This window comes from Netta rufina, assembly GCF_964035555.1.
Source record: "Netta rufina genome assembly, chromosome: 8".
Classification (NCBI taxonomy): Eukaryota; Metazoa; Chordata; class Aves; order Anseriformes; family Anatidae; genus Netta; species Netta rufina.
This window is the reverse complement of record NC_140131.1, coordinates 9,734,482-9,797,997: the sequence shown is the minus strand read 5'-3', so window position 1 is coordinate 9,797,997 and position 63,516 is coordinate 9,734,482. Positions and strand designations below refer to the sequence as shown.

Here is a 63,516-nt window from a genome sequence, read left to right as displayed (position 1 = left end):
TATTGCATATAGACGATTTAAGATGCTTTATATTTTTAACAGATCATTATCTGGGTAGAGGCTGGAAATTGTTCAACTGTACCATGTACCAGCCTGAAATTCAAACTTTTGGAAACATAATTGTTTAAAGAATATACTGCAGCAAAACTTGAATGACTAGCAAGCCAGGACAGGACTGATGGTGTTGTACACATGATCTCTCTTTTTTTTTTGTTTTGTTTTGTTTTTCCAGACCAGCAGTAGCTAACTATCAATGTGTTCACTGCTGATTTGCCCCCCTTCCTCCCCCAGATTCCTGGGGTAGATTGGAAGCAGCTATGTGCAACATTGCTTCTGGCAGCTGCTGTTTTGACATGTTGCTAACAAGAATGCTTACCTGAAGAACTGTTTTTTGTAGGGAAAATATGCAAGGGAAAGAAATGGTGGTTGTGGTGAGAAATGTGAATTGTGGGAACTTGCAGTTGTTGGCTTTCAGGAAACTATGAGGAAATGTGAAGATACTGTGATAGTTTTGTCCACTGTTTTAAGGATTGCCTTCAGATAACAGCTTAATTTCGGTTTTTATTTTAATCTGAGCACCAAATTCTAAACCTTAACATCTCAGTTTTCTGCTCTATGGTGCCCCCAAGTGACTGTTTTCACTCTACCCTAGTTCTCGTTGTAAACTAGGGGTTCCAGTTGTTGCTTTTAAATGCATGATTTATTCTGAAAGCTAATAGAATTGCTAGTGGATACTTGGTTTCAAAGTACCTGTGATTCCCTTTGCCCCCATAACAGTTTGAGTGATATCTAATATCACAGTGATACAAAAATCCTAAATGCATACAAATCAATGATTCGCTTAACGTTTGCTTATATTAAGCGCTTAACGACTGAGTAAAAGTTTTAGCTGAATAATGCTAGTTTGCCATCAGGGGAGGTTTCTCTTCTTGCTGATGCTGCATCTAAATTTCCTCAAACATTACAGGTTGCAGAGCAAGGTTTTACCCCAGCTCCTAGTAAATGGGGGCGTTGCAGTGGACTTGATGCATCTAGGAATGCACTTTATGCATGGGAATGCCTGGAGGTGGGCCGTAGGAACTGAGGCTTCTGCTTGGCTACATCTGCTTTTGGGCCATCAGCAGCCTTTGTTTCATTGTCAATGAACATTAGTTTCAGTACTCCCATTGTACAGCTGGAGAAACTGGTTGGCCATGAAAGTGTTCTTAAACAAGAAGTGTGTCTTAACTCCTTCATAGCACTTCTTGTTTCAGTGCTGCTGTAAATGCTTCAGTGTATGGCCCTGAACAAATTACTACACTTGATTCATGATATCCATCTGTAAAATTGGCAGCCCAACAACTCTGTCATGAAAAGCTGGGCAGAAGCGCTTACTTCTGCAAAGTGTTTTGAAGTGTGCATGTTGCAACATTTATTCAGTAATGGCTACAAGGCAAAAGGCTTAACTATTCTTAATTCAATTCTTAAAAGCCTAAGTAGCTGGAAGAAAGACTCTTGCTTCAGGCTACAAAAAAAAAATCTTTCAAGAAGTACCAAGAGGACTTAGGGGTGGAGGGAACAGCTCTTGATTAAACTCAGGAAGATGCTCCCAGATGTTTGGGATATGAAGATTTACAAGTTGAAACCATGCAGAACTTGAAAAAGAGTACGAATGGGTCTGTATCTTTCTGACATGCATCTGTCTGTTTACTTCACAGGTGAATGGGAAGCCAGTACCAAGAGATGCTGGACACCCCCATTACCCCTTCAATGACCCCTATTAACTACAAAATAAGGTGTTAGAATAACGTGCTCCTCTGCATACTTTTCCACAAAGTAATGAGTGCCATAATTTGTCAAAACTGTAAAACAAACAACAACAACAAAAAAAGTCCAAATTAATCCTGCCCAGGAAGGAAGGTTTTCTTGCAACGTACTGCTTTTAATTGACCTTCCTTCTGAAGGTCCTGTAGCTTCCCTATCAGAGTTTGCAGTCATTGTAATGAATCCACCAGCTTGCCTTGGGAAACATAACGTCTTTTGGCATTAGATAAAGTGTGGGAGATTCTAAATGAAATTCCACACATCGTTATCAGGCTAGGGCAATACTTTGTGTTTTCTGTCTGTTGAACGGTTTTGAAATCTTTATTACCATGATGGGGGGGGGGGAAGAGGAAGGCATGAAAGCATTTTCAGACTAAACAACTACCCAACTATCACCTTCAATATTTTCATTAATCTTTTATACAGGGAATTAAGTGAAATGTGCAACAGTTGCACTGTGTCTATAAAGCGTTCATTAAAACCCAAGTTATCATCCATGCTGAGTGCTTTTTATCCCCTTTGGAATACTCATGGGACTTAAACTCTCTCCTCTTTATTTTCTTTTTCTTTTAATTTCTGTTGATTTGAGGAGAATAAATGCATAACCTGAAGCAGGCCTTCAGGGCAATCATTCCTGTTGCTTGTCACATGGATAGGTTCTAGCTCTGGAATATCTCTGATTATACTCTCATAAAAACCTGAATAACTTTTTAGCAAGTCCTTTAGAAATCCGTCCTGCCTTTCCCATAAACTTCTCCAATGTGTCTTTGCCAAAGATGTCCAGTTCAAGTTCTGGAACATCACAGATTTTGTTCTTGATTATACAATAAAAGAAAAAAAAACAAATAACAAAGTGTCAGAGGGCCCCTTCCCTTTTAATGTCTCTTCTTGTTGACTGCTGTGTGGGCTGGCATATGGGAGAGCTGGTCCTGCTTCCTCTCACACTGCTGACCTGCTGGTAATGCTGGACAAGGAATTTTGCCTTTTCCATGCCTCAACTTTTTCTCTGTGTTACTCTGTGGCAGGACTAATTTACAGAGTGCTGATACACTATTGTGCAGGGCTGGAGCTCTGCCACCAGCAATGTTTTATTTTGTTTCAGTCCTGTAATGAATTGTCACACCATTGGAGTACCAAGAGCACGAAGTCTTAGTATATACCAGTGCTCCAGTAGTGATACCATCTGTGGCCTTAGCAGTGTTATTTAATACTTTGTTTTGGGTTTCTCTACCTGTAAAATAGGGTGGGTGCTCGCCTGCCTTGGTGCAGGCATGGCAGCAAGGAAGGGTTTGTAAAGGGCTCTCAGAATTAAAACAAAGGGACTCTTTCAGATCTGCAGCCACTTGGAGATGGTCGCAGGCATGACTTCTGTTTTGCTGCTGGACAAAGAAAGCTTAACTGACCGTAAGTGAAATAAAGAGCAATTATTTGTTACGTTTCCCATAGCACTAACAAGCAGAAGAATAATTCTCTGTATTCAGATAGCTCAAAAATGAAAGAATGAGATCGTTTTAGTTTGGACAACCTCTTTTAATCTAGGTCTGTGTTACAACCGTGTATCCATCTCAAGTGTAATGTCTCTGCAAGTGTTTTCTCTCCTGGGCCTTATGCTGTGCAGCCAGATGGAACAAGTTTGTTTATTGCTTGCTGTGCTCTTTATGTGAAATGTGAAAAGTTTCCGTGCCTGTTGTTTCCTAATCCTGCTGGGTTCTGCTCAGCCCAGAACGCCATTACAGCAGGGTCAGGACTCTGCCAGACGGGACATTTTCGCCCTGAGGGGAGCGCAGTCCCTGCTGTGCTTTCCCTGAGGTACTTTTATTCCTGAGGTAATTTCACTCGCAAGATGTCCGCCCCGCGGCCCGGCGGGGAGTCCTGGCGCAGCGCCCGGGACTACAATTCCCAGCACGCCCCGCGGCAGCCGGAACCCCGTTACCTTCGCTCCTCCCCGCCTCGCTCCGCACTACACTTCCCAGCGGGCAGCGCGGCGCAGCGGCGGCAGCCGCCTCTCGGAACTACATTTCCCAGCGAGCCCCGCGCGCTGGCGCCCTGAGTGCCGGGCGGAGGGTGGACGCGCGGCATGCTGGGAGCTGTAGTCCGGCGGCTGCGTGCGCGCGCCGCGAGGCGGGCCGGGGCGTGTCCTGGGGGGTATATAGGCGGCCGGAGGGGTAGGGGTCTGCACTCTGCCGCCGCCGCCCCTGTCTCCAGCAGCTTCTATGCAATCCTCGGCCGTCGCTGCCGCCCCCCGCGTCGAGCCAGCGTCGGCCTCCCCGACTAGGTAGGGCCGGCCCCGGGCCCGCTGCGCGCGTGCGGTGCGCCGGGGGGAGGGGGGGGCCGGCGGGGGCGAGGGGGGCCGCTTCCCGTGCGCCTCACCGGGCAACGGGGAGGCTGGGGGCGGCGGGCGGGCTTCCTTGAGGCGAGGGGGGGGTGAGCGTGTGGCTTGGGGGGTGCTGGCTGGGCTCGGTACCCCTTCACCTCCCCCTGTGTGTCCCCCCCCCCCCTCCCCGCGGGCGGTGGTACGTGCCGCCCCGCTCCGCCGCGGCCAGCTGGGCCCGCTCGGCTCGCGCCGAGGCACCACGTGACCCGCGCGCGGCCGCGGCCATCTTTGTTGGGGGCAGCCGACGCCGTCGAGCCTGCCCGGAGAGGGTCGGGGAAGGGGGGGGTGTGGGGGGAGCGGTCACGTGGCGCGGGGCCGGCAGCCCGTGAGGAGCCGCCGGCGGGGTTTGGCGCCAAGGGCGGGGGCGGGGCGGCGGCGAGGCGGGAAGGGGCCATTGTCTGTGAGGGGCCGGGCACGGGCCCTGCTCTGGCGTCAATAAACAAATAAACAGCGCTCAGAGCCTGGTTTAGCGCAAATAAATGAGTGAACAGCCCCCAGACTTCGGTTTAACGCAAATAAACAACTCTCGGTCTTTGATTTAGCACAAATAAACGAGTAAACAGCCCTCAGCCTTTGACTTAACACACGTAAATATGTAAACAACCCTCAGTCTTGGACTTCATGCATATAAATGAGTAAATAACACTCAGTCTTTGACTTAATGCATATAAATACATCAGTAAATAACCCTCAATCTTCGACTTAACGCATGCAAATAACCCTCAGTCTCTGACCTAACACACATAAATAAATAACCCTCACTCTCTTACCTAAATAAATAGCACACACAAACAAATAACCCTCACTTTCTGACTTAACACGTAAATAAATCAATAACTAACCCCCACACCTTGTCACTCTCCCCAAAACGCTGAGGGCCGGCGGTGGTGGCTGGCCACCGCTATGGCCCCCAGCCTCACACCTCAGCCCCGCTGTGGCGACGCTGACGCCCCACTCCTCCTGTCCCTTGCAGGATGGAAGAGGAACTGGCCGCCCCCTCCACCTCCGCCGACAAAGCAGACGGGTGAGTGGGGCCAAGGATGCTGCTGGCACCTTGAGGAGGGAGGTGGCGGGTGTGTGGCTGTCCTTGTCCTGCTGCCCTGTGGGCATCTCCTCATGTCCCACCCTGAGGTACAGGTGGGTACGTGCCCTCTGCAGCACCCTGCTTGAGGGGTGCTGAGCCAAAACCAAGGTTTGCATCCATCTGTCTCCTCAGGTGCATCGTCAGAAGCTGTAACTTGCACTTATTCTTCTCTTCTTGCAGCTGGCAAAGCCCTGTGCAGCACTGTTACACTGTTGTGCAGCCCCCTGGTATTGAGCCTCCTTTGCCATGCCTCAGTCTGACAGCCACTTCTTCCAGCATTTGTTAGAATTAACCTATTTGTCCTTAACCATCAAAACCAGAAGGTGGTCCAGACTTTAAAATAAACTTACGGTGCTGCCAGTCACGTTAATGTCTGCAGCTCACTTAAATTGAGCTGCCTAGGTCTTGAGAGCTGGGTATGAATCCGACGTGTACTTTTCTCATTACTATGGAAACTAACAATCCTGCATCTGATTTTCTCCTAGTATGGATGTGGATGGAGAATCCAAGAAACTATTGGGTTTAGGACAGAAACACTTGGTAATGGGAAATATTCCAGCTGCTGTTAATGCGTTCCAGGAAGCTGCAAGCTTGCTGTAAGTAGTAAAATGTTTTGTGTGTTTTTGTCAGGCCTGGCTTTCAGGTTGACTACAGTGATGTGGTTCATACAAGATTTAGGTTTTTACATTATGTATGTTGCTATATTTATAACACAACTGAAGAGAGTGCTTAGGTGTAGGACAATACTGTAGTTGCTGTGTAACTGGGACAGCTTTTATAATGATAATAATTGATAATGTGGTTCTCTAGGAAGGAAAAAGGATTTGATATTTTATTTTGCCTTACATAGTTCTGACGTAGTCTGTTAATGTGAAAATAAAGGAGTCGTGTAACTTGCCCATTCTTTGCTAGTCTTGATCAGTCCCCAAGGGTGATACATCTTGGGGGTTTTTAGATTAACTTGCTTTGCTGGATGCTTCTGAGATACAGCTCTAAATAAGTGAGAGGGGCATCCATCTGTTGTTCAAAAATGGAAGATGAGCTTAGGAAACTGATTCTTTGTGTCCAGGAATTTTTAGCTTTAAAGTTCAGTATCAAAACCTTCAAAAACCAGCAGAGGCAAATAATGCTTCATTACTTTTGTAGGGGTAAAAAATATGGTGAGACAGCGGATGAGTGTGCAGAAGCTTTTTTTTATTATGGAAAATCTCTCCTGGAGTTGGCAAGGTATGCTACCAGTTGCTCACGTACGGTGCCTGTCCTTAAATGTACGGTATGCTTCCTTCAGGTGGTTTATAGCTGAACAGTAATGGGTGTGCTTCTTTTCCGAAGAAATAGGAGTGACTGTCTTAAGAGGCTGTAAAACTCAATTTTGAGAGTGAAAAATGGTATCAGAAATAGAGCTTCTGGCAGAAAAACATTTCAAAGTAATATAGGTACTATGTGCTGTGGCTTGTTTGTTATTTAAGCAATGCTTTGTAGTAGCTGCGTTTTTTTAGGAACCATTTGACAAATATCCATACTTCTCTGGAGGGAAATGTTATTTATGATGTTAGTAGGCTTATCTTCTAAGCACCTGTTACTGTCAAGGAAGCATGCAGCGTGTCAGGCATCCAGAGCAGGAGTCTGGCTGGGGTAAAAGCTTTGTCCTCGTATAGGCAGGGTTGTGCTAGAGCCTCATATGCAGAGTTACACTGGGTGGAACGGGCCATGGTGGTGTAGCTTCCACAGTTAAAGAGGCGTACTTACAGGAGCCAAGGGATAACAACCTCTTATTCCCTTTAGAATGGAAAATGGTGTATTGGGAAATGCCTTAGAAGGGGTGCAGGTTGAAGAGGAAGGAGAGAAAGCTGAAGATGATTCCGCCTTACCGGCTGCTGATGGTATGTAAAGCTGTCGGTCGTGCCATGGAGGTACCGAGCTGCATTTTCTTGTCTAAATGGTCCACGTGCTGAGTATTGGCATCCCAGGTAGTCAGAAGCATTCTGTTCAAACTCCTAGCAGACAGAACGGACTTTTGTTCTTCTAATCTTGCTTAAAGATTGAACAAAACCTCCCAAACCTCTACGAGGAACTGATTGCATAAGCGTGTGTGAAGGGTCACCAGATGTCTGTGTCCTGAAGCACTGTGCTCAGGCTTTCTTGAGCTTCACAGTCAACTTGAACTGCTTTGTAACCTTGTGGCAGTACAGTGTCTGTAGCAGGACAGCTCAGTCTGTAAATGAACTCTGAGGATGGTAACTATGTTTTCCTACCCGCAGCTGGAGGTAATGCAGGGATTCTGTGGATCCAGACTCTTAAAGCACTGGCATCTCTTGCTTAGCTGTGACTAAAAATGCTAGCGCGCAAAACTGCACACTGCTTGAGCGGCCGCTTGCAATAATTCAGTCTGGGGAAGGGGAAGGGGTTTGCTTAGTCCGACTTTGTTGGTTGCATCCTAATAGCTTGTGTTGTGAAAAGGAAGTTTTTAGGAGCGTCATTTAACTCGATGACAAACCAACACGCTGGCCGAGGGTCTGAGGGTGGTGGTGTCAGTGCCCGTTAATGTCTGTGTCACTAAACTCGGAGAAATGTTTATGCTTCCTCAATCATGTAGAAGAAGCAAGGGAGGAGTTGAGAGAACAGGTATATAACGCCATGGGGGAAAAAGAAGAGGCCAAGAAGTCTACGGAAGGAGCTCCAGTACTAGCTGAGAAGGAAGTCAAAACGGAGGATGTGGAAATGGAAGATGGAACGGAAGAAAAGCCAAGGGAAGAAGCGACTGACATGGACGTAAAGGTAGAAGAGGCTAAAGAGAAGACAGAGGCTTCTGTGGAAAAAGAATTAACTTCAGAAGAACAAAAGCAGCAGATGGCTGTGGAAAAGACAACTACAAAAGAGGAGGCAGCTGTGGAAGAGAAAGCAGTGGAAAAAGAGCAGAACACAAAGCATGAAGAGGTAGCAGAGGCAATGGAGGAGAAGGACAGAATGACAGAAGTGTCGGACAAGGAGCCAAAGGCAGCTGTGGAAGAGGCTAAGTCTACAGAAGCACCTGTGGAAGAGAAGGGAGAGGCAGGAGAGCAGATGGCAGAAGCAACAGAAAAAGAGGCAGCCGTCAAAAAGGGAGAGGCAATAGAAGGGCAGGCAGAGGCAGCTGTGGAAGAGAAGGCGTTGTCACAAGAAGTGACAGCAGAAGGGCAGGCAGCCGTCACTGTGGAGCAGAAAGAAGCTGCAGAAGGGCAGGCAGAGGCAGCTGAGCAGAAGAAGGTGGAGGAGAAAGAGCCAGCAGAGCCAGCTACAGAAGAGAAACCAGCTGAACCTAAAGAGACAGAGTCCTCAAAGGAACCAGGGCCCGCAGAGGGCAAGGAACCATCTAATGACGTGGAAGAAAAGGCTGAAGTAGCAGCTAAGGTAGAGAAAGAGGAAAAGAAAGATGACCTGATGGAAGAGGGTGAAGGTGCTAAGGTAGAGAAAGAAGAGAAAGATGACCAGATGGAAGAGGGAGAAGGTAACAGTGAGGAGAAAAGTACTTGTGGGTGGCTGACTTGATGGATTTGGCTAACACCGGGTAAAGTGTTCCATTCAGAATTTTCTGTTTGCCTTAGAATAAGGAAAAGGCACTGTAAAGGGGCTCCTGGGGACTTTATATCCAAGTAACTGGTTTTGGTAAAGTTTCAAGGAACAGTGAATAGTCTCGGTTTTCTCTAGACTAACGCTTAACTAACTGCAAAGCAAATCTTGCCTTAAAGCAAACTTACAGCCCTGTGAGATCTGTAAGTGATGGCTGGGCTGGTGGAGAATACTGAATGGATGTTCACTTGCATGCGTCTGGGTTTACTGCACTAACCTCCAAGTAACTTGAAGCACACGTTGCCTCTGGTTATAACCATACTTTACTTTAAAAACAGTGGAGCAGGAAAATAAGAACAGCTGAATGCAAAACAAGATGGTAAATTGACTTTTCAGAGGGTAGGGAAGGGACTTTCCATTAGAGTCTTTCTGGTAGTAATTAAAAGTGACAATTTGGCTGGTGAACCTAAACTTAATTTGCCCTGGGACTTGAAGGCTTATTGCATCTAGTGCAGTCTTCCAGCTACCTAGCTTTTTTTCTGCCATTCTGCTTCCCTGCTGCATTATGGCTGTTATCAGGATTACGTTAAGTTGCCTGGCAGAAACGTGTGCGCTTTGCCAAAGTGGGACGTGCGTGGTCTTACAAGGCCACTGCCTTCTGTGGGCCAAGTTAATCAATAAACTGATCACTGCAGCTTGGCTTGTCAGCAGCTCGGCCTTGCTGAGGAGTGGCGAGTGTTCAGACCGAACAGTTCTGTGTGCTGAGAGGGCTCGTGCTGAATGCTGAGAGGGGAAGCAGTGCCTAGAAAGGTGTCTGGCCACAGTGACTGAAATGCAAACCCATAGAAGAGTGACCCGCTCTTTCTTGTCCTGTGAAAGGACTGAAACGAGGAGTGAGAATTCAGAAATGGTCTCATCTGTACGCAGCTTGGCAGCTATCTTGCTGGAAGCGCTTGTTATCTGTAGCATGAGGTCCAGCAACTGACCAGTGCCTCTGGGGGCTGCTCAGGATCCCACGGCTTCAGTGGGGGTTCACAATTGGTGAGAACTGAGTTCTAGGTGAGTTTCCGTTCTAGTATGAAGTTAAACTTAAAGCAGGGACTAAGGTTGCCTTGAATTACCTTAGCCTACAGCGCTCACAATTCAGCAAGATGGCTGCTGCTGGGAATCTAGTGTCACCCGTGCCCTTCTCATGTCCCACTTCTAACCTCTCCCTGGAAGGATAAAATATTCTGCCTGGCTCCGTGTGAAGGAAGCATCGTAACAGCAAGTGTTCTCATTCGTCTACTTTCCTTCTAGAAACAGAAGAATCTGAGGAAGAAGATAAAGAAAATGACAAAGCTGAAGATGATAAGGAGAATGAATTGACAGTGGAAGACAAGGTGAGGCTGCTGAGCTCTGATATTGGTGCTCTTGAAGGAGTGATGTCTGTCTAAATGTCCCTTTAAGTTTGTAAAAGCTCACTTGTGTTTCATTTAGTCCTGTGCAGGAAATCACTTCTGTTTAGAAACCAGCATTGCTGAAGGAAAGGGCATCGTTAGGCATAGTCTGTATTGTAGGATCTTGTTCACTTTTTTTTTCTGTGAACTTGTGCTTATTTAGCTAACACTGAAACAAATTCTTGCAGTCTATAGACCGGTGATGCAGCCTGGTAAGTGCAGGGGTGGGCTTCAGCAGGGAGGGCTGCTTTAGTTTGTTACTGAAGCTACTTACTCAAAACAGTTCTGTGTTGGTTTGTTCTGCTGTTGTCTCACTGTACGCATCGAGTGCACCCAGTCCAGTAAGTCATGATTAAGATGGGGAATTCAGTGGGAAGTGTTGTGCTGCTTGAATCTGAGGAGTTAGCTTGATGGAGCATTTCGTGTTGAAGAAGTCTGAGCCCTATTTGAATGTTGTGAAGAATGAAAGACAGTTGTCTTAAATAGAATATCTCTGCCTCAGACTACTCTAATGGAGCTCAAAAACATTTGAGAAAAAAAAAAAAAGGAACATCAACTCCTATAGTGATTAGCTTATCTTAATAGCAACTTAAACCTCAGTCTTATTCTTAGGATAATATTGGTGCTTGGTGCCCTGTTATTTCTGGGGAAGCAGGGGGGAAGGGCCATATCAACTAACAACGTAAACGTGTGTTTCTAGTCTTTACAGGAAAGTGAGGAGGAAGAAATTGGAAATCTTGAGCTAGCCTGGGACATGCTGGAGTTAGCGAAAGTCATCTACAAGAGGTAAAAACTGAATCTGCAATTTGGTTGTCTGTGAGAGTGGGAGGGAGCTGGGAGGTGGTGTAGGTATAATGCTAGGTATTTAGGTGTTCTCATGGAAATGGCTTTTTTCCTTGATTTAGAAAAGAAACAAAAGAAGCTCAGCTCCACGCGGCTCAGGCTCATCTAAAGCTAGGAGAAGTCAGCATTGAATCTGGTAAGCAGTGCTAATTCTTACCTATCAAGTGCTGGGTTTCATTTTGTCACTTCCTATTTCGTACTTCAGAATGAGTAGAGGTGACTGCAGTCTGATAAGATGAAGAGGCACATATTTTTTCTAATTATAATAGTACAGCCTCACGAGAAGCCTTTTTAATCAATGGATGAACAAGTGAGTTCCTTAAACAGGTATTCCGTGCTATTCCAGAAGAGCAGGAGGAAGAGTTGAGTAAGAGCTGGTGTTAGAGCAGAGCACGAGGCTGTTTCATAGGCAGGGTTTGGTTACCTTCAGAAATTGGGAAAGACTCTTTCCTTATGGAAGTACTCAGTCCCTGAGCTCAGAGGGAAGTGTCAGGTGCCAAACCACTTCTGGAACATAAAGATTTCAAATAAAAAAGGTTGATGATATTAGACTTTGTAAAATGGTGTGGTGCAACTGGGAAAGACCCTGATGCACCAGGAAAACAGGTAGCAAGCTGCAGGTTTCTGCCTTCTAACATGTCTGTCTGCTCTTCACTTGAAAACATGTTTGTTTTGTATTTGATCTTGTTAAATCAAAGTAGGGGTGTCATCACTGGAAATAATGTGACAGGATTCTGGACAAGGCTTACAAAGTGAGGGTTGTGTTTCGTGCCACTAGAGCACTCCGTGGGGTGCTGAACTGGAAGGTGGCAGGGGACCACTCACCTCCAGCTCAGCTGCAGTTCTGCCTGGTTATATTCAACTGATAGGTAAAACAGCAGGATAATTGTGGCAGGTTTTAGCTCGGCTTTCTAGTTTATTGTGGTATTGTAAACAGACAAAGCACCTCAAGGAAATGGACTCGGTCTTTTTCTGAGGTGAAGGCAGTGTTGGGCTGTGAGCACTGTCACCTGCTCATAGGAGAGCAGCCTGTCGCTGAGCTCAGCTTACATTCCCTGCTACTTCTCTTCTTGGACTTCATGAAGTGGAATAAAATACGTAGTAACTGAATAAGGGTGTGGATGGTGCTTAGATAAATGCGTCTTGTTTGTAAAGACCGTATGGCTTGCTCCTATAGAAAACTATGTGCAGGCTATAGAGGAGTTCCAGGCCTGTCTGGCCCTGCAGCAGAAATACCTGGAGGCTCACGACCGCCTGCTTGCCGAAAGCCACTACCAGCTGGCCCTGGCCTACCACTACAACAGCCAGTTCGACGAGGCAGTGCTGCAGTTTGGCAAATCCGTAGAAGTCATCGACAAGAGAATGGGTGAGTGGATGTCCGAAATTGCCTAACCAAACAGAGAGCTTTCCCAAATCAGAACTGACTTTGTTAATTGCCCTGCCAGCAGTTACGTCTGCTTATTACCTTGTCATGCAAACGTTTGGTAACAGCCCAGACTAACATCTGAACAGCCAAACAGCACCTGCTGGTGGGCACTTGCCTCTGGGAACTGATAACCAAACAGGGACTTGGTGTGGACGGGTTTTTGCCCTAATAACTGTCATTCTAGCAATGCTTACTGAACGAATAAAGAAGTCAGAAAGTGGGTCCCCTGAAGATGAGAAGGAGATTGAAGAATTAAAAGGACTTCTCCCTGAAATCAAAGAAAAGATAGAGGATTCGAAGGAGTCTCAAAAGAGTGCAAGAGTAGCTGAGCTGGCACTGAAAGCGACTCTGGTGAGTACATCCTGCTGTTGCCTTTCAAGCAAACATCCTTCCAGTGAGATTTGAAGTAAACCAGTGATGGGAAAAGTTCAGATCAAGAAGGGAATTTAAGACAGATGACGTCTGAAAAGATTAATAGTAAATACGCTGAAATGAATTGCTCCAAACTAAACTGGACTTTGGTAGGCTTTTCGAGTAATTAAATACCTAAAGGCTAGAAATGATAGCTAAGTCAAATGTGAGACTTAAATGAGTGTTACATCGCTACGTGAACCTTTCTTCTATCCTGTATGTAAGTGTAGAAGCAGAATGTAAAGTTAAGACATGAAGTTGGGTTTTCTGCAACTTATTAAACTAGTGCATTGGCCTTGTGGGAGGAGATGGCAGAACATGCTGCTTAGCTGTTATCTTTTGCTTCTCTTAAGGTTGGAACTACGTCTGGCTTTGCACAAAGTGAAGACAGCGGTTCGGTTTCCACAGTAAGTTGAGCAAAGATGGATGCCGAGAATTCGTGACTGCTCTAAAGATTGCTGTTTGCTGTTAGTGATGTGTCATTGTTTTGTACTAGATTCCAGTTAGAAAAGCAGCAGATGGAGCATCTCAGTGTGTTACAGACATCTCTCACCTGGTCAGGAAAAAGGTGAGTTCAGAAACGACGAGTTGAACAAACAGGTGGTTAAAGTACCCCTGGCTTAACCTCTAGTTTCATTTCTTAGCTTAAGGCTTTTTTTCAACTTAGTTCTACAACACCTGGAAAAAGAAAAACACTCTAAAAGTAATAAGAGATGGTGTGTGGAACTCCTTTCCACTGGGAGCTAATCAGTCTGGGAACCATCCAGCCTCCAGGAGAATAGTTGGTGATGGTTCAGCTCTCTGCCTGAGCCACACTGGTTTAACCAGAGCTGAATTGTGTGGCTTGTGGAGGAGTTCTCTGAGCAGATGCCCTGCTCTGCTGAGAGCCTGCAAGAAGAGCAGGGCAGTGTGTAGATCTTGAAAATTAAAGGCAATTAACCAGGCTGAATTGGATTCCCTTCTTTCCAAGTGGAAATGGAGAATTGGACTTGCAAAATACCAAAGCCAGTCCAATTGTATAGCTGTGCTAAATTGCCTCTTAATGAGAAAATAAGATATTTTAAAAGAACCTAGTGCTCAATGTATAGTTCTTGTTTCTTTCCCCCCCCCCCAGAACAATTTCTGCTATTGCTAAAATTGTCCCACATGGGATATTGTTCTTTATATCGTATATGTGGCACAGCCTTGTCAGTTATGTTAGCCTGTGTGAGTTCAGGTTTGTCTGGAGTGATTTTTACAATCACAGCTGTAACGTGTTCCCCTGCCAGATTCTAACTAAGGATAATTCTGCATTAAAAATACTGGCACTTGAATTATATCCTCCTGGTTATACTTTGTGATTGAGACCTTTGTGCTAAAGCTTCAGAGCTTCAGTTAAATCCTAATACTTAAGTATTTTTCTTGAATCTGGCAAGTGGAGGTTGAGTAGATAATGTGCAATGACATCTGGATGCTCACTTTCTAAAAACACATTTGTCCATAGTGAAGACTAAACAATTTTGTCCTCAGAGGAAACCAGAGGAGGAGACTCACCAGGGAGACAATGAAGCTAAGAAATCTAAACCAGAACCGGCTGTCAATGGTGGTGGTGCTGCTGCTGCCCCCAGTGGAAAGGAGGTTCCAGAAAAAATGGAAGAGGAGGTGGGCAGTAGAGTCAGGACATGGTGCCTTGTGGTTGTTTTTTTTTGTTTGTTTGTTTTTTTTGTTTCCCGTTCTGTTAAGGAGTGGTTTTGTGCCTGGCTGGTTTTATTGCCTGCTGGGCTTCATGGGGCTTCCTGCACGAGGGGGAGTGTTCCAAGCTGCCAGGCTGCACGTTGTGCTGTGGTGTCTGACACCAAGTGAGCTGGGCAGATAACGGGCTGTGCAGCTGATGGGAGGGATAGGAATGTGTGTGCTGGGGCTCTGGGGCTTGTCGGGCTGAACAGCACAGGGCCTGTTTGTGCAGCAGAGCGCTCCAGGGTTTTAATATTTCTCACCTGGGCTACAATTGTTAATGGCTGTTGTAGTTCTGGGCTCTGAAGACCAGCAAAGCATGCCTAGTTTTGTTTTCAAACCACAAAAACAGTGAATGCTGCATGCATTGATGCTGTAATGCAGTGTTTTGTTCTGTTTCTTAAATCCAATACTTCTCTTTTCTTTCAGGCAGAGAAGAGGCCACAAGCAGAATCAGGGGCTACAGTTGAAAGCACAGTATGATAATTCTTTAACCTCGGACACTCCTCTCCTTACAAGGAAAATGGTTTTGTATATAGTGTATTTTTTCACTTTTTGGCAACTTTTGTATGACTTCAATAAAGATTGTAAGCAAATGGTCCTTGTCCTGCCCTTCCCCTTAAAAGCTCCCCCCTCTGCTCCTCACTGCCCTGGGGGTGGCAGATCTCCCCCCAGCCCCTGCTGGGCTCACAGCTCCTGGGCAAAGCCTGGCCCGCTGCTGCGGCACCTCCCCTGGCCCTGGGGGTGTTGGGGAGGTGCGATAAGAGCTTGTCTGGCCCCTGCAGCCAGTGCTCAACCTGCACCTGTGCCCTTCTGCTCTGCCACAACCTCTCTGTTCACAGGGAGCAGGGGTCAAGCACGTGGTGGTGCTTCCCCTGCCCTGAAGCCTTTCCCAGGGCTGTTTGTGCTGGAGGTTGTGTTCCCCACATCCCTTCTGGCTTGCTGTGGGCAAACTGCTGCATTTGGTCACGTTCATCCTGGCTGGGATCAGAGCAGAGCCGTGGCCACAACTCAGACCCAAAATTTTGCAGTGCTTTAGTGCTGGGCATGAATTTCTGCATCCTCAGGGCTGGGGCAGGGGCCCTGCTCTGCCCACCTGTGCTTGGAGGGCTGGGTGGTGAAGGGGGCACAGCACAGCCTGCACCTGGCTCAGGGACGGGTACATTTGTCAAAAAAGGCTGAGAAGTGATGAGCAGCAAGGGAAGCCATTTATTAAACGCCCAGCACGGGGCCTCCAGCACGCGGGAGGAAATCTTGCTGTGGTTTTTGCTGCTTCCTGGCTTGAGCCATGAGGACCGCCTGTGAAGCTTCTCCTAAAAGTGGCTGGGGATGCATCTGAAGGGGTGAGCAGCAGGGAAAGGGAGTGGGGGGAGGAAAAGTTGTGCTCCTCTTTCCCTCCTGCTATCCCCCAGGCTGGCCAGGACAAATCACCCTTGTGTGGGGGCACTGACAACGCATCCCAACGCATCCCACCCCTTCCCTGCTGCTGAAATTCCCAGCACCTGGGTCCCAGGATGGCCCCACACACATCCCCCAAACACTGCCCTTCCACAGCCTGCAGCTGTGACAGCTTTTGCCATCCCTTTATCACTGCTGTTTAATAATGCCCCCATTTCCTGCCCCAGCCCGTCCCCATCTCACCTCAGGGGCAGTTCGTGCTCTGCTGGTGGCTCCTGAGCAGGAGGGGGGTCCTCCAGGGCTGCGATGGGGAGGATGGGGGCGGCAGGCGGGCGGCTGGGGGCTGAGGGGCTGCTGGGCCCCAGGGCTGGTCCCGGAGCCTCCTAGGGAAGGAAAAATCTGGCATTAATGGGACTGGGAAGAGGGGCTGTGGTCACAGAGCAAATGATGCCCACAGTCCAGCACCTGGGGGGGAAATACATCCTGCTGCAGCCAAGGGAACAAATCCTGAATCAGTTCCCTGGGAAATCCCCCGCTGAGGTGAGGGGCTCCCCTGCACCCAGGGACGCCACTCTTACCATGAGAAACCCCGGCAGAGCCCGGGCTGGTGGGAGGACGGGGGGGATCGCCCGCGGCCCCGTCCCCTCCGCCTGGCGTCTCAGCATCCCCACCTCCGCCTGCAGCCGGGCCAGGCCCTCCGCCTGCTGCTGGGCCGCCAGCGAGCCTGGGGACAGCTGCTCGTCACCATGGGCCTGGGGTGCTCACCTGGCTGCCAGCCCACAGGCAGTGGGGTGCTGTGGGGAGGCAGTCGGGGGGTTCCCCATCGCCCAGCCACCTACTGGCATCAGCTCGCCTCGCCTGCCGGACCTTCAGCACCCGGAGCTCGTCCTCCAGCCGCTGGTTCTCCAGCTCCACGGCCAGCAGCACCGCGTCGAGGTCCTGAGTGCCTGAGGCCCTGGGGCGCTCTGCTGGCAGGGCCGGGGGCGCCTCAGTGGGGACAGAAGGGGGTCACAACCCCAGGCTGGGATCTGCACCGGGGCTGCCTCTTACCTGTCTTCTTTGTGACCCTTTTCTCCAGCGCCATGGCCTCCACCTGGAGGTCGAGCAGCTGGGCCAGGATGGCAGCGTCGTGGCCACCGCTGCGCAGGTAGGACAGCGTCAGGGCCCTGCAACGGCACCGCTGTCAGACGGGGTGGGGGCTCCACCGGGCGCCCACCCACCCTCGGCTCTCACCTGGCCTCAGCAGCGAGCGGCCCCGTGGGCGGCGGGAGGACGGGCCTGGGATGGAAATGGGGCAACTGGGAGCAACTGGGAGCCTTTTTGGGGAGCAGTCTGGGTGCTTGCCCTGGAGGGAAGCTGAGCCCTGCTCGCCCCAGCTGGGACTCACCCTCCGTACAGGTGCCCGGCCTCACCCCACGGTGCCTCTGGGGCTTGCCTGGGCTTCGGCCGCAGCTGCTCCTCCGCCAGCAGCGCCAGGCGCCGGCACAGCCCTGCGGGGGGGCAGGACGGGTCAGCCCAGGAACCACAGCCCCATCGCCCCAAAACCTCCACCAGTGCCTACCTGCTCGCTGCTGCTCCAGCTGCTGCGTCCTGGCCCGGATTTCAGCCATGTGGTGTTTGTGGGCTTCCAGCAGCTCCGGTGCCCGTGGGTGACCCTGTGGCAGGGCTGGCTGCTGGCTGGGCTCTCCCTGAGGCACAGGGGGAGGCGGTGGGCACGAGGCAGGAGCCCCACAGGGCTGGGGACAAAGCTGGGGACAAAGCCTGCACCCCATGTGGGTGAGCTCACCTCCTTCGTCAGCCTGCTGGCAGGGGGTTGCTGGGGGCTGCGGACACGGGGCTCGGTGGCCCAGAGCAGGGCCCTCTCGCGGGGTGTGAGGATGTCCCCCAGGGGTGCCCCACGGGCTCGCCCCGGCCCCCGTGGTCCCAATATAGCCGGAGGGAGCCCAGAAACCAGGAGGAGGTGGCGCTGCTCGGCACGGTCTCCATGCTGGGGCATCCCAACCTCAGGGAGGTAAACAAGAAGACAAAAAAAAAAAAAAACAAAAAAAAGCTTAATACCATAACTTTTCTGTTTTTGCCAAACTAAGCGCTGAGGGGTGCAGCGTGCCCCATCTCAGACTGGGATGTATCCAGCTGACACCAGCAGGAGGACCCCATTTCCTCACCCACCCCTGACCCAACCTCACAGTACCGAGGGGTCCTGCAGCCTCCGGGCCCTGCCCGGGTCCCCCCTGGAGCCGCCATCCATCGGTGTCCCCAGGCAGAGCCGCTCCTGGTGCGCCCGCAGCAGCAGCCAGGAGCTGAACGCCATGCGGCAGCTGGGGCAGGTGAAGGCTCCTGCGCCAGGCATTGGGCTCCCTGCAGGAAAAACACCCAAATCCCACCCCTGTGAGCCCAGCTCGGGGCTGGGGCCCTTCTCTGAGTGTGAGGGAGCACCAACCTGCTCGGGACGAGGCAGCTGTGGCCGTGTTTGGTTGCCAAGGTGGGAAGGGAGGTGCCGAGGTGCTGGGCAGGCCCTGCCCAGGCTGGCAGCAAGGGCAGTGGCGTGGGGCCGGCCCCACCAACAGCCCCCAGAGCCTAAAAGCACAGCGAGAACATCAGCTAGAAATGTTCCCCTGAGTACTGATGCAGAGAGATGGCTAAACACCAGAATTTCATTGCACATCTTTCAATCCACAGGAGTGGATTGAAAAACAAGACCCATGGTGAAATCCTGCCCCTGCTGAAGGCAGACCGTCTCCCCCTCAGCTCGGTGAGCCCAGGATTTCTTATTTGCTGTGCAACTCCATCCAGCCAACTTGCAAACAGTGGACAACCATGCAAATACTTCCCGATCCAAAATGCTCATGTACAAGCTGAACTTAAAACAGACAGTGAAATAGCTTAGGCCACAACTGAGTTGTTTGTAAAATCCTTTTTAATCTAATAGAAATGTTTTCATGAATTTTTAAAAAAGATTTCAATGAAAACAGCTTTGGATTCAGACATACCCTTGCCATGTTGTGAACAGAAACAGCAGCATTGCACTAGGAACAGGAAGTGACACCGACCAGTCGAGCTTCACTATTTTGTATGAAGCGGAAAAAAAAGCAAACTGCTTTAGTGGAAGATAATTCAGATTATTTTCATTTCTTTTCTTAAAAAAGACAAAACCAAACATGGGCTATCATCTCACCATTGTCTTCCCTCTCCCCTTTTAAAGGAAGAATTTAGCTTCTGCAGTCTGAGCACTACAGCAATGTTTGCCAAGTGGAAAAAATACAGCGGGAGAAGCAGCTATTTAACCCCAGTGCTATCAGAACCCCAAAGTTGCAAGTCCCTTTAGAGGAAAGCTTTTCTTACATAAGAAAGACAATTAGAATTGGCAAACTGATGCAAAATATTTATTCCAAGTTAGTTATTTTTGATGCAGTAGTTTTTCCCCCTCATACAGACTCAATGTGATAGTCACTTTTTTAAATCTGTAAATAATGTTATCAAAATAATCTTAATCTTTGAAATCTCACAAAAAATTTATATTTTACAATCCACCCTGAATATCAAGGCTGCAAGAAGAAGAACACAAACAATTCCTATATCCAAATATTTTACAGCTGTACCCAAAAAAGAAAACCACAAACGCCTGGTTAAGTGATGAAGCTCCCCGAGCCGCCAAAAAAAAATAAAATAAAAAATTCATGTTATTAGCATTAATTTAACATAATTAGAACTTCAATAGCCATTTTGTCATTGACAATGATTGTTTTAGCACATTGTTACCGCACGACATTATGTAATGCAGGCGGCACTGTTAGAAGCTTGTTGTTGCAAAGATCAGTCAGTCACTGGTATCCTGCTTACAAGACTGAACTTGTGCACTGCCCCACAAGGGATTTTTGTCAAAATTTGCTAGCTGCACAAACTTCTATAAGCATTAGGGCAAAACCAAAAGAAAAAGCTAAAGAAGCCAATTTCTCTCTTCTTTGGGATACAATTATTTCCCTTGTGCATGAAGTATCAACAACAGAAGAAAAAACTGAACAGACTGGAGACAGAATAAACTCTGTTTAGTTTATACAACCCCAAACACGTGTTGAACTATGAACTGAGTTTATTGGGTTGATTTTATTTATTTCAATTTTCTTGTGCCCAGTCTCAGGCATCGTCATCTGAAGTTTCACTGCTACTAGTTTCTGTGTCTGAGTCCTCAATCTTTGTCTTAAAAGTGCTTCTCCAGTGGAACAACAGGCTGGAGCCGCGGCCCTGAAGAAATCCGTTCTTCCCAAATCCGTTTCTTCTTCGCTGTAGAAATGAAAGCAAGTTTTAAAACAAGCACGAGTATGGAGAGTAACTGTCCCTAACCCTCTGTGGACATCAGTTATATGTTTAACCGTATATACACATGCTCTGTATGGATAATGTAGAGTCATCAGTTGGACTACAGTTTCATTAGTTGTCTTCTATACTACAGGAGATGTGTAAGAAGGGAAAGGGTGAAGAACAGTCACAAGTAGTAGGAGTTTGAAACATACCTGCTCTGATTTAATTTGGAACTCTTTGAGCTCATCCTCCGTGAGGGGAAGATAATTCTCATCATTTTCAGGATATTCCTGCCATCCCATCTCTTTCAATAACCTGATTTGTGGAAAAAGGGCACAGGAATTAAAGCAAAGGAACAAAGGTAAAGGAGAGAACAGTCTGTCCATGAAGCACAAGGTTCTGTGTTACATTACTTCAAATTCACCAGGGAATCTTCTGTATCACAGACCACTTCGACAATGCTTAGTGTTTACCCAACATTTTTCATACTCAATGTCTTTTACAAATATTTAATCACCAGCAGTCCTGTACAATGGGTAAATAACTAGTCTGGCAGAAGGAAAATAAAGCAGAAATTTGAAATTCTACCCAAGGACACTGAAGGAAGATGTGACGCAACCAATCCAGCACCTTAGCTCAGGATCTTCTAAAAGTTACTATCCACTTGTACCAGATACTCGCGCGCTGCTTAATCACAAGATACAAGCTGAGATACTAAGCAAATACTTTAACTCTCTCCCACGCTTACAGCATTTAAAGCAGCACAGAGTATTCTAAGTACAGACAGTAAAAGAAGTGTGAGTGTGTATCTTCATACTCCAGATCATGACACTTATGGCATCCACTTACAAATTAACCAGGATCACGCTAGGTTTGCACTGCCCCACCATGCAGGCAGGTAAATATCTAGGCAGCGTTAACACACAAGGATGTGGCACTAGAGGAGTACAGGAACCTAATTACACACCATGGCCAAGTCTTGGCTCAGCTGTCAGCGTCTTGTTTTACTTTCAGTAAGACTCCACCCAGCCCAGCACTAGTAACAAAGCCCACACCTCTAGTCCAGCTTTGTGCACTTCCCAGAATTTTCTTTGGAATAAATTTCCTCCTCACACAGTCCAAGGACTCACCCTCCTTTACTCCGGACACCTTGTTTTTCCATTTCCTTACCTGTGTTCTGCTTCCAGTGAGTGAGAGAGGTTTTCCCCCTCTTCTGGCAAGGGAAGAGAAAGGCCATTTTGATGGCAATTCTCTTCCCAATTTTCCTTTGGTTCTGGTGTGCTGTTGCTCTCCATCTAAAGAAAAAAAAGAAGCAAAGTGTACAGACCACGCTGACAGCACAGTTTGAAGTTCAAGCTTCTGCTCTTGGGGGTAAATCAAAGCCTTTTCACCTCTAGTCAGTGCTTTCAACACAGCCTGGGCTGACAGTGGTTTAAAAGCAATTTCTACCTATCTGTGATGAGACAACACGACATGTCACTTTGGTAGACTGCACTTTGATGTAAAGGGAGTAAGTGTTGGCATTACAAAGCTGTAATCAGCAGCTTCAGAAAGAGAATACAAAAAGCAAGAATACTCTTCTCTTAGAGATGTCCTTTACATACACATTAAGCCACAGACTTCCACATTCAGAGTCCTGGTCAAAGCCTGAGGCTTCAGCCACTATCCTGCACTTTTTACAAGCACTGAATTCAGCTTTCCTGTGAATGCAGTTTGACAAGGAAGTTTGAAAGTAAGGTAAGACTTTAAAATATGGAATTGTTCAACCCCTGAGAGAATCCTTTCAAGACTCTAGATTAACTTCGCTGTCACCTTGCCTTCCACCTCATTTATTACTTTTGCATTTCAGCATGTCACATATCTCCTTTCATCTCAGCGCTCTGCACTACCTCTGCTAGCATGTGTGTCAGCCCGATGGAAGTCAGTCATTTCCTAAACCACAGCGTGAATTACACACGCTGCTTTTTTCAGTACCCAACTCTTTCAATATATCATGATCATGTTATGTATGAGGAGAGAAGGGGGAGGATGGATGGACAACACGGGACAGGGGGTGCAGTGATCTTACATCATCCAGCTTGTCGCATTCTCTGTTCTCTGTTATCTCCCCATTCCTATCATCTTTCAGTGCCTTCAGGAATTCGCTCTTTTTATCAGTGGTGCGGCGCATCAGTTTTGTCAAGCGCGAAGAGCAGATCTCGATGGGAGGGGTGGTGCTGGAAGGACTCTAGACAAAGAAGGTAAAATACAGAGACTTTAAACAGTCCTGCTATGAAGATGAGGCCCTCTTCAGGGTCTGTTCCTTCAAATGCCCATCAGCTCCCAGACTAGCTCTTAAACCCTTAAGAAATCTAATTTCAAATGCTCATCGAAATACTGAATGGTGTTGTGTACCCACTTCTTACCAGCTCATGCTCCCATCTATCACTACCAACTCTAATTTTTTCTTCCTCTAGGTGTCAATTCATGTGGCCATGAATACATTTATTTTGTTCCTTGGCAACGTAACTCTCTCAAGTAATGCTGGAGGCTACAACAGAATACGGAGGCAGAAAACTTTATGCAGGACTCAGCCCACAAAATTAAAAAATTAGGGAGATTAGACTCAGTTCACATTTGTGTCTTAAGCCAACCTGGCTGCCTCTACCCTGAAATTAAGCTTTGGGGTGGTAATATCTTTTCAGGGAGTGGTACATCTTTAACCAACTGGATGTGAAACAGGTAGTCACAGTCTTTGTATCCTCTCCTGGTGAGCATGCTGCCAATTCTTGCCTACAAACACTCACAACCCAGATAACTCTGTGCCTAGCCAGTCACAGACAGCCCTTGACCCTGTGGTAAATCTGCTCAGCTGGATTCCTGAACCCAAAGTAATCTCCCATGCTCTTCGACAGCGCTTTGCTTTCTTAATTTCCATCTTTGAACCAGGCATAAGGTACAACAGTTTGCACATAAGCAGTGCCTCAGCCATGACAGTAAAATTAAAAAATTAAAACACTGCTAACCAAGATGAGTTTCAATGTAATGTTTCATCATTTTGAGTGGACATGGGAAAGAAATCTCAAAACATGCTGCATGAAAGTTCCCAATATCTTTACCTTCTCATCATACACAGACCTTGTATCTGGCTACTCTAAGATGAGGAATTTAGCCACTTATTTAAATACCTGCCTGACCCAGAACCTTGCATTCAAAACCATTCTTTTTCTTTACTTGCTTTGGTTATCTTTTTCTCAATACAAAAGCAGAGGTCAATTTCCTAAAGCACGCAGCTTCCCCTCCTGCCTTTTTTAATTAAAAAAAAGAAAAAACAGAACTAGGGTGGGAGAGTTGCAAATTCAGGCTCTTCAAAATAAACCTCCTTTACGAAGTGTTTTTATCATACCACATAGTGCTCTAAGCAAAGATTAAGGGAACTGAAATATTTAGCAAAGCAAAACCAGGCAGCAACTGCTGTTTATGTTTCTCACGCCTGATGCGCATGAAACACTCGCGTGCAATAATGCCTGTGAGGTGTGTGCTGAAAGTAATGCCTTAGGGTAAACACTTCTCAGCTAGCTTTTTCAGATTTTGCCTCACTCAACACCATCATGCACAAATTAGCAATTGTACAAGGCATAAGTGACTTCATACTACGATAAAAAGCTGGCGTAGTACTTAAAAATTAAAGCTTTAAACATGGTAATTAGTTTGACTGTAAGCAACATAAAGTAACCATCAACAAAGGAGACTTAGAACTGGATGTCTTCTGGTAATTTGGAATACTCTAAAACCACTTGAACTTTTTGATAGAAGTAGCCTTTTTACCAGCACTGTACAGAACTGCCATGGTCCTGTGCTTCCATACTGCATATCCCCAAAAGATTCAAAGAAAAAAAGTGTATTCTAAGTATCCAAAGTTATTCAATGACATTTTTCTACTAAGTTTTGTGGAATTTCAAGCTCCAGAACAGCATTTTGCATACAAGCTAAAAAATGAACCACAGAAATGCTGGCCAAAACACGTCAAGTCCCACTTACTGCTAAAGTGTTAAGAAATTTACATTCAGAAAATCTCTCCACACTTCATACCAAAAGTGGAGGTAAGGCAGCTTTAACCTCAGCAGATTACCTCCTACCAGTGTTAAAAACAGACACCTAAATGAAGGCATGTAGACATGTTGGATCCCTTCAAAGCTCACTGTTTATATGCTGTTGTTCTCCTACAGGAAGTTAAGGCAGATCCTTCTCATCCGCCTTCTTTTCCCATATGGGAATCAGTTTACCTTCTGCTTCACATCTGTTCTTGGTATCTGCACTCCAATAGCACACCAAGTCTATTCATGTTTAGCTCTGCAACACCCGTCAAATTACTTTTTATTTATTTATTTATTTTAAATCTGAGAGGAATCCTAATACATTTGGACAAACACCAATGGCTCTGTCTTTACATCCAGGTAAACCGTTTTTCTTTTAGCGTATCAGAGATGTCACAGGATGTACTAAGAACACACAAGCAAGTCATTATTCAAGGGTACAAAGCTAGGTAGCACATGCAGAAAGGACCTTACATTTAAGCTATAGTAGGTGACAGTGATAAAGTTCCCATCATATCCCCCAAACCAATCCCTTACCTCTTTGGGAGATGTAAGGACTGAGCCACTTGCCAGTACCGCTGGTTTGGTTACAGACACTGGACTGGTAAAGGCAGAGTCACGGCCGGAGGAAAGCGAGCCTGGTTTATGTTCATTTCTGTTGGCTTTCCATGGACTTGGCTATATTGAAAAGAACACAAAATATATAATAAATGGTAAAGCACTAGAGTGGGTTGCTTGCGAGCAGTAACACAAATACTGCATTGACTGAAGTTGTCTGTTGTATGGATTTTTTTCCTCCCTCTGCAAGAACTTTCTCAATAATTTTACTCCTAAATCCATTAGTTTTTCCCTGTCATCTTCTCTTTTGCCCAAGCCACACACAATTCTGCTTCACAGGCACCTCCCTCTAATAAAACACTGCAAGAGCACAAGGAGAAAATTGAGTTTTGCTCTTCATCAGTTGGAATCACCACTGAGTGATGCAATGCATCTTGGAGCTACACACACAGATGGGAAGTAAAAGATCCCAATTAAATTCACATTTTATATGGGAACACCGTGTGCCACAAAGAAAGGGTTTGCATCATCTGTCAGGAACTCCTCCCATGCAAGGAAGAAACACATCAAGAAATGTTTTCGTCCACACTGAGAATACCAATTATTTACTTCCTAGGGCTCTGAAAGTGTCCATCATTGTACTGATTGAGGGGAAAAAAGAAGAGCAGGCAGTTCATCCTTCTGGTAGGTGCACAAGCACCTACCGTCTTGGTCCGGATACTCTCTGCAGTATCCCTTCAGATACAGTGGTGATTTGTTGAAAAGCAAAGCCTTCAAGATAACTTGTTACTTGGTATATTATTTGCAGACCTCTCGCCAAGGAAGGACAAACACTCAAGTGACAGTCTTTACTACAATGATTCTAACAAGAGATTTGTATCAAGTAGCATGAGAAATACACCTGTCAGAGCATTAGGGCATACTGATTCTTTTGAACCGATAGAGTTCAGAAGTCAAATCCAAGTCATAGCAAATTAACTAATGCACAGTGGGTTTAAGTTAAATCTGAGAGTAAGTAGATTTCGTATTCTGTGAACAATGAAAGCAGAAGTCATTATTTCAGTATGTTCTCTCACATTAACAGGCTTCTACTCCAACTTAATATTGCCTGGTAGTACAATTAGAATGGAGAATTACTTTGACAAGGTCTTTTCCTCTGCATATTCACATAGTTGCACTTGTTCAGGCACCTAACTCTTGGCTGCTAATTGTTATTCTCCCACTGTCCACAAAGTGGCAGCTTAGACAAATTTAACGGCAGACTACTGTTACTTTCTTAGAGAGACCACTAGATTGAAGCACAACAATTACAGATGAGAATCAAAAGGAATCGTTGCAGATTATGCCTTTCATGCATTGTTCAACTTCGAGGAATTATCCTTATCTAAAGAAAGAAACAATACACTTGTTTCACTACCACTACGTTCTCTTCCTTTGGTACAGCTAACAAAAACATATTTCATTCAGTTTGCCTGTGGCAGCTTTCCAATACTGCTGACATGGCCAAAGGGAGTGTTTTGACTCCCCTATCACTTTATGCACTACAGTTTCTACACAACTTTCTGGAGTCTTCAGAATAATGCATCCTACCATCCCTGCTTCATGCTTGCACCATTCAAAAAGGCATCATTCATGCACATAGTTTTTCTAAGGGCGTGCTGATCTCCCACCTTTAGCTCTACTAATGGTCACCATTCATTAACAAAAGAGCTGCTGATGAGAGACAATTCTTAATTATTGCAGTCCTCACCAATAAAGCACACCATGCTACCCCTGTAATCACAGCACCGTGTCAATACAAACCTACTTACAAATGACTAAATGCACATTTATATCATGACTTAACATGACTGTGATCTCTTGGGAGCTCCCACATATTGCCAGCCAATATCTTCTCCGCTGGCCCTATAGCTTTTCATGTGTTATCAGTGCTGTCACACCTGGATGAATCCAGATGTAATCCAGGCCTAGTAACTGGTTCAGTACAGAATATCGTTCACTGAAAGGCAGCATAGGCTACCACTACATATTGCCATAATTCTGGTTTATATATAGATACATAATCTAGAATGCAAGTGAAAATTATGTAAAACAAGCTAAAAAACATCCAAAACAAACAACCCTGTATTTTGACATAAACCCAACTTCCACACCACAGTCACAAGGCTGTCTCAAAAAGCCTGATCATAGTTTTCAAGTTATCTATAAAAACTGGAAGATTTATTTCAACCGTGAGCACAGATATCCCAAGTTATTCTATCTGTGACTATCTTTGTACACAACGACAGCAGCTAAGACAGAAAAGCTGTATGCACTCCTTTTCACTACAATACGATTTGCTTTGAAGCAGAGAGAGACAGTCTGATGGCTTGGACAAATTGTATCTTTGTCTTTTTGTTTCAAAGAGGACTCAAAACATCCAGGCTAAAAATAGGTAAGACTGTATTACACATACCAGCCCAGCTGTACAAACACAAATAAAAGCCACATTAGGCTCACAGCACTACAGCTCTATCTTATTTAGCTATTCTAAACAAGTACATACCTAAACTGAAATACTTAATGGTTGATTCAGTGAACAGAAAACTCTTACTAGTAACTCTTTATAATAGGCCAATTTATCCCATACCATCAAGAAAGGGACCAGTTTTCAAAGTAAACTTTTATATTAGCTTATTGGATAATCTTTTTCATTATTAATTTTTTTCCTGAAGTTGGCAAAATTTGGTCTGAATTAAGAAAAACTTACAAAAGGGAAAGAAGCTCTAAAACTTGCTTTCTCATAGAAAATGTTCTGTTAAACTCTCTCACTTTGCTTTTATCTTTGAAGTGTGTAAAACTATTCTGCTCTTATCACAGAAGTCTCTGTTGGAATGCAGCAGCCAGCATTAGCAATTAACAAGTTTTGGAGAGACTGTTCTTTAAAAAGGTGTGCAAATACTCTTGAATATTTGCATACCTTTTTAAAGAACAGTCTCGCTAATAATTTTAACTTCTAAAATACCTGGATTATCAACACTCTTGCAGTGAAAGAAAGCACAGAATCCACTACTTTTCCAGGTTGTCTTTAATGCTCATAAACTGCAGAATGCTACAATCTAATCTGATCTTAACTTCAATTGTGTTGTAAACACACAGTATTGTAACCCAATAAATATTTTTAAGATAGTCATGTGAGCAATTTAAGCACATCTCAGTATGCATTCTTATCCTCTAGCATTGCTTATTTTTGTCCAATTAAGCTATGGATTTGTCTAATATATCAGAACACCACACACTAAACCAGACACCACTATGGCCAGAACTGAGATTAGTTCTCCACATGGACAAAACCAAATGATACTTTTAAACAGGGAAAAACATCTGTAGTAATAAACAGGTCTCTATTAAAAAGGCAACTACCCTAGAAACCACCATATTCCAACTGTTATTTCTTGGATGGTTGATTCTGATATGAAGGGAGAGGTTTTTCTCTCCTTCACTAACTTGGTTGGAAACCCCCATACCTTGGAAGGAGGAGCTGCAGGTTTAGGAACCAGATTTTTGTAGACACTTGGGACAATGGTGGTGGCTTTGTTGCCATTTGCCAGGTGAGAAACAGGTGATGTAAATGCAGCTGAGAAGGCAGCAGCAGGATCCTCTTTTGAAACCTTTTTGATGACCAGCATCTTGGTAGGTTGCTTGGCACTAGGGGGGTTTTCTGTAAAAACAAAACAGGAAATATTCTGAAATACAAATGTTCTGTTCCATAACAGGTTCAGTGCACTGCTCCAGCTTCTCCCCTCTGAACCTTAGAAACGACATGTCTAATTCTGAGATTGCTATCAGCTGTTCTTTTGTTTCAGCTTTGAGCAGAAAGATAAGGATGTCAAAGTCCATTTTTTTTTTCCCTCTGTTTAACCACAACAACTCCCTTGACTCTGAAGGGAAAAACCTACGGTGACATCAGCTAACAGCCTTCCCACCATACTGCAGAAATCAGGACAGATCAGAGCAGTTCTTTGAGCAACCATGGATCAGTTGTTAATTCACTAACAGAGAAATATTTTGCATAATTTATACCTTAGAAGATGCAGTGCTTTTGCAAAGAATCACAATTAATATTTCTCACCAACACATTTTCAGGAGCAGAGTAATTTAAGTATTAGCATAAACACCTAGAAAATCCACAAATGCTAGTTGTTATTTTTTGAGCAGAACAGTAAGTACCTGACAAACTTGTTCTAGGACCAGATTGCATTCCTTTTACAAGTATTTTTTTGTTTGTTTCTTTCTGGTATTTTTATTATTTACAGTGCTTAACCCCACGGATCTAATTACATTCTAATTAGAGATTAACAAACCTATATTTAGTTGAAGGAAAATGACTTATCAGTTCCATTTTTTTTTTTTTTTTTTAAAGGCATAGATTCCCACATTGTAACACGATCAAAAAGCAAACCAGTTCTGAGTTTAAAGGAAATATAAACCACCGAATAACAACAATTTTGTTGTTTTTCTAACGTGAAGATCTCAACTCAGGAACTGATGTCTAGTTCACTCAAGTCTGCTCTGCCCTTCAAGCAATGCCTGCATGAAATTGTAACTGCAGTACGACACGAAGCAGAGAACTGACATCGCTGCCACAAGCATTTTTTTTTTTTATGACAAGTACAGGTTTCAAGCAGACAAAAAGGCCAAGAGATTAGTTACAATTGTGGGAGGAAAACAACAAAGGAGAGAAAGCTGCAAACTGTCTGCTTAAGGTTTTAAGATCTTCTCTGAGCAAAAAGCTAGCACTTAAAAATTATTTACAGTTAATAATAGTTTCTATGTAGGTATTTACAGTTAATAATAGTTGCAACTCGCTGCTTCAGCATGAGCATTCCATACAGCAATGTACACCTTTACCTACCCCATACTCCAGACGGTGTCCCTAAAGGTTTGTTCTGGCTGTTGTGTCTTCCAGCTTCTGGATTCAAAGATGGCTGGAAAAAACAAAAAAATAGAAACAAAGAAAAAATGCAATTGAGTATATTCATTATATCACACTAATACGGAATCTTTTTTGTTATATGTAACATGCTTCTAGGAAACCACAGTATAGGTAGATTTCTCTGAACATCACCTAAACTAGAACAAGAGAGTGCTCTGTCACAAGACATCTGAAAATCTCAAGTTCTTATTCTCCTTGGCTTCTGTTTAATTTCCAACAGAACTATCAGAAAGTTTACAATAGGCCCTTCAGTCTTCTACTATGCAATAAACAGATTCCACAATCTTACACACCCATAAAAGATTTAGGTATTTGATCGGCAGCTCAAGAAATAGAACAGAATCCACATCATCAGTATATGGAATGTCTAGTCTCATTTCTCAAGTATTTTTATACAATAAGTCTGTATTAACAGTTCAACCAACAAAAGAACTACACTAGGCTCCTAACATAAAGGAGTAATGAAAAAAACAGGCCACATCTCTATGGATAAAAAGCTAAATGTAAGCTATGCTAAGTTTGAGTCCATTTTTCAGGGCAATACTGCACACAGGCTCAGTGTTCTCTGCAGACTTACCTTTGATTCAGTACCAGAACTCAGAGGAACAACTAAGTACACATCCCAAGCTCAAAGCAGATACAGAAAATCCAACCATTCAAAGAAAAGTGATCCTGATTAGCTATTCCTCTTCCCCCATCCCAAATAACTTCAGTTCAAAATAAAGCCATCTTTTTCCTCTTTTTAATGAATTCTTCATATGTTAGTTACTATGACTACCACATAAATCTCTAATAATGAGCTTCTGAAATAGTAGGCATTCCTGTTCTATAAGAGTTAGGAAAAAAATGTTACACCATAGCATAAATTACTGCCTCAGACCCTAGAAATTCCTCTGTTTCAGTGCTTCATTTTTCAGTTACAGGTCAGTTTGATAGCAGTGGTGCTCATGTTACAGGAGAACTTAGAACAACAGACTGTTTTGCAGACCTTTCAGGAAAAGTGTTCCCATTTTATTGGCCATGCAGCCCTAACAGCTACATACTTAACCACAGAAAACAGTTTTTCCACTATGGAAAAGAGAATACAAGAGTTATTTAGCAAAGGTTGCTACCAGGCAGTATGCGCATAGTATTATCACCTTTAAAAAAAGGTGTGGCAATGGGGGAAGTCATTAGAGAAGACACAGCAATGTAGCTGGGAAAAGAGATTTATAAAGACACTAAAAAAAAGAGAACAAAGGAGGACCACCTAGAAGAACGATTTAGGCTAAGACAGACTACAGCAGCATGGTCGCAATCATTACAATAGCTTTCTACATTTCAACAGGCTTTTGACAGTGTGTAGAACCAGCCTGCAGAAATCCTGAATTACAGTATTCTTGAGAAATCAGATCAACAGTAATCTACATGTAAGCTTAATCAGTGCTCTCCAGGTGTTAACCAACCACCGAGGCAGGCTACCACTCCCACAGCAGAAGCAGCTGAACAAGAGCATGCAAGTACTCCCCATGCACTGCACTGAAAAACACAGCAGTTTAAATCAAACTGGCTTCTGTAGCAATTTAAGTGGAGTCACTAGATTCTGGCCTGAAGCAGCTATGTTTTCACTCGTATTTCACTCCAACTCCTAACCTTCCAAACTGAAGTGGTAACATCAAAATGCCATGATAATTTTAGCTTTAAGCAGCCTTCCAGAAATAAAAGCTGAGTAAGAGAGCAAAAAGCTCAAGATGATACACACAAGCATGCACGCTATCACCAGAACTCTCAGTACTGGAGACAGCAATGGCTTTAGCACTGAAGATTAAGTCAGAGGAATCACATTAAGTGGAGGGACTGAGTTACCAGAACTTTACAGATAACATCAACCTTATTACAGTGGTCAAGAACAGCCTGGAGAAAGTGAGAAACGAGATGCACAAAACAAAATGCATGGTCTGCTAACAATAAAATCTTCACCAAAACGGAGAAAAAAATAAATTGGAAAAAAAGGTAGAACCATTGCTTGCATCCTAAAGCATAAATATTAAGAAATGCACATGATAAGAATAAAACCCTAAGTCTGAGTGCAGTTTAGCAAAGTTGTGAAAACTAAAGATGTTCCAGTAAAAGTAGAGCAAGGATAAATGAGACTATTGTAACTGACAATACCAGGTAAATTGGAATACTGGAAAAAGAAGGTTGATGAACTGCAGGTATCAGTGGAAGAAATGGCTGAAGAAACACTGATCTACAGATTTACAGAGAGATAAGAGAAGAATTTCCGACAAGAAAATACTATTCCAGATGACTCAAGACAGATGATTGCAAAGGTCTGGGCACATGTCATGCAAGCTTGGGGTGGTTATCATGTACACCAACACGTACCAGAATGCAGAAGACAGGAACAGCAGTTAGACTGAAGATAAGCTGAACAGATGTACTTAGGAGCAAAAAAAGGCTTTGAAAGCAAAGCCACAAAGGAAATACAGCTACTGCTCTTGTAGCAGATCAAAGTGTCACCATAAAAGTGTCACCTTTTGAGCACTGAAGATCTGACTTGTGAAGTACAATCCTGTCTTCAGTTAATAATCATTTGGCAAAATATAGTAACATGCCAAAACCCATAATCCAGCAAGGTCATCAAGTCTCCAGGACTTGGTATCAATTAGCATCCTGCAAGCACTGGAATTATTGTTAAAATATGTAGTGACCTGAAACATGGAATGGAATGCAACTCTAGATCCTTGCCACCTATCAATGCTAATAAAAATGAGATCTGAAAAGCTTCTCACAGCTGCCACTTCCAGTGAGAAGCTACACACTTACAAAGTCTTCTTCCTCAAATTGTAACTGCTCTTTGTCTTCCTTCTTCTCTTCCCTGGCTTCAACAGGCAGCTTTTCTTGAAAGGCGGAACTTTTCCGAGAATGGAAGTTGCCATTCCAGTGGCGATGAACTCCAGTTCCTCCTCCACCACGCTGGTTCACACCATCATGGCCCCGTGAGGGACCGTGCCAGCCAGGCTGACTGCCAGAAAGCCCAACATGAGCTCCTTTAGAAACACCAGAATCTACAGAATCATGGCGGAGAAGGGACGGCTGATGCCAGCAGTCTAAACAAAAGGAGATAAGTATGCAAATAAAAAAATGTCAACACTGCATGCAGAATACTGGAAATAACAGGCTGTTTTTCTCATTACATCAGTGTTTACTAAGTAACCACGAGGCCAAACTTAATAAACTGTGTGATTATCTCAAAAAATAAACCAAGCTACACAAGGCATATACAGCTACCACAGAAACCCCATAAGGCCTGGGCACACGGCATGAGAGAAGAGAATAGCACAAGTTTCTTACAGGATGTTTTGAAAAGGTGCATTTTGGGAAAATGTTTATATTCTGCAGAATTCTTCCATAGAATACTCCAGAACGTTTGCTCTCAGATTGCATTCCAATCCATTCTACTCACCTCCTGCAGTTCGGAGGGGCCCGTTATTGAAAAATCCATCAGAAGAGTTGTGTCTCCTACGGCTCACCCCAAAGCGTCCCTCTCCCCGTGGAAGATGCTCTCCATGTTTCTCAAAGGTGGCTGCAGGGGACTGCAGAAAGACAAAGGTAATATAATAAAACCCTCCTCAGGGCAATCCAGGAGCCTGTGTGTCCAACAGTGATGTTTTATCAGTTGAAGAAAACCACCCCAAAACCCACGTTCCTGTGCTTTCAATACAGCATCCACATCTGTATTGTCTAGCCAGTGACATCAACAGTCACCTGAACCTAACCAGAACAGCACAACACCACATAGCCTACAAAGAATCAGAGAGAACCTAATACAATAATCTCACCAGCACTCCTTGCAAATACACACTTTCTGCATAGTTCATTTAAGACATTTTATGTTACAGAAGTGCTCATTCACTCGCTCCCCCTGAAGTCAAAAGAACAGACAGCAATGGAAGATCTTTTCAGTCTTACTAAAATTCAGAAATACTCAAACTACAGCACTTCTGTGCTGAAATGACAAAGACTCTGTAGAAGACATTAATGCTTCTAGGGTTAAAATTCCAGATAATTTATTACTCTTCACTTTTAAAACTGTCATAGCTGTAAGAACAAGGGATCTGTATTAGTTACCTTGGTTGACTGTGGTGTTGAGAAGTTAAGCCAGGCAGGAACAAAGTCATGCTGCGCCATTTAGGTCCAGTGTCTCCCTTCAATAAAATGAGGCATCAAACCTCATGGCCAGGATCTGTAAATGAAAACAACATTCCCTGACTTATCTGTTCAAAACTGAAGTAATCATATAAATTAATTCCCAAAGGCTGTTCTATATTACAGGGGGGGGGGGGGGGGAGGGAGAAGCACTGTAGTTGTTTACACTAACATTTTTTCCTGCTTTATTCCTCTGACCAGAACAGGTCATAACTTAAACATTCCTAGTTAGCCCCCATTCACAATTCCATTCTAAAAACACACCTACGAAGTTTGTGATAGGATAGGCCTGGAGATGGAAAAAACAGAACAAAAAGCACACAAGCCATACAATGCACTGAACTAAGACGTGTCAGAACTTGGGGTACATTCCTTCATTGCTCTTTTTCATAATCTACAAAGGAGTGACCACTGATTTTATTCCAGAGGTTGAAAATTAAGTATGACCAAACCAATAATGATATTGAGACACTGAGAGCAGATCAGAGACCTGAAAGACAACCATATGCCAGTTCCTGCACCCCTCAACTTAAAGACCACAAAAAAGACCTGTATCTTAATGCAAGTTCAACTGAAGACCAGCAGATGTCTCACTGAGGAACATGAAGCTGAACTGTTCTTTTCAACTTGTCATAGCAATTTCCACTAGTCCAGGCGATAAGAATTCCATTACTACTCTGTATAAGGGAATTCTGCCTTTTTGTGGAAGGTTCTTCAGCTTTCCATTTTGCTTTATTAGTTCATGGCTGAATTAAAGTTGAAAAAGTCAATAGTGTATAAGCAAGGAAAAAAAGTACATATGATCACTCACCCAGAGTTTGGCCTCTGCAGTCCAATGTCCTCACTTCCTTCTCTGCTTCACTGACCTTCTGGTTCCTTTCTTCTCCAGTATACTGTAAGGCCAGCCTTGAGGCAATAGTGCGTCTCGAAGCAGAGCACGAGAGGCCGCACTTCGTGCCAACTGTGCCCTTCACCCCCTCAGCTGCTCATTTTAACCTCTTTTTGCACTCTCACTACAAAAAAAATACCTAAGAAGGTAATTTGTATTTAAAAAAAGCCACGACCACGTTCACCTCATTAAATATCCTCTAGTCGTGGTACTACAGAAGTCAGCTTTTACATTAGAAAAAGGTTTGCCAGGTCTGTATGACAACATTCAGAACCACACCATCATTAATACTGAACAGATACACCCAACTCTGCTGGATAGTTCATGGTCTGCAGGTCATTCTGAACACTCTAGAAAAAGGACCACGTTATAGAAAAACGTCTGCCCCAAACGCTGAGATCTAAACAAGAAGCATCTGACCAAGTGCCCTTAAAAGATAATCTTCATTTTTATCAGATAAGTTTTCTAAAAAAAAAAAAAAAGTATATATTTTTCTTTTTAAAAAATGAATGTTAGGATATACTCTGCACTTCACGTAGCTTGGTTAATGCTCCACAGAACTAAGCACTACTTGATGTAAAGCTCAAAAGCAGGCACAAACGTTTATATCCCCGTTTTTCACCATTTACATGCTGAAACATAGGTCACAAGAACAGAAAAATGCCAGGCCTAAAAATAATCTCTTCTACTCTATTTTTTGTAGACTGGGTGCTGCTTTTAAAAGGAAACAAATTATTCCACAAGAGCTTCTTCTTCTACAGAGGAGAGTTCACTTCTGGGTCATAGTCCTCTTCCATCAAAGAGGTAAGACAGGAACTGTAGTCACTATAAAAAAAAACAAAACACAACAAAACACAATCAATACAAGTAACTGAAACATGACAAAGTACGATGAGAGAAAAACAGAAGGAAAAACAGAGCAGCTGTAGTGCTAGTGTAAAAGCTACTTGATCTCCAATCACAACCCAAACTGAAATCATCTAGCCATATGAACTAAATCACCTCCAATTTAAATCCCTTTACCCATACTCTTTGCCTTGGATTCCTCAAGAGGACACTGAAGTGCTGAGACAGGATAGGAAACCTTGGCCCACAATCTCAAAGTCAGTCTCACAAGCTATCAACTTATTTAATAAAAGCCCTAATATTTATATCAGTGCCTTGCCAGAAAGTCTGAAGAAGCAAAACCAACATCTGTAAGGACTGTGAAGAACGGATGCATTGGCTAAGACTAGAGATTCATTCAGCCTCTTTCTAAATAGCAGAAGGAAGGGATACTTGGGTCCAACTCATCCTCTCCACATCACACGCAGCGTTATGCCCCGTCAGTCAGTCTTTTCCCAAAGTGAAACACTAGCCTACTCTTGCTCCCTTGAACAGATCCTATTCCATAATCTAATCCTTGTCATCTTTCTCCACACCTCTGAACTCAATCCTTTTGTGATGGTAGGCTTTTATGCAAGGTTCAAGATATGGGCAGACTGAAAATTTCTAACAGAACACCCCAGAACAGTAAAGCTTTATTCCTTTCCTCTTAGAGGGGTCCCACAAAAATCCCAGTACCTGCCCGCAAGTAAAGTAGTTTGTCTCAAACTCTTGCCTTTGGTTTCCCATTTTCAAAACCAAGGGGCACGTTCACCATCTCCCACTCCTCTGCCACCAAGGGCTGACACCACAGTCATTGTGAAATTTTGTGTTCAAGTTCCTTTGATAATCTTTAATGAATGCCACCTGGCACTAGCAATTTTTTACTATCAATTATTCTGCATCTTTATGCATCAGTTTGAGGCAATCCAACTTCTCTGTAAGGTGAACCTTCAGACTGGGAAATTCCTTGAGTTGCTCCATCAAAAACATCACCACCAACAACAAAATGTTTTTTTTTTTCCTTCTATGACCTCTTTATCCTCCAACTATCTTATTGAACCCAGCTAACTCTGATAGGTTTTACTGCTCCTGAAACATCTGAGAGGTTCCATTGCTGTTTTTATGCCATCAGCCGTTTCTCAGGATCCCTTCAGGCATGCCTTATGTGCCTTTATGTTTGATTTGCCAGAGCTTGTTTTCCTTGTTTGGATGTGGTTCCGTTCTTTGAACACTTTTGGTTTTCCTTGCACTCATTATGCCATTCTCTACTCTGCTAAGCATGTTTTTTTTTTTTTGTTGCAAGTTAAGACTGGTTTGATAGAAGCTCAAAATAAACATACACATACAGGTGATACTGTAAGAATCATCACCTTTTTATCCTCACCCTCATATCATTTCTTCTTTCTGGAAATAGATGTTACTGTTGTGTAGGAGAGTTTGGAGAAGGGAAAGATTTTGGCACTTCAGATGTGAGCCACGATCACGTTTCTGGAAGCAGAAAGGAAACAAGCAGCCTCACAACCCCAACAGAGCGCCAGCAGAGATGAAGAAAGAACAGATTACATGTGGCCATATGCAATGCTGACCTGGAAGCTTTCTGAACATCGCATCTAATACCACAAGCTAGTGTCACAACAACAAAAGCACTAACCTCTCAAGACATTACATTAATGGGTAATTTTTCAGCTGTGTGAAACACCTGCTGCAGACAAACCAATTCTCCTACCATGCTGAACTCAGCACAGGTAGAGAGCTCCTTCAGATGTGACCTTCTGAGGCTGCTACCAAACGTTTCAGTAGTAAGCAGAAGAAAACAGGGACGCAGGCAATGCAGAGTTGGATATATTTAAATAAGATTAATCACTGTGCCCTCTGAATAAATATGCTTTTCAGAACAAACTGCAGAGCAATTAAGGCCTGTCAAACTCCTGACAGAGGAAAGTCATATCATTAAGATGTTGATTTAATGAACCTCGGGAATGATTCGCACTGAACTGAAAGATGGGACCAAAACAGAGCAAAACTCACACAGAACTGGCTCCTGTGCTTAAAGGTACCTAAATAAACAAACACCACAGAAGTGCAATTTTGAAGAATGAGGTCAAAATACACAACAAAAATAAAACCACCACGGAAGTACAATAGCCAGGTTCCTCTTCACAAAAAGGTTTCCAGTTATTTTTCAGAACTGGAAAACGAAAGCCTGTCAGAACTTAGCAAAACTTATATTTTTATATCTCAGCACAATCAAAACCAGAGTGAAACTCCATGCAAGAATTCCCACCACCAATGTAGAAGATTCAGGCCTCTTAACCTGCTATTTTGATATCCTTAGGATTATCAGTGACCAGGGCAGTTCGTTAAGGAGCAACAACTCAACATGCACGTAGACAGCCTGGTGCAACGTGTAGACATGGGACTTTGGGCTGCTGTCTACATTTACAAACCTCACGCCTTCAGCTCCCACAGACAGTCGCTGCTCAATCAGAAAGCTTGACACTTGTTAAAGGAAAAACCTCCACATCTTCTCAAACCTTTTATCAAGTGTTTTGATACTTCTATAACTGTTGATACAACTTTTACTTTGAAACAATCCCACTTGTGGATGTTGCAGTTACTGGGAGGCTTAAGAAAATCTGCATAGAAGTTGCTGCAGATTAAAGCAAGATGCTTAATCTCCGCCCATTTCTCTTCAAGTAGCATACAAAAGACATGCTTCAGATAGAAGTTTCAAAGTTGTGTCTTGAGCCCTTCCAAAATTGTATTTTCTGGCATACACATCCTGACAGCTGTATGCCAATAACAGCCTGTAGATGGCTCCTTATTCCAACAGACAAACTGCTTGTCAGTCATCATCTTCCTTTGCATGCATTATCACTATAAGAATAGCGTATATGACATTAAAACGCAATGTTTTCTGTTTGTTAAAACAAAAGCTTGCTGTAAATGCTCCTACTGAAGCGTTTTTGTCTCCAGGACTAGCCCATATGCTAGATTTCACAGCCTCCTCACACGCTGAACCCTGGCCAACAGACCACTTTTACAACCTACCATATAACTGACATCAGCTATATCACAAAATAATAATGGGCAAGACCCAAAGTCTATTAACAATCTGCTCTGATAATAACTTGCGGTAAATTCTTAAGAAAAAAGTGCAAGGACAAGCACGAGTAGCAACAGGAGTTCCAGCACACTTTCTGAGTTGTGCAGAGTCTTAAGGCAGTTTGTATTATAGTTTACTATCAGTCAGTGGCAATTTGTTGAATTGTTTTTTTTTTTTTTAAAAAAAAAAAAAACACATTTATATGTTTTTGTCTCCCAACTGAGAGGGGACAGCGTTTAATTGTACTTTATGCAAACTTCAGTTAGAGGCGATAAAAAAGTCACTCTCAGTTCCACTGGATGCTCTCGTGTTACCCATGTACCTGAACACACCATATTCACTTTTTCAAGACATTTCTGATTCTGATATATAATATACATAAACATCAAGTCATTTCTATTCCAAGCTAAATCAGACTACTTGTGGAAACTTTCTGAACATCTCTGATCACCCTCACTAGCCTTTACCATATCTTTTAGATACAGGTCAACAAAACTGCATAAAATGTTCAAGATCTGGGAGCATGATAAATTTATACAGTGGCAAAATTTTGCATTTCTCATCCTTTCTTCCTAATATCTAACATTGTTTCTCTTTCTGACTACACGCAGAACTGAAATGACCTTTGCCAACTACTCAGTAATGAATACAGCAAAGATTCCTCAAAGTACATATGGGTCTGCCCCGCTTTGGTCACACACACGAACACGTGCATGGAACAAACAAATTCTGCAGGCTGAGCTCCCAAACCTTCCCATACTGCATTTATGGCTCAGCCAATCTGGTCTTCAATTGCTTCACTATGGAAAACAGCAAGGCCAAAGATCATCCCTGCTAGCCACTCCCAGTTCCAAGCAAAGAAATCAAACAAAGGTGCTTGTCAATGCAAATTTAATCTGTTTCTCCTGGTGTTCAGTTTTGAATTATTTCTGGAAATACAAAGCAGAAAATGAGAGCATCACTAAATGAGACACTTTACAAAGCCATACCTCTTTTCAGAGCAATTAAACCTGCTGTAATAAGCTTTGGTGAAGAAAAAAGGTTGTCTATCAACCACCCCAAAATATTCTTTCATTGATCATAAGACAAATTTCTGACAAGTAACATAAATACATAAAATATTTACTTCTGTATTAGCACTTGGCTTCTGCTTGCTAACAGTTTTAATTAATCTTTTTAAAATGAAAACAATTTAAGTGATCAATTTTCACTTGCTGCATTTAAATGTTTAATCTGTTTTTTTTTTTTTTTTCCATAGCAATATCTTTTCCTGTTTTTGTTGCTACAAAACTACTTCTACCACTGGAGTTCAAAACAAAGTGAAAGTTATCAGATTTTTTTATATAATGAAATTTCACTGTGTATTCGTCTAAATATTAGAAGCTTAACACAAAAATGGAAGGAACGCACAGGCATATTCCATTTAAAAGCAACACAAAGACTATGGTAAGGAAACACAACATTAAGGTCAAAAACATCCTCTACTACACCATTCATAAAGTGCTCTTGCTGCATTACCCTTCATTACAGATGTCCAGTTGTTTTAATCCTTCTGTTAACTTTCACTTCACTCCTAACATAGGTATGACCAGAGTTAATCTGAGTACCAGGGAGTTTCTGAAGCTTTGTTTCTCAAGCTGAGCCTTCCATATATACCTGGCAGTGTGAATCAACGAGGTTACACCATGACCTGTATCAACCAGAACGTAACACAGGAGAAACGAGCTAATCAGAAATGAGGATGTTCCTAAAACCCTAAGAAAATGCACAAATCAGCCTGATCAGCAGTGTGTTGTTCCTATTGCATCCTCTTCTATCTCCTGCCTTGGCCCACAAAACTGTAATTGCCCAAGGGGAAGAAAGGAAGCAAGGCTGGACAGACGCAGGGTCTCCTGCTGCACCTCACCATCCTAGTGTGCACCCTCTGAACAGGGATGCCCTGAATCAGTGCTTTGAACCTTTGCTCACACCGCATGTTTCAGCACACATCACATTTCAGTGCACATTTCCAAAACAGACAAGTTTGACTGGATGTTTTTTCTGCCTCCGTGTTCCTTGCGAACCTCCTCGGGTCCCCCTTCAGCTCTGCTATCTACAGAGAATCCTATTAATTACAGCCCCTAATTCCATTTCTCCTCTCTTGCAGCAGCAAATCAAAGCCTTGGAGCCTCTGCTGAAAAACAGGGTAAAATTAAACGTTTACCCTTCATTATACATTTATCAATCCAGCAAACAGCACTACAGAAGGTCAGACAGACAGGATCTGTCAATCCCTGCCACAATCCCAGTTCACTTCGCTGCATTTCTATGTATTTCTCTAACTAGAACATGTTTACTTAAAAGTAAAGATTTGTTTTTCTAACTGGCCATCTTTATAAACTCAACTGGGATTTCAGCAATATTCCTAAAGATCAGATGTCAGCTGGGTTGCAAAAGCATTCAGAAAAATTAGTGAACAATTTAATGGGCGCATAAGGCAGAACAGAATTTACTTCCCTCATCACTTTTCTTTCTGTGCAGCTCTTTTCGTTTTTAAATCAAGCAGATATGCCTGAACACACACAACAGAGCTTTCTACTTTGCAGCTCTGCAGAGTGGAGTGTCATTTAACAGGTGTATGCTGCTTTGTGGCAAAGAATTAATTCCCTGTGTTTTCACCAGAATACGACAGGTCTTGATTCACGCAGTACATGCACAGAAAGAGCAAGTCACAGCCTGCAGCCCAACCTAGGAGGAGTCCAAAGCATGCTTCTGATTTCCTAAAGGATGTCAAAAAACCATGACATTTCATTATCCTGTTCTCCCTGCAAAAAATACAAACCAAAACAAACTAAAAAACCAACCCCAGAACATGCCTTGGTATTATGAGAAGCATTTCATTTAATAGGATAATCATATTTGCACACATAGCCCTTTTAGAATAACGTAATTATAAATCTTGATTCAACCTCACACATATTATTAGGCCTTCCTATAAAAGACAACTGCAGCATTACTAGTTCAATAGTTGTCATAACAACTGTTGAGCTGAGTCTTCTCAAGTTGAGATCATGTATCTGCAGATAATGGCAGGTTCACCTACATAAAGTATCTGCAAAACAAACTTTCTTTCATTTTGCTCTCAGGATCCATTAATACAATTGTCTAGACACACCTTCGGTCTGTCTCACTACTGAAATCCGGCTGCATTTTGAGAGGACAAATGTGGATGATCCAGAAGGACACGTACTGCGGGTAGTGCTCACAAGCCTGAGGTGGTGTGTGCCAGAACTCCAACTCTAATCTGCCCCTCTTACTCGTCCCTGTCCTATCATAGCTAGACCCCCAACAGCTTAATACAACTGCCATTTGCATTTGAGTAATTAAAAATACCGTGAAAAGTGTTGTTAGAAATGTATCTGGCTGCTGAAAAAATCTACTATCTAAAAACGCCCAGCACTCTCATTGGATTTTATAGGATTATGGAAATCTGAGCCCATTAAAACACTAAATGATGAATTAAAATGTTAATTGTGTATCAAAAAATCTTCCCGAGTACTCACAGATATTAATGGATTTTGTGAAAACGATTAGTGAAAGATTAACACCTTATTTTTCACATTAAAGCAAATTAATCCATCCTGCAGAATCATCAAAACTGTTTTGTGTTCTAGAAACAGCACTGCAGATGCATCCATTCCCAGATGGAAACACGCCAGCAGCTTGTCCCTGCAAAAGTTTTTCCAGAGTAACAGGTAAGGGGTGGGGGAAAATCACCAACTGTTATGGGTCTGAACACTTCTGCAAATCCGATGACTAACTTCAGCAAAGTGAAACCAGGTTAAGAAAGGTCCACGTGGCCACAGCTATACCCTCAAACTCTGCTGTAGTGACAGACCTCCCCCAGCGCCCTGTGCAGTACTGTTTGACAAACACCCTCCCCATTTACCTGCTTGCTTCCATTTCTCAAAGGTCACACTGACCAAATCCTACCTCCCTCAAAGTTCCTCGGATACACACATCCATCCAGCCACATACCTTGCAAAGCCTTTAACGACCCGGTCTCGTGAATACTTACAGATACTTTAGAACACAGTGAGGTCTGGTGAAAGGAGACGATTTCTTTCTTTCTGAACAACAATTGAAGACACAAGGACGTACAGGAGTACCACAATCAAATCACAGAGACAAAGATTTCCCGGACAAGAGCCTGCAAGCTCATCTGTGAAAGCAAGTTGTATTTTGCACAAAAGCCCAACACATGTTTTGGAAAAGCTGGCTTCTGGGGAACCTTGACAATAGCCTGTGCAAGATAAGGCTCAGAACCCCAGCGAGCAAGTGTGAACCTGCAACTTGGCATTTGCAACTGAATCATTCCAGGGGGTTTTGAAGAGTTTATTCTGAGCACAAAGATAGCGCTGTGTTAAACATGCAAGAACCAGGAGACTCAACATCTTGTAAGCACAGAATGGGAGAGCACGGACTTTCTAGATAGGGTGTCCACAAACAACTACTCCCAGAGCTTTGATACCATACAGCCACTGACAATAGCATCGTCCCTCACAGACCTCTCCTGTGCCACTTGAGTCTACTGCCTTTCAATGCCCCCTTAGCAGTCTGTGGTAGTTATGTAGTATTGGTAGTTATGAGAACTGTCGTATTTACCTGAAATACTAAAACCTGCTCGCTGCTGTCCCCTACTGCAAGGAACAGGATGCCAGGTATTGCACACACCTCTATTAAGCAAGTGTATACATTGGCACTACTGATAAGAAACACCACCCCGCCCCCCTTAATTTAAAGGGCGTTAAATAGTGTTTAAATGTGAACAATGTTCTGAACTTTCCAGCAGTTTTAGCACTTTGCAAAGTGAGGTATTTTAAAACCTGGAGAAGGCATTCTGCTAGTTTTAATCAATTCCGAAGACCTATTTAGCTCTTCAAGAGAAGAGAAGCAGAAATCTGTTCTGCAGTGCACTTTGATCTACAGAGCTTTGGAAAGCATGCGAGGTCAAGGCAGGGCTCTGCTCTGCCCTGAACCTTCCGAAGCACAACGCCTTGTCACGGCTGCCTCTAAAGGTACGGCCATCCCCTCGAAAACCTCACAATAGATCGAGTGAAATGGCAACGAAGAGCACATCTGCGTGGCCTGCCCAAAGCCTTCCTGACCCAAGTCACTTCCACCTCTTAGCAGCGTGCACCAGGATAATGTTCCCCATCATAAGGAAAGAATGGCAAGTATGTAATTACTGGCTTAGCCCTGCTGCACACTGCGTACCTCCTGCCTACCTGTCTTCCGGAGATGGAGGCTGTAAGCAGAAATGAAACCAAGTTCTCCTGTACCTTAAAAAAAAAATAGGGTGAGTGTTTCCCACTAAAGGGGACCAAGTACTTTTACAACCCAGTCTTTTACTGTTGTTGTTATTACTACTACAGGACATTTACATTGAAATATATTCATTTCAGAGCTGAGGAAAACATATTTCCTTTGTTAAAAATTATTAAATACAACCAGACTATACCAAACATTTGTTTCAAGGCAAAACAGACTATAGATCTAGTACAGAGAAGCACAATCTGCATTCCAGATGAAGGATAAGAAAAGAAGGCATGCCACTCGCAAACTGAAAAAGAAAAAAGGAATCAACAAACCAAACAGAGAAGGACATCCAGAAGTAAAAGGCCGTTCTCCCAAACAAAACTAAAGGACTACTTCCCCTCAATACCATTACCCCAGCCCTAGGAGAGCCGTACTACCAAGTGGGCCAGGCAGTGCATTCCAGCTCTGGTTACTTCCTGCCCTACACTGTGGGTCTAATCATACCATCTCCACCCCTCCCTCCGGTTGGATTACTTCCAAGCTATTTTACATCAAGTCCAGGACAATATGAAGAAATCCAATATTTATTCATCTGTGACTACGACATGACAAAGACACGTTCACTCAGCACCTCCCAGCATGTGTACAACACCTGCGTTACAGTTTGTGGGGTTTACACTCGGCTATCGTTTGCCTTCCACCAGCTTAACATTTTCAGCACCCTCTCTGATAAAGAAAATACCAAACATCGATGCAGAAATGTCACTGAAAACAGTCCAGTTTAAAACAAGGCCTACACATCTGAAATAAATCGCATGAATAAATATCCCACTTGTTTGGTCTTGGCCTCGAAAACAAAAAAGGAGAAGGAGTGATCCCTAACCTTGTGATGAGATGATTTGCTGCAGCTGGCAGAGATATCCTCTTAGGATGTTCGGGCTGTTTTGCTGGAGCTCTGTGATCTAGGCAGAGAAGCTCTGAGAGACATTCAGCAAAATAAATCAGGGAGTTATGGACAACACATTGCCCAGTGGGTTTGAACTTTGTCTTTATTGCAGAGAATTCCTGTCTCAGTACACTGCAGGTACAGCGTGCAAGTTAAGAGTTAAACAATGTCATTTTCCTGTTCTAGTGTCCTACAATAAACTAGGGAATACTAGGAAAACATCTGGAAAAAAAAACCTTGAGAGGTTTCATAGATCATCCCCTTCTCCTGAGATTTGAAAGACCTTAGTTCTACCCTCTCCCATCAGATGACTTTGAAAATAAATTAAGCAACGTCCCCCAAAAGAATTTGTACAGTCATCTTCAGTCTGCAGAGGTCCAAAAATTGATCCTACAATGTCTCAATAAACATCAGCAAAACAAGGTTGTTATCAGTGGGCTGGAATCCATTATGCAGGTATTCATACCTCCACTGGCATATTTTGGGGAGCTGTAAATCATGAACGATTACCGTATCAGCACCCTCCAAGTGTATCTCTACAATCTGTTTTGGTTATTCCTACGGTTTGAAAGCCTGTCCCCGCACCCAGTGGCTAACCTAAATATCTGTGGTTGCCATTTCAGCCCCCAGCTGCTTCTCCTACTCGCCACAGATAGGGCAAGCTGACGAAACTCTGCAGCTACCTTTGAAAACATCTTTCTCCAGGTCAGGACTTCACTGTTCCCTGACTTAAAGGCGATCCTAATAGTTTTTTTAGGGGAAGCTGGGAAGACCACAGACTACCCCATATCCTAGTGCTGCTTGGCAGCGGATTTTTTGGATGTTAACAGCACATTCTGGGATCAAACATAGCCACATTTTTCAAAAACAAACAAAAAATGCCACAATCGCTCCAGTTTTATTGCTGAAGCTATAAGCTTTTAGGTTCAAAGTACTGAAGACGATAAAAACTAACGTGACCCAGCTACCAAGCCTGACAGCTTGCAGACAGTGCCAGGATGTCAGAGCTGGCTCCCACTTGCACCTGCAGGTAACTTGAAGCTGTTTTATAGGTTACCTCCTGATGTCTGATGAAACACAAGTTGTACAGAACCATTCCAGAGCTAAACAATCTCATTTTTCAACCTTCATGCAGGGGATATCTTTCCAGACCTTATCATCTTCTTTACAGACCCTTTTACCTAGCCATAACTTACTCAGAGCATGACAATATCATGAACTGAACAAGGCACATTCAGCTGGAGACCTACCATTCCCCAGCAGAACGGGAAAACTGCTTCATTACCATATTTACAACTCTTTTACATATTCCAGTATGACAAGTGAGTTTTCGCAGCAGCGGTGCTGCTGATTCATGACGATTTAGGAAGCACTACAACCCCCAGATACTCTCTCACGGAACTGCTGCCTAGCCAGCTGTGAATTCTGTGTAAAGTAATGTTCCTAAACACGATTTGAATCCCATCTACACTGAAATGCATTGTATAGATTTCACACCACTTGAATTTGTCACGAGCATACAATCCGTGTGTTTAGTAAGAGCATTATCTCAACACACAGAAGTGAAAACACCAAAGGCATTGTGACCCAGGAGAGACTGCTCTGAATGCTCTTCTTTTGTCCCTCCATGAGGAGAAGTTGACCATACCCATGTCCTGCCTGTTTCTAAACGTTGCGAGTGGACGCGCTCCACCCCTTTTCAGTGCTCTGCAACTTTTCCCCTCCCTGCAGGCTCTCGGTTCCCTAAATGCTGTAGGACACACTCCATCAGGCCCAGCCAATCTGAAGACATTTAAGTCATCTGTAAGCTTTTTCTCTGCTTAAACTGAGTACAAAGTAGAGGAAGGTTTTCCAGTACAGAAAGTGAAGATCGTAATAAATTCAACATTTGCAGGGTAACAGAGTTGCCCCACCGAGTTTTTAAAGACCACCTCATGTGAATACTGATTAATCCCTCGATGACGGATGGGGCACTGCAACACAATGGCCAAACACTCCTTTCTGCTGAGAGGCTGGAGACTTGCAGTAAGCTTTGCCATAAGTGCACCAGCCACTCTGTGGAGAACAATAATCTCCGTGCCCATCATAACACCACACACCTCCACGGCAGGCTCAGCCCTTTATTTACAAGAGAGTTTGTCATCCTTCTTCTGCGATGAGCAAGTTCCAGAGCACAATGGTCACTGTCACATGCTCTGGGTGCTGCAACTATGGCCTGAGAGCCACAGCGATCCAGGAACGCAGCAGCCTGTGCCACGCTAAGCCTCTGTCCCCTGTCAGTCCTTCTTGGCCATGCCATTATCCCCCAGCACTGCCTACCTGAACACAGAATAGCTGTTCAAAACAGATTTCCATGCGAAGTTCATTCAAAATACTTCACTTCTTCCTAAAACCAAAGACTTGAATTAAAGGCAACATCATAAACACACACCAGGTGCACGTACCTTTGCTTACTGAGAGCCACCAACATCACACCATGAAGCTGAAATGCTGCTTTTAAGGTGGAAGATAAGGCTACAAAACCACCACATTTGAAGGGATCACAAGATTCAAGGAAGGAACCAAGGAAAAAAAAAAAGGAAGAAAAATAGGCTAGCATTTTTGCTGGAATGACCCTAAATCCTAGAACTTTGGTAGCTCTGGGTGAGCCCCCTAGAGTACAAGAGCCCTGGAGGCACAGGGTCACACACTGAAAAAAAAAAAAATAAATGGTTTTGATCATCACTTACTGTATAAAACCTCAGTTATGTCTGGATGCACTGGTTCAAAGGATTTTTGTTAAGCCAGACCTTGGGAGTGCAACTATTTCAGATTAGTCATTTTAGGGAACTGCATACAGCAACACTTTACAAAGTCTTTTTGCTGCCTAATTACAGAAAGGTCTAAGAAGTATAAAGTATTAAAATTCTTCTCTTTGCCAGACACTTCTGAAGCCCAGCTAGAGGTGGCAGGAACTGAAAAAAGTTAAGCACGCTTTAATCAAAAAATTCCAATTTAGGGTAACACAGCCCGATTGCTAAAATATATGATTAATTTAACTGACAGACTTCCCTTCCTGCTTGCTGTTGTGCTAATGGCCTTGACTCAACCGAAATTTTTTAGGTCTGCACACTGTTTGCACACCATGCATGGGATGGTGGGTGCTTAGCTGCTATCAGGCTCTATCTAAATCCACTCCCAAAAATGTAAATTTATCTCCTGACCATACAATAACTCATTAAAGTTTGGCACATTTTAACAGGAACACACCACCTTGCAGAGCACAAGTTAAACAACAGCCTGGCATTCGTGAAGGATTCTGAGCAGAACCACGTTTCTGCCAACTTCGCTGCCTTGCATCAAATCTGACAAGTGAGGAGAAGCCGCGCTTCCACTGCCCATACGGAAACGAAAGGCCCGTACTGCCGAGCTGCTATTGTGGTCACTACAGAAGCCACACTGGCACAGCTACTTACACTGCAGAGCAAAACCTAAACCACCCTTGCCTCATCAAAAAAGCCTTTAACTCCAAATAAATTCGAAAAAAAATCCCAAAGAAACTCCCTGCTACACAGATTGCCTCACCAAGTGAGGAACTCAGTAACTATGACCTTGCTCTGTTTAAGTTACAGCAACAACCGCCCCGTGTTTGTGTTTTTCCAAAGCCAAGAAAAAGCTGTATCCATGCACGAAGCAGCAGCGTTCTGCTGCAGAGAGGTGCTTCATGTTTTAGCTCTGCTTAACATAACCAGCTCTTTTCCAATCTGCTCAGGCAAATGAATAAAGCATGCCCTGAAGTACTCTTCACAACCAAACCAATTCAGCAGCCACATAGCTAACTTCAAACATCCTGTAACAAAACATTAAAGGAAAACAGCTACTTCTAACTCTTGATTCAATAGTTTTTGTTCAATAGTTTTTTTCATTTAGTGAAGACAAGAACTTCACTGACATCTCACACTGAGAAAACTCACAGATCCAACCACAGTATTTTTCTTTATTAAAAAAATCCACACTCCTTGAAATGTTTTCAGCATTTTGTAAAAATGCTAGCAAAGATTATTTTTCTTTAGTGACTTGATTTCCTAGTTTAAAAGATGAAAATCAGGAGGCACTAACACCAAGTACAAAGCACTCACATCTGTGAGCCGAGGTGACCGTAACCTGCAAAAACATTCTCAAAGTAACGTGTTTTTTCTAGTAACTCACAAAGCGTCCACTTACACTTGGCTTGTGATACTTATCACATCTGCATGCTCCTCTTTCTTATTTCAGAGACATTTGTAGAAACAAAAAGGGACTTTTTTTTTTAAATGCCATCTGTTCCCTGCGTATTTTCACTTCAAGTCCTAGTATAATATCTACAATGGAAACTTCTGTGTCACATAGGATTAAGACTACAAACCAGATGTATAAAATATGCAGAGGTTGTGCTTCCTTACAAATAGCTGTAAAAAACAAACGAGGAAACTATCACCTAAAGCTTTTCTGTTATAAACACAAAACTTTAAAAAGTTCTTTTATGGTAGTTTTCTCTAGAAATGCTCTGAACTAATGCAAAAGGAAAAACCACCCTTCTGAAATTCAGTAATTTTATTTCCTCTTTCCAGGGCTCCACACCTGCTCCTTTCCTGAGTCAGAGACTGGAAGTTTGGAACGCCAGACTCCAAACGCACGAGCACAGGGAACCTTTCGCTCGAAATACCACCCGTATATTCATTCACGAAGTAACATTTGCACAAAGCCTTCTTCATAAACACCTCAGCTCTTTACAGCAGCAACGTAACTCCCCGGCAAACTCATCCGTGATGGCTCTTCAATTATCTCAGGTGTTTTCTCACCTCCGTGCCTCCCGCCCCCTCTGCTGTTTACATACCTCACGCAGCCACTTCCAACCTTCCCGAATATTATCGGCATTACTAACACTTGTGTCACTCGCACCTTGGGGGCTGGGAAGGAAACGCTGACTTACCTGGTCGCGTTAACATAAAACGATTTTGCAGCAGTGCTTTTAAAAGCTTCTGCCATCGCTTACAAGGATTTCAACAGCGACTGCTCGGCAAGAGCCGTTTACGAACTCCTGGCTCGTACAGACAGCATGGAACTGCTGAAGTTGCTCCAATATAGCTCGTTATTAAACCGAACTCAGTTTAAAGCCTTAAATAAATGTCTGAAAAGCCAAGTGAGAGCGCAGCTGGTCTAACCGAGCCTAAGCACTGCTGTTTACGTGAAACCACCAGGACTTCAGGCTACCTGGGCGCGCAGCAGCCTCCCAGAAATAACTTTGAGGGCGGAATATGGGAAGCGAAGCCCCCTCCTGCTCGCTGCTGGCACCTGACGCCTTCCCCAGCCCGCAGCGAGCCGGGGACACCCGGCCCGGGCTGCCCGGAGCACGCGGCTGGCTGCAGGCAGCCGGGAGGGGAACAGGGACACACAAACCCCATCCACCAACCCTACAGGAATCCCGTGGGCAGCCCGATGACCCCCTGTTTTTTTTCCCTCCCCCCCCCTCCAAGCACGGCTCGCCCAGTTTCGTTTCCAACTCGCCACCACCACAGCCCGGGGCGCTCCGCCCCGCAGCAAGCCCCGAGCCCGGCCCCACGGGGACTTTACCCCCCCCATAACCCCCCCCCCGAGCCCCACAGCCCCCTCACTGCCCGCCGGGACCCACCCCCACAGCACGGCCCGGTCAGAAGAAGGGGGGGGGGGAACGGCCACAGGCCAGGGACGTGTCAGGCGCCGCAAACTTTCCGGCCGAGCAGGAAACAATAACCACGGAGCCTCGGCCCTGCCCCGGCCCTGCCCGGCGGGGAGCTGAGGGCCGGGGGACGGAGCCCAGGGGGGTCCCGGAGCCGCCCCCCCCTCCCCCTCCCTCCCCGCCTCGCCTCACCTCAGGCCCGCTCCCCGCCACCTCCCGGCCCACGGGAGGCCGAGCCCGGCCCGCTCCGAGGGGGGCGCGGAGGGGTCGGGCAGGGGCTGGGGGAAGGAGCCGGGGGTGTGAGGGGTCTGTGGGGGCGGTGGGAGGAGGGGGGGGTCGGGCTGGCGGCGCACTCACCGGCCGGGCCCCTCTCGCTGCCTGCTGCGGCCCCAGAACCATAACAAAGCTCTGCCCAAAATGGCTGCCCGGCCCTGCCCGGCCGGGGGCCGGAGGGGGCGGGGCTTTCTAGAGCAAGGGGGCGTGGCCAGCGAGGCGGAAGGGACACGCCCACTCCCCCCCCCCCCCCGGCTCTCCTCCGCTGGCCACGCTTTGAGAGCCTCCCGCCGCTCCCAGCGGGGAACTACGAGCCCCACAATGCACCGCGGCCGCGCGGCATACTGGGGGGTGTAGTCCCCGCCCGCCGCGGGTGTGGACAAAATGTCGGCCCCGTGAGGGCGGCCACCGCCCCGCTCCCTCCTCCGCCTACCCTCCCTGCCTCCCTCCCTCCCTGCCACGCACGGCCGGGCCCGTCCCCGCCCGGCGGAACCAAGCGCCCCGTGCCCGTTGCCGGCCGGAGCTGAGCCCCGTTGGAGCGGGAGATCCCGCAGGATATCCGGCGGCTGAAGCGGGGCGTGAGGGATGGGGCAGCGCCTGAGGGGCGGCTTCCACAACCACCGTCAGCTTCAGCGGGCCCTGCTCCTGTAGGGTCCCCACAGAACAGCCATGTTTCGCCTCACGCAGCGGTGCTGCTTCCACACGCCCTTCGGGGTAAGTTTCTGAAGCTTGCTTTGCTCTCTCTTCAAAATATCGAAGCGCCTGGCTGGACCGCTGGGGAAAAATGTGACTTACAAGTTGGAGTAGCCGCGTGTTTGTCACGTTTTCCAAGCAAATTCCTAATTTTAGGATGGCTCTGGCCAAAGCTAACTGTTTGAAAATAAAACTTTGGTGTCTAAATTCTCCTATTCTTTTTACAGAGTAGTGAGGGGATGGTAGCAATTCTCTGTGGTCACATTGTCCTATTTCTGCAATCATTTCATATTCTTTTCTGAAAAGGCCTGCTATGTGTTAAATTAAAGATGCTTAAAGAATGCTTGTGTAGGTGGAAGAAGAAGTGGATATACAAACCTTTCACTTTGAGTAAGGTCTGTGTGCTCACAGCAAAGGGCCTAGTGGCTCTTTGTCAGCTACTTGTGCAAGCTGTAGCAGCTTCATCTGTTAAATTAAAAATGTTTGAAAGCCAGGAGGAAGGGCAGCTGTGATGTGCTCCGAACAGGAAAAGTACTCAGCACAGTATTTCTTGGATACTAACTGTAGTTGCGTATATCGTAAGGTGTTCAAAACAAATTTTATAATTCAGAACAAATTTTATAATTACAGCTCCAGAAGTTAACCGGTCCCAGACTCCTACTGCATGGAAAGAATAAGACAACTCGCTCTTCTCCTAGCCTCTTTCCACAGAGGGACGCTTGTCTTCTGTCCAGATGTCCAAGCCTCAGCAGAGCATCAGTGTACGCAGTCAAGCTCCAGGCTTTTCACACCTCTCTTCCTCTCCTAAAGAAAAAGCCCCCCCAAGAATCTGAGACCCAAGACTTGGGCCGGTTTCGACAAAGTATGAAATCACTGAAGGATTCTCCAAAGCCAGCCCTTTACTTAAGCCTGGCGGGGCTGATTCCGTTTGTTTCTGTGCCGCTGTCGATGGTCATCCAAGGGACCTACTACCCAGAGCTGGCGTTTGCTCAGCTTACCTACGGTGCTGTCATTGTCTCTTTCCTAGGAGGAGTGAGGTGGGGGTTTGCTGTCCCAGAAAACAGCCCAGCCAAGCCAGACTGGATGAACCTGGCTAACAGTATGGTGCCTCCTCTAATTGCCTGGCAAGCCTTGCTTTTTAAAGATATCACTGATGGTGCAATAATGGTGGTAATGGGCTTAGGGATAGCACTGCATTATGACCTTTCCCTTCTTCCTACTTATCCTAGTTGGTTTAAAGGACTGAGAATAGTGGCAACGCTGGTGGCAGCATTATCACTGTTAGCTACTGTAGCACTGAAAGCTTACTCAGAGAAGAACTTAATCATCAGCAGAAATGGATGGCAGGACCCAAAACAATAAAGCAAGAGGGAAAAGCTGTTTATCTGCTAATAAGGTATTTGTATGGAGGTCCAGGGAAAGTAAAGACTTAATCATGCTTATGTCATAAAATGGCATTAATCGAGATGCTTATTTTGAAGCAAGTAAGTTCATAGCAAATTAGGAAGGAAGGATTGCAAATACTGATCATTTCCAAGGAAGGCATGAATCTGCTATTGCCTGTAGAACAAAGCATCACTCTTCAGTGAGGTAAGATGTCACTGTCATATGAATTTAATATGGAGATTCATGTAATACAGGTATGAAGTGCTCTGTTCTGAATGATTAAAGTACCTGGTTTAACTATAACATGTGCTAATGTTCTGTGGTAGGGAAAACAACCATAGAGTCATAAATGCGTTCCAAACAAGGTGAATGAAGTAAGTTTAGCATTTAAAGAAATGTGGTTGTGCAGAAATACACCTTCAATTCCTACTTTGTGGAAATACAAGAAAAAAGAGAGACAAAACTTCCCTACCTTATTTCAACTGAGATGTTTTAAATGCTGTGTGACTGAGCACTAATCAGATAAGAAGGGATATGCAAGGCACAGGCAAGGTTTGTTTGTAGTGGCAAGTCAAGGTCAGCATTTCCCTAAAATGTCATTCAGATGCTATGATTTAGTAGGGACAGCTAGAGGGGAAAATTACCTTCAAGCACCACAAGAGATGAAAGGTGAGCTTACTAGTTAAAGGAGAGCTGGCCCTTCTGTTTCTAGATTTTGTTTGGACTGAGGGTTACTTAAGTGAGGAAGCTGCACGCAGTCATGAGGAACCATCATATTTCTCCTGTCAGGTGATGCTTGGTATGATACGACACAAGGACTCTTGCTAGCACTAAGGGATCAGCTGATACAATTGACAAAAGTTTGCGTGTCTTCCCTCCTCAACTCCAGTTTTATTTGAACAACCTGGGCAGGTACAAACAGAATTGTACCCTGTGAACCCTTTGTGATTGACTGATTATTGAAAAAGACTGCAGGAGCGTATTCTCTTCCTAACATCATTTAGGGGAAAAATCAACAGCAGGAGTCATGCTCATTTCCTTTTCCAGCCGCAGCTACCTCAAGAAGAAAAATATACCCTCTGTGAATTTATTTCCTGCAGCTTTTTTATCCTACATATTAAGTACAGTGTAAGATACAAGAAAAAAGCTGAAATGTGACATCCGTACATGCTCTTAGGACCGATTTAGTTAATCCTCATAGCTGTCTTAGAACACCCTTCTTCAGAGGTGTTCGATGAAGAGTGAATCACCTACCATAACTTAAGATTTGTCATTCTGCAAAAGAACTGTTTAAGAAACCTGCCTATCCTCAAGACAGAGATACCTTCTTATTGCTGAAAGAGCAACTTGGTACGTGAGCATCTAACTTTCAAACCCTGTTGACTTGTACATATTAACGGCATCATAGCCCTGAATTGGCAATACAGTTAAGTGTTCTCTGAATGTAAAAGTGAGTTTGTGACTAAAAACAGTTTTTATTTTTTAGAGTATTTTTTTAAATAGATCCAGACAAGAGTACTTACTGTCTTTGGCCTGAGTCAGGGAAAGACATGATGAATATCAGAGACCATAATTAACTGATTTCCACGCTTCACTGAGACATCATAAAACTGACCATAAAAACTGGAGAAGGTAACTTCATACTAACAGCAGATTCCCTCAAGCTACTCTAAACCAGGAAGCTTACTGAAAGGGATGAGAAGTGAACATGTAGTTCCCTTATAAAATACACTGAAGGTAATGTTTCTCAAACGGCTTATGAAGGATCCTGAAACCTAAATAAGAAGAGTTTAAGAAATGTTACCTATCATTTGATCCCAGAGATGGCTGCACCATCTTTTTCTTTTTTTTTTTTTTTTTAAAGAAAAACCCAGGAGTGTTTAACTACAGAAATATGTTATTTGCAGTTTTAAAGTAGTCAGCATTTATAACCAGTGGGATTTCCAGTTAAAATAAAATAACCTAGTAGGTGGAAGTAGCAACAATACAACAGTGATTACAATAGGAAAGCACCCTATTCAAGAACATTCCACACTAAGTTACAAAAATGCATTTTATTACGAAAAACTGTGTAAAACAAGCTTAAACTTGAAAGACAATAGACACACCTAAGAAATTATTTTGAAATAAAACACATACAAAATTGAGTGATCTGAAAAACAAATACTCTCTCTAGCATGTTTTAGTCTGGCAAGCTCCCAGCTCTGTGTTAGAATGTAACACAGATTGATTCTTAAAGTACCTGAAACACTCACTCTGGAGGCTTTTGCTCATATTAATTTGTTAATTGCACAAATGGGATATTGACTTAGACAGCATGAATGCCTCTTTGTCTCCATAGTGCAGGCTTCCTGTTTTGTAACATTCCAGTTGTGGTTTTGTGTTCTAGAGTAACACTATCAAGAGTTCAAGCAGCCTTATTTCAGTCATCTATAGCTGTGCAGACAATGCAATCGTGTTGTGCAAAAAGCAGCTTCAAGTACAATGTTAATTAGATGAATCTAGAAGTAACTCCAAAATCCTGCAAGAACTGTTCTACTAGGTGCATCCATGCTAAATGCAAACTCATTACGACAAGACACGCTGATGGCATCACTTCAATGCTAAATGCAACTAATTCTATCACAGAAAACTTCAACCACTCAAAGTTTGGAAGAGGCAGGACACAAGATGTAGCAAGGATGAACATGTGCACCTTGCATGTATTCCAATGCTAAATCTTGGCATGAGTCACACAGGGTAAAACACAACTAAGGAAAAAAACATGGTCAAGAGGCTTTCCCTAGATTTTTAGTTTTGGAGCAGTCCTAACTGCAGGACAGCTGATCTAATGAACAGCATTTCCATTTAAAATCAAAGTTTACACAAAAAAGGAGCTCTACTCTCATTGCTGACACTGAAGGAAAAAAAACACAACTGTGCTAAAGTAGAATGATATTATTAGAACTGTGAGGAAAAGCTACAGAACAGGAAATCCTCAGCCACTTACCATCAGTTAGTGGGGTGGCAGGGAAGTAAACATCTAACCCACGTTTAATGCCCATGCCTAGTAGCAGAAGAGAGGCTCAAATGCATCTAGGTCACAAGCAGTCTTCCAAGTCTTCCCCACTTCTCATCTTTTCCTCATTTTCTCCCAGAAAAGGACAACTAATGCTAACCAAGTAGCCAATCTGCTACTATCATCAGGTAACTCCTAGCCAACCATAGCAGCCTTCTTCTGGATTGTACGACCAGCTAAAGATGCTAACCTTAGTGCATCTAGGGAATGCACTAAGGTTAGAGAATGAATATGATTAATGTCTCTAGCATGCTGGAATGATTTCTTCAGATTTTTTACAGGGCAAATTTGCCATTTGAGTGAACTTCATCCAATCAACAGAGACATTCCTACCTTTAACAGAGTACTTCCTGAAACAGGTTTTGGATAAGCCAATTTACTTTGATGGGCAAGACTTTTAGTATTTCCTTTTGGCTAGGAAAAGCCCTCTCATCTAATTCTCCACTGTCTTCACTGAAGCTTCTGCTGCCAGAAGGTTTCTGGCCCATGAAACTGGAAGTCTGAGGAGACACATGTTCACACATTCCTTGGATGAATTTTCTTCCTTGTGCTTTACAGCACAGCTACGCCTCCTTCGCAGCGGCTGGTGATCATGTTGGCAATTTCAGTCCAACTGTCCATATGCGGGTTATAAACTTCAACAGAGTCAGAGGTTACTGGAGCAGCGAAATCATGACTGGGAGCTCGGCCTCCTGAGGCATAAAGAAATCCATTCACGGCCACAACACAGACACCAGCTCTTGGTATCTTCATTGGTGCAACTTCAACCCACTTTTCCTAATGAGAATGTGAAAGAGTCAACAAGTAGTTTTAGAGTAAGCCCCGATTCTGCTAAAAGTAACTTTTAAAGCTTAAACGATTGAAACATATGCAAAGAACACTACGCAAACACATCACAGGCTCAAATACAGTATGTGTACAGCACGAAGAGGATCATCAATACTGTAATGACAACATTTTCACAAGCAGCCTACATCATGCTAGTTGCTAAAGAACAGATCGCTTACTGCCTACATGCAACACCCCTTCTTTTCTTCTGTCACTGCATAATGCAGTCTGTCTCCAAAAAAAAAAAAAAAAGCCCCACTAGAATAATGTTCTGCTTTTAACCCTGGCTACTGTTCCAAAGAACATCGTGTAAACATGAACAATAACAGCCAGGATTTATTTTGTGTTCAAAGTGATTTTTCACACGGTGAAACACCATTATAATTTTGATGCAGAAGACACAGTTTTGCAGCAAAGGGCAGCTCTTACTTTTTCAGAGTGTTTTTTTTCTTCTCTCTAGTCAAAGGACTAACTATTCTACTAGGGGGAAATCTATCTCCCTACCTTAACCGTACCAAGTATTTACCAAGCTACCAAATATCTATACACTGTGAGCTTTCAGTTTCTGAAAAGCATGCATACAACCTTCAAAAACACTCCACTCTGAGTCAGATTAGCAAAATTCTGCAGACTGGTTAGGTCAGACAAACCCTGAGGTCACTGAAGCTTTGTTTCACTCGTACTACCAGCCAGCAGTGAAAAGGAAAACTCAAAATTTAATTTTTTATCTTTTTAAAGAAAGGAAGCAGCCTCTCTCTATAGCATCTTACACAGCGTTGATTCAATGTGCATTTCTGAAAGGACAGGACTCTATCATACCTCTTCGAAGGAGTATCTTTCTACAGTAGCAAGAGCATCTTGAGATTCGTTCCAGCCTCCCACAGCGTAGATAGAATCGTTGAGAGCAACTACACCAAGATAGGCTCTTCGGGTGCCCATGGGAGGAAGCTCAGACCAACGTTTCGATATTGGGTCATAGACTTCAACAGAACGTAGCTCTACTCCTTCATTGCTGATACCACCAACAACATAAATCAAACCTACAGAAACAAAGTTTTTCCTCTATTAGATTTCAAAATAAAACAGTTTGAAAGACAGAAAATTCTTTTCACAACACCCATTTCAGTCTGGCATTACAAATCCCAAATAAAACCCTCCACCTGTCCAGAAGGCGCATACATAAAGTCCTCAAACAAGTAGATATGAGGATCAAGCACTAGAAGCTCTGATGAAAGCAGTCATTAATCAAGTGCAGGGTGGAGAATTCAGAAGGCTGCAATTGCTGACTAGGCTTGGATCAAACGCTTAATAAGCACATTTACAGATCAAGTATTTAGACATGGTTGTCCTAGGATAACCTGTGGCAATTCTTCAGATTGTCACAAACACAAATATGGGAGGTAAATAAAAGCAACACCAAGAAGAAAATCAACTGTTAATAGACTACCTGGATAACCATACTGACAGTCACATGGAAACTACTTTCACGAGGTAAATAACAGAAAACAGAAAGAACTTTATGGTCTTTAATTTCAGTAGAAATAGGTACTAGAAGGACAGGTAAGTGAGGCACAAGCTTGTGCAACTGACAGCTCAGGACAAGACAAGGGTAAGAAATTCCTGACTGAAACACAAAGCTTTAACATCTAATATCTCTCAGGACTGTTTCTGGACACAAGGTAACAGTACTCACCTTGCATTTCACAGCACCCAAAGTAGTAACGGGGCACAGCCATGCTTCCCACCACATCCCAACTATTTTCTTCAGGATCAAATCTTTCAATTGTGTTGCCAATCTCTGCTCCAACCCAACCGCCTGCAAATGACAATAAATATGGGGAAAAATTTAATGGCATGAAGTTATGTTAGCTGCATTTTTAGACATAGTGTGTCCTGCAACAGTAATTCAGAAACCAGCATGCATTCTACTAGGGAAACAAGTGATAACTGAGCAGTAACTATTCCACAAATACTTGGTGTGCTAACGCTCATTTAAACAGCTCTTTTTCAAAACTTTAAAGCTGCACATTTGCAACACCATAAATCGCTGCACAAGTTCCATGAACTAACACTTAAAATAACTTCACCTAGAAAAAATAGTTACCTAAAGCATAGATAGCACCATAGCATGTGCACACTCCCAGTCCACAACGAGGATGGTTCATGGAAGCCACAGTGGTCCACTGCTTAGTGACGGGATCATAACATTCAGTACAGTCAAAAATCATTGAGTCCTTCTCACCTGCATATGAAGAGCAAGCACAGAGACAGGAATCACAATGTTTAGCACTGCAGACACAGAAGCATTCAACTCCTTCTCAGACAATGTTAAAATATGATTTTTCTTTCAGCTAGCCAAGTAGCAAAGACTTTAATTTTACTCAGAATTGAACTGTCATGAGAAACAGCCTTCATCAATAGTTTTCTGAAACATTACTGAAAACAAAGGAGTGAACAACCACAGTACTACACACATTCTATAGCACAAATGGCAGGGTTTTCAAGACCAAAGAACGTGTTCTGTGGTGCAGAACATGCATTCTTTAACGATTGCCAGGCAGAGCTACCCGTCACATCCTTGTGCAAACGTACATAACAACATACATAACAAGCCTTTCCAGGTAGGCAGACAAGTGGACTGTCTTGTACTATTGCTTCCCATGCTGTAGGCTTCTACTAGATTACAAGTGAGGAAAGAGACGCTATTACTGGTAGTACACAAAGCCTGCAGAATACTCAACGCCTCTTTGTCCATCTGAAGATGTCCACATGCTTACCAGTGACTTGCTATACCATGAGGGAAAAGACGTTCACTAAATGGCCAACAGGAATCCTAACTAGCACACAGAGCAGCGATGGTGGAGAACCAAGGAACCCTAATTCAGTTGTTATCAAAAGTAGAAGTTATATTACATACTGCCAGCTTCCTCAAAAAGGAAAAATAGTTTTGAAAAACTCCATCTGCAATTTCTCCAGTATCCACATGACAAACAAGGTCCTATGACTCTGAAGACCCTCAATTCAGTCAGGAAAACATCTAGAAGTGGATTTTAGACTGCATAATGTTAGGCCCATGCAATACTGCGAGTTTTTCTTTAAAGCCCATTCCCAAGAATAAATTCATCTGGAACTAAAGCACACAACACTAATCCCTACTAAGTTAGTAAGTCAGTAAGGGACACTGCTTACCAATTTTCCTGGATACTTTTTGAGTAAGTGAACCTCTGCATTTAACATTTCTTGCCTAAACATCATCAGAATGATAACAAAAATCCCATTCTGATACTGTAGCTAAGGAATGGGAATCTACTGTATGCCACCACAGGGCATGCACTACTAAAATAAGCACAATCAATTTAGCTTTCTGAAATCACTGCACAGAGGACAGCGCCTCTGATGCATACCAATACTTCAGCAAGTTTCTCTTGGCAGTCACTTCTTTCCAGAAGTAGACAAATGCTTTGCATAGTAGGCCAGGGCCTACTATTAGCATAATGAAGATTCCCAAGCCGTGTGTTTGTTTCAGCTGTTACCTCCAATGGCATAGACCATTCCTCCGACAACAGCCACACCCAGCCCACTCCGGGCCTGATGGAGAGAGGACACCGTGGTCCAATAGTGGCTGAAAGTGTCAAATCGCTCCACACAGCTGAGGGCTCTGCTGTCACTCCAGCGTCCTCCTTGCAGTCGGGTGTAACCTCCTAAAAAGCAAATAGAAAGGCCATGGCTGAGTAAGAGCTTCCTGCTCAATCCCATGCTCCTATAGCTAAACCATAAACAAAACAAAACAACCACAAACAAAAAGCACAGCAGCAGCAGCCATTGGCTACTTTTAGCAGGAATCAGACTTCTCCAAGTTGCGTGACTCCTCCAACACACAATGGTCACCTTGTAGGTCACATAACTTGGGCTACTACACTTCACTGCATTGCTACTGACATGACTGTTCATGTTCTCAGTGAAATGCAGAGAGCAGCCAACAGCCTTTGATATCTTAAGATGATGTTACTTCCCACAGGGTGACACAAGAGTACACCCTCCCAAAACTATAGCATTGGTGAAAACTTCTAAATTACATGTATCCCATCAAATGAACCAGGAAGTTCTAGACTGAGAAAACTTCAACATTCAGAAGAACAAGAAGTGCAATGAAATTGCATTTGCCAGAATGTGCTTCCAACGATGGACAAACCCTCTGCTGATTTACAGCTTTCCACCCATGGCAAGTAACTTCTAAAGGCAGATCTAGGCTTTGAATAACATGTCATAATAACATGAAATGTGAATGATCCCGCTCTAATTCTAAACAGAAAGCAGGTAAGCCCTGCCCATGACAGGGGAGTTGGAATTAGACGATCTTTAAGGTGTCTTCCAACCCAAACCATTCTATGAATCTATAACATTGCTATTTTTTGTATCTTCTCATTACATAAAAATAGTCCAGTATCTCTTTCAGTACTGTCATGTGAGATACTACTTTATCATTTGTTTTACAAGGTTCAAACAGCCACATTCTAACCTACTGCATAAAGGTACTTCCTGGCTTTCCTCCGGGGACGACCTTTAGAAGCTTGCAGAAAACTGCTGACCTTGTTTTCTTTGGGAGATTTACAGACTTCACAATATTCTTTCAACAGAGTTTGTAGAGCCACCCGAAGGCTGAAATCTGGAATACCTTGAGGAAAAAAAGGAGATTAAAAAAGGCATGGTGAAAAGTTACAGACAGCAAGCGGTAGAAAAGTTACCACATTCTCCTCAAAACAACATCCTAATTAAGATTGCATAGTTTTGTAAGACTTTTTCAAAAGCATGTTTTCAAATGAGCTGTGCTCATTTGTTAAAAGACACGACTCATCTGGTATAAAGTCGATCTTTTCACTTCTCATGATATTAATCTAACAAAACCCATCACAATACAGCAGCTCTGTATTCAAGCGAGGCATGTGTTGATCAAACATCTGATATCCCTTCTTGCTTTTCCTCACTTACCTTCTATGTACTTCAAAAGCCTTTGCGCTGGCAGCAGAGGGAACCGAACAGGCTCCAGTACTTCCACCACATACTTCCTTCTTTTCCCCAGATCCTTCAGAATCCACTGCATGGCAGCTACGAACACCTGGTACTCGTCCTCGATGCTCAAGTCCTCGCTGCGCAGGATCTTCACCAGCTGCTCCTTGGTGAGCGCCAGGAACTCCTCGCCGCCCTGCACCTCCAAGAAGTGCGCGTGGATGTAGCTCTCGGTGAACTCCAGCAGGTCGTGGCAGGCGATCTGCTCGGCGAACTGGAAGAGGCCGATGCAGTTGAGCGGGTCCACCTGCCCCTTGAGGAACTCGCAGCACAGCTCCACCACCTCGCTCAGCTGCAGCATGTCGGCGGCCACGATCAGCTCCTGCACGTTGTGCTCCCCGATGCTCACCACCCCTGCGGGCAGGCACAGGGCGCCGGGGCCCCGCTGTGAGACTTGTAGGAGGGCGACGACCCCCGGCGGGAGGCCACCCCGTCCCCTCCCCGTCCCCGTCCCCGTCCCCGTCATTACCCGTGTAGATGAAGTCCAGCAGCGTCCCGAAGATGTCCGCCTCGACGCCCGCGATGCGCACCACGTCGCGGCCGCTCTCCTTCATGCCGCCCGCCAGCAGCGCCGCGAAGTAGGGGCTGCTGGCAGCCAGCACCAGGCGGTGCACGGCGAACGCCTCCGGACCCACTTCCAGCCGCACATCGCAGAAGCTCTGCCCGGCTCGGAGCCGGTTGATCTGTGCCAGCAGCAGGCGGGCGTGCCGGTCGCAGAAGGAGCCGCTGCTCCCGCTGCTGCTCCCGCTGCTCCTCACCGCCCCGGCGGCCGCCATGGCGCTCGCTGAGGCGGCGCCGCCGCCCGCAGCCCTGAGGGGCGGCCCCGGTGCATGCGCAAAATGGCGGCGGCGCCCCCCGCTCCCTCAGGGGATGAGGGGCTCGGCGTTCCGCTCCCCCAGTGGGTTCCTGTCACTTGGCTTTCCGGAGCCTGGTTGCCCCGTGGGCTCGTTGCCCGCTCTGTGAGAAGATTTCTTGTGTGGGGTTTCATCTGCTTTGCTCACCGCTTGTAGTGCTGAAGGGCAGCAGATTTGTGCCATATTTACCTCAGGCTCGCCTTTCCCAGCCAGTTTAAGGTGTGCTTGTGAGGGAAAAACATGGCAATGCTGGGGGGAGACCACAGCTGGCACCTGCCCAGGGAATTGCTCATCCTTATCTCACTGACTGAAGGCACAGCCAGCCCGCGCACTGCTTTCTGTGTGCCATCCTGCTGTGCTTGGGCCTTCTTCTTCATGCTTCATGGATGCTTCATCACTGCACCGTGTAGTAAGTACCATGATGGTCCCTGGGGT

At 44.3% G+C, this 63,516-nt stretch overlaps 5 protein-coding genes across 8 annotated transcripts in view; 3 read left to right on the top strand and 2 right to left on the bottom strand.

Moving 5' to 3' along the window:
• The window catches only part of AKR1A1 (aldo-keto reductase family 1 member A1), a 20,826-nt gene extending 18,528 nt beyond the window's left edge, over positions 1–2,298 (top strand). For all 3 annotated transcript variants that reach the window (XM_084291248.1, XM_084291249.1, XM_084291250.1), the window contains one exon: positions 1,698–2,298. In XM_084291248.1, coding sequence (XP_084147374.1) covers positions 1,698–1,763 — 66 coding nt within the window. In that variant the 3' untranslated portion in view covers positions 1,764–2,298. The remainder of the gene's footprint in view (positions 1–1,697) is intronic.
• A 1,642-nt stretch (positions 2,299–3,940) lies between these two features.
• On the top strand, positions 3,941–15,238 carry NASP (nuclear autoantigenic sperm protein). The gene is made up of 15 exons (XM_084291256.1): positions 3,941–4,078; positions 5,151–5,201; positions 5,747–5,857; positions 6,408–6,488; positions 7,047–7,144; positions 7,858–8,748; positions 10,110–10,192; positions 10,950–11,035; positions 11,155–11,228; positions 12,270–12,458; positions 12,703–12,869; positions 13,283–13,336; positions 13,426–13,497; positions 14,439–14,570; positions 15,072–15,238. The coding sequence occupies exons 1-15, from the start codon at positions 4,017–4,019 to the stop codon at positions 15,123–15,125; spliced, it is 2,205 nt and encodes a 734-aa protein (XP_084147382.1). The 5' UTR covers positions 3,941–4,016; the 3' UTR covers positions 15,126–15,238.
• A 4,169-nt stretch (positions 15,239–19,407) lies between these two features.
• On the bottom strand, positions 19,408–51,374 carry GPBP1L1 (GC-rich promoter binding protein 1 like 1). Of its 2 annotated transcripts, none has more exons than XM_084290793.1 (12): positions 51,280–51,374; positions 34,951–35,853; positions 34,062–34,176; positions 33,397–33,526; positions 32,757–33,040; positions 29,868–29,940; positions 28,480–28,673; positions 24,953–25,093; positions 22,408–22,566; positions 21,510–21,634; positions 20,552–20,654; positions 19,408–20,321 (listed from the first exon to the last, which is right to left on the bottom strand). In XM_084290793.1, the coding sequence occupies exons 3-12, from the start codon at positions 34,119–34,121 to the stop codon at positions 20,175–20,177; spliced, it is 1,416 nt and encodes a 471-aa protein (XP_084146919.1). In that variant the 5' UTR covers positions 34,122–34,176; positions 34,951–35,853; positions 51,280–51,374; the 3' UTR covers positions 19,408–20,174. The 2 variants fall into 2 exon arrangements, with proteins under 2 accessions (XP_084146919.1, XP_084146920.1); XM_084290794.1 differs by lacking the exon at positions 51,280–51,374 and adding an exon at positions 51,115–51,132.
• A 387-nt stretch (positions 51,375–51,761) lies between these two features.
• On the top strand, positions 51,762–54,651 carry TMEM69 (transmembrane protein 69). The gene is made up of 2 exons (XM_084290818.1): positions 51,762–51,909; positions 52,519–54,651. The coding sequence occupies exons 1-2, from the start codon at positions 51,865–51,867 to the stop codon at positions 53,248–53,250; spliced, it is 777 nt and encodes a 258-aa protein (XP_084146944.1). The 5' UTR covers positions 51,762–51,864; the 3' UTR covers positions 53,251–54,651.
• Positions 54,652–55,308: 657 nt separating this feature from the next.
• On the bottom strand, positions 55,309–63,003 carry IPP (intracisternal A particle-promoted polypeptide; the record flags this gene model as incomplete). Its single annotated transcript, XM_084291156.1, has 8 exons — positions 55,309–57,109; positions 57,980–58,200; positions 58,854–58,976; positions 59,265–59,402; positions 60,694–60,861; positions 61,680–61,835; positions 62,150–62,581; positions 62,697–63,003. The coding sequence occupies 8 exons, from the start codon at positions 63,001–63,003 to the stop codon at positions 56,885–56,887; spliced, it is 1,770 nt and encodes a 589-aa protein (XP_084147282.1). The 3' UTR covers positions 55,309–56,884.
• Between the last annotated feature and the right edge of the window lie 513 nt (positions 63,004–63,516).

Coding starts and splice junctions, on each gene's coding strand:
- NASP (XM_084291256.1), top strand. CDS start 4,017: ATGCAATCCTCGGCCGTCGCTGCCGCCCCCCGCGTCGAGCCAGCGTCG. Junction 12,870..13,282: donor TGGCACTGAAAGCGACTCTG/GTGAGTACATCC, acceptor GCTTCTCTTAAG/GTTGGAACTACGTCTGGCTT. Junction 13,337..13,425: donor ACAGCGGTTCGGTTTCCACA/GTAAGTTGAGCA, acceptor GTTTTGTACTAG/ATTCCAGTTAGAAAAGCAGC.
- GPBP1L1 (XM_084290793.1), bottom strand. CDS start 34,121: ATGGCGCAGCATGACTTTGTTCCTGCCTGGCTTAACTTCTCAACACCA. Junction 33,527..34,061: donor CAACACCACAGTCAACCAAG/GTAACTAATACA, acceptor GTCTTTCTGCAG/TCCCCTGCAGCCACCTTTGA. Junction 29,941..32,756: donor AATTTGAGGAAGAAGACTTT/GTAAGTGTGTAG, acceptor TGTTTTTTCCAG/CCATCTTTGAATCCAGAAGC.
- TMEM69 (XM_084290818.1), top strand. CDS start 51,865: ATGTTTCGCCTCACGCAGCGGTGCTGCTTCCACACGCCCTTCGGG. Junction 51,910..52,518: donor GCTTCCACACGCCCTTCGGG/GTAAGTTTCTGA, acceptor TTATAATTACAG/CTCCAGAAGTTAACCGGTCC.